We start from the raw sequence: 58,044 nt of genomic DNA on the forward strand, positions 1-58,044 counted from the left end.
GTTACCCCACAGCCTGACAGAAAACACACCACAAATGGAGTCATCAGGACCAGTTACCACAGCCTGGACAGAAACACACACCACAAATGGAGTCAGTAGGACCAGTTACCCCACAGCCTGGACAGAAACACACACCACAAATGACCAGTTACCCCACAGCCTGACAGAAACACACCACAGCAGGACCAGTTACCCCACAGCCTGACAGAAACACACACCACAAATGGAGTCATCAGGACCAGTTACCCCACAGCCTGACAGAAACACACACCACAAATGGAGTCATCAGGACCAGCTACCCCACAGCCTGACCAAACAGCCTGAATAGAAACACACACACGAGTCATCAGGACCAGCTACTCCCACAACAGGACCAGTTACCCCACAGCCTGACAGAAACACGCACCACAAGTCATCAGGACCAGTTACCCCACAGCCTGACAGACAGGGAGTAAAATAATGACATCCTTTTTTTCCACATCAGGCTTTTACATATGGGACATGTTGTTCACAGACTAAAGCTCTTTATTTTAAAACAAATTATATCTACAATTCATAAACCAAATGGAAACAGTTTAATTAAAACATACAGCATTAATCAATGGCGGATATTTGCATGATTGATGATTGTATTGATTAGGGTAACGCATATCTCATAAAACAAAACGGGTGGTTGATGGATCATCAATACCCTGTGTCACAATGGCTCTGTTGTGAAGACAACTAAATCAGCAGAGAGAGGAGGTCAGGAGGGCTGAGGGGGAACAAAATGGTGGACTGAATTAGCCTTCATCATGAGGGAGGTCAGGAGGGCTGAGGGGAACAAAAATGGTGGACTGAATTAACCTTCATCATGAGGGAGGTCAGAGGGCTGAGGGGAACAAAATGGTCTGGGGAAACATTGATAAAGGGGGGACAGGACTTGGGGGCTGGGAAACATTGGTAAAGGGGGGACTTGGGGAAACATTAGTAAAGGGGGGACAGGACTTGGGGTCTGGGAACATTGGTAAAGGGGGAGACAGGACTTGGGGGTCTGGGAAACATTGGTAAAGGGGGAGACAGGACTTGGGGTCTGGGAAACATTGGTAAAGGGGAGGGGGACTTGGGGTCTGGGAAACACTGCAAAGGGGACTTGGGGGCTGGGAAACATTGGTAAAGGGGGGACAGGACTTGGGGGCTGGGAAACACTGGTAAAGGGGGGACAGGACTTGGGGGCTGGGAACACTGGTAAAGGGGGGACAGGACTTGGGGGCTGGGAATCACTGGTAAAGGGGGGGGACTGGGGGGGGCTGGGAAACACTGGTAAAGGGGGGACTTGGGAAACACTGGTAAAGGGGGGGACTTGGGAAACACTGGTAAAGGGGGGACTTGGGAAACACTGGTAAAGGGGGGGACTTGGGAAACACTGGTAAAGGGGGGTCTTGGGGTCTGGGAAACACTGGTAAAGGGGGACTTGGGAAACACTGGTAAAGGGGGGACTTGGGAAAACTGGCAAAGGGGGGACTTGGGTCTGGGAAACATTGGTAAAGGGGGACTTGGGAAACACTGGTAAAGGGGGACTTGGGAAAAACTGGTAAAGGGGGGGACTTGGGAAACACTGGTAAAGGGGGACTTGGGGTCTGGGAAACATTGGTAAAGGGGGGACTTGGGAAACACTGGTAAAGGGGGGACTTGGGAAACACTGGTAAAGGGGGACTTGGGAAACACTGGCAAGGGGGACTTGGAAAAACTGGTAAAGGGGGGACTTGGGAAACACTGATAAAGGGGGACTTGGGAAACACTGGTAAAGGGGGGACTTGGGAAACACTGGTAAAGGGGGACTTGGGAAACACTGGGAAAGGGGGGACTTGGGAAACACTGGTAAAGGGGGGACTTGGGAAACACTGGTAAAGGGGGGGGACTTGGAAACACTGGTAAAGGGGGGACTTGGGAAACACTGGTAAAGGGGGGCTTGGGAAACACTGGTAAAGGGGGGACCTGGGAAACACTGGTAAAGGGGGGACTTGGGAAACACTGCAAAGGGGGGACTTGGGAAACACTGGTAAAGGGGAATTGGGAAACACTGGTAAAGGGGGGACTTGGGGAAACATTGGTAAAGGGGGGACAGGACTTGGGGTCTGGGAACATTGGTAAAGGGGAGGGGGACTTGGGGTCTGGGAAACACTGGTAAAGGGGGGACTTGGGGGCTGGGAACATTGGTAAAGGGGGGACAGGACTTGGGGGCTGGGAAACACTGGTAAAGGGGACTTAAAAACACTTGGGGGCTGGGAATCACTGGTAAAGGGGGACAGGACTTGGGGGCTGGGAAACACTGGTAAAGGGGGACTCTGGGGAAACACTGGTAAAGGGGACTTGGGAAACACTGGTAAAGGGGGACTTGGGGTCTGGGGGAAACATTGGTAAAGGGGGACTTGGGAAACACTGGTAAAGGGGGGACTTGGGAAACACTGGTAAGGGGGGGGACTTGGGAAACACTGGTAAAGGGGGACTTGGGGGCTGGGAAACATTGGTAAAGGGGGGACAGGACTTGGGGGCTGGGAAACACTGGTAAAGGGGGACAGGACTTGGGGGCTGGGAATCACTGGTAAAGGGGGGACAGGACTTGGGGGCTGGGAAACACTGGTAAAGGGGGGACTTGGGAAACACTGGTAAAGGGGGGACTTGGGAAACACTGGTAAAGGGGGACTTGGGAAACACTGGTAAAGGGGGACTTGGGAAACACTGGTAAAGGGGGGACTTGGGAAACACTGGTAAAGGGGGGACTTAGGAAACACTGGTAAAGGGGGACCTGGGAAACACTGGTAAAGGGGGGACTTGGGGAAACACTGGTAAAGGGGGGACAGGACAGGGGTCTGGGAAACATTGTTAAAGGGGGACAGGACAGGGGTCTGGGAAACATTGGTAAAGGGCGGGACAGGACAGGGGTCTGGGAAACATTGGTAAAGGGGGGGGACAGGACTTGGGGGCTGGGAAACATTGGTAAAGGGGGGGACAGGACTTGGGGTCTGGGAAACATTGGTAAAGGGGGAGACAGGACTTGGGGTCTGGGAAACATTGGTAAAGGGGGACTTGGGGGCTGGGAAACATTGGTAAAGGGGGAGACAGGACTTGGGGCTGGGAAACATTGGTAAAGGGGGGACAGGACTTGGGGGCTGGGAATCACTGGTAAAGGGGGGACAGGACTTGGGGGTTGGGAAACACTGGTAAAGGGGGGGACTTGGGGGGCTGGGAAACATTGGTAAAGGGGAGGACTTGGGGTCTGGGAAACACTGGTAAAGGGGGGGACTTGGGAAACACTGGTAAAGGGGGACTTGGGAAACACTGGTAAAGGGGGGACTTGGGAAACACTGGTAAAGGGGGGACTTGGGGTCTGGGAAACACTGGTAAAGGGGGACTTGGGGGAAACACTGGTAAAGGGGGTCTTGGGAAACACTGGTAAAGGGGGGTCTTGGGAAACACTGGTAAAGGGGGACTTGGGGGAAACACTGGGCAAAGGGGGGACTTGGGAAACACTGGTAAAGGGGGGACTTGGGAAACACTGGTAAAGGGGGGAATTGGGGTCTGGGAAACACTGGTAAAGGGGGGACTTGGGAAACACTGGTAAAGGGGAGGACTTGGGGGTCTGGGAAACACTGGTAAAGGGGGACTTGGGAAACACTGGTAAAGGGGGGGACTTGGGAAACACTGGTAAAGGGGGGACTTGGGAAACACTGGTAAAGGGGGGGACTTGGGAAACACTGGTAAAGGGGGGGACTTGGGAAACACTGGTAAAGGGGGGGACTTGGGAAACACTGGTAAAGGGGGGGACTTGGGAAACACTGGTAAAGGGGGGGACTTGGGAAACACTGGTAAAGGGGGGGACTTGGGAAACACTGGTAAAGGGGGGACTTGGGAAACACTGGTAAAGGGGGGGACTTGGGAAACACTGGTAAAGGGGGGGACTTGGGAAACACTGGTAAAGGGGAGGACTTGGGAAACACTGGTAAAGGGGGGGCACTTGGGAAACACTGGTAAAGGGGAGGACTTGGGGTCTGGGAAACACTGGTAAAGGGGGGGACTTGGGGTCTGGGAAACATTGGTAAAGGGGGAGACAGGACTTGGGGGCTGGGAAACATTGGTAAAGGGGGGGACAGGACTTGGGGGGCTGGGAATCACTGGTAAAGGGGGGGACAGGACTTGGGGGGTTGGGAAACACTGGTAAAGGGGGGGACTTGGGGGCTGGGAAACATTGGTAAAGGGGAGGACTTGGGGTCTGGGAAACACTGGTAAAGGGGGGGACTTGGGAAACACTGGTAAAGGGGGGACTTGGGAAACACTGGTAAAGGGGGTCTTGGGAAACACTGGTAAAGGGGGTCTTGGGAAACACTGGTAAAGGGGGACTTGGGAAACACTGGTAAAGGGGGGACTTGGGAAACACTGGTAAAGGGGGACTTGGGAAACACTGGTAAAGGGGGGACTTGGGAAACACTGGTAAAGGGGGACTTGGGAAACACTGGTAAAGGGGGGGACTTGGGAAACACTGGTAAAGGGGGGGACTTGGGAAACACTGGTAAAGGGGGGGACTTGGGAAACACTGGTAAAGGGGGGGACTTGGGAAACACTGGTAAAGGGGGGGACTTGGGAAACACTGGTAAAGGGGGGGACTTGGGAAACACTGGTAAAGGGGGGACTTGGGAAACACTGGTAAAGGGGGGGACTTGGGAAACACTGGTAAAGGGGGGGACTTGGGAAACACTGGTAAAGGGGGGGACTTGGGAAACACTGGTAAAGGGGGGGACCTGGGAAACACTGGTAAAGGGGAGGACTTGGGAAACACTGGTAAAGGGGGGACTTGGGGTCTGGGGGAAACACTGGTAAAGGGGGACTTGGGGTCTGGGAAACACTGGTAAAGGGGGGGACCTGGGAAACACTGGTAAAGGGGAGGACTTGGGAAACACTGGTAAAGGGGGGGACTTGGGAAACACTGGTAAAGGGGGGCCTGGTAAAGGGGGGACTTGGGGTCTGGGAAACACTGGTAAAGGGGGACCTGGGAAACACTGGTAAAGGGGGGACTGTTAAAGGGGGACTTGGGGTCTGGGAAACACTGGTAAAGGGGGGACTTGAGGTCTGGGAAACACTGGTAAAGGGGGGAGTTGGGGTCGGGAAACACTGGTAAAGGGGGGACCTGGGAAACACTGGTAAAGGGGAGGACTTGGGAAACACTGGTAAAGGGGGGACTTGGGAAACACTGGTAAAGGGGGGGACTTGGGAAACACTGGTAAAGGGGGGGACTTGGGAAACACTGGTAAAGGGGGGACTTGGGGTCTGGGAAACACTGGTAAAGGGGGGGACTTGGGGTCTGGGAAACACTGGTAAAGGGGAGGACTTGGGGTCTGGGAAACACTGGTAAAGGGGGGACTCTGGGAAACACTGGTAAAGGGGAGGACTTGGGAAACACTGGTAAAGGGGGGACTTGGGAAACACTGGTAAAGGGGGGGACTTGGGAAACACTGGTAAAGGGGAGGACTTGGGAAACACTGGTAAAGGGGGGACTTGGGAAACACTGGTAAAGGGGGGACTTGGGGTCTGGGAAACACTGGTAAAGGGGGGGACTTGGGGTCTGGGAAACACTGGTAAAGGGGGGACTTGGGGTCTGGGAAACACTGGTAAAGGGGGGGGACTTGGGGTCTGGGAAACACTGGTAAAGGGGAGGACTTGGGAAACACTGGTAAAGGGGGACTTGGGAAACACTGGTAAAGGGGGGACCTGGGAAACACTGGTAAAGGGGAGGACTTGGGAAACACTGGTAAAGGGGGACTTGGGAAACACTGGTAAAGGGGGGACTTGGGGTCTGGGAAACACTGGTAAAGGGGGGACTTGGGGTCTGGGAAACACTGGTAAAGGGGGGACTTGGGGTCTGGGAAACACTGGTAAAGGGGAGGACTTGGGAAACACTGGTAAAGGGGGGACTTGGGAAACACTGGTAAAGGGGGGGACTTGGGAAACACTGGTAAAGGGGGGACTTGGGAAACACTGGTAAAGGGGGGACTTGGGAAACACTGGTAAAGGGGGGGACTTGGGAAACACTGGTAAAGGGGGGGACTTGGGAAACACTGGTAAAGGGGGACTTGGGAAACACTGGTAAAGGGGGGGACTTGGGAAACACTGGTAAAGGGGGGGACTTGGGAAACACTGGTAAAGGGGGGGACTTGGGAAACACTGGTAAAGGGGGGGCCTTGGGAAACACTGGTAAAGGGGGGGCCTTGGGAAACACTGGTAAAGGGGGGGACTTGGGAAACACTGGTAAAGGGGGGGACTTGGGAAACACTGGTAAAGGGGGGGACTTGGGAAACACTGGTAAAGGGGGGGACTTGGGGTCTGGGAAACACTGGTAAAGGGGGGGACCTGGGAAACACTGGTAAAGGGGAGGACTTGGGGTCTGGGAAACACTGGTAAAGGGGGGGACTTGGGAAACACTGGTAAAGGGGGACTTGGGGTCTGGGAAACACTGGTAAAGGGGAGGACTTGGGGTCTGGGAAACACTGGTAAAGGGGGGGATTGGGGTCTGGGAAACACTGGTAAAGGGGGGACTTGGGGTCTGGGAAACACTGGTAAAGGGGGGGACTTGTGGTCTGGGAAACACTGGTAAAGGGGGGGACTTGGGAAACACTGGTAAAGGGGAGGACTTGGGGTCTGGGAAACACTGGTAAAGGGGGGGACTTGGGAAACACTGGTAAAGGGGAGGACTTGGGAAACACTGGTAAAGGGGGGGACTTGGGAAACACTGGTAAAGGGGGGGACTTGGGAAACACTGGTAAAGGGGGGACTTGGGAAACACTGGTAAAGGGGGACTTGGGAAACACTGGTAAAGGGGGACTTGGGAAACACTGGTAAAGGGGGACTTGGGAAACACTGGTAAAGGGGAGGACTTGGGAAACACTGGTAAAGGGGAGGACTTGGGAAACACTGGTAAAGGGGGGGACTTGGGAAACACTGGTAAAGGGGGGGACTTGGGGTCTGGGAAACACTGGTAAAGGGGGGACTTGGGGTCTGGGAAACACTGGTAAAGGGGGGGACTTGGGGTCTGGGAAACACTGGTAAAGGGGGGGACTTGGGGTCTGGGAAACACTGGTAAAGTGGGGACTTGGGGTCTGGGAAACACTGGTAAAGGGGAGGACTTGGGAAACACTGGTAAAGGGGGGGACTTGGGAAACACTGGTAAAGGGGGACTTGGGAAACACTGGTAAAGGGGGGACTTGGGAAACACTGGTAAAGGGGGGGACTTGGGAAACACTGGTAAAGGGGGGACTTGGGAAACACTGGTAAAGGGGGACTTGGGAAACACTGGTAAAGGGGGACTTGGGAAACACTGGTAAAGGGGGGGACTTGGGAAACACTGGTAAAGGGGGGGACTTGGGAAACACTGGTAAAGGGGGGACTTGGGAAACACTGGTAAAGGGGGGACTTGGGAAACACTGGTAAAGGGGGGACTTGGGAAACACTGGTAAAGGGGGACTTGGGAAACACTGGTAAAGGGGGCCTTGGGAAACACTGGTAAAGGGGGGTCTTGGGAAACACTGGTAAAGGGGGGGACTTGGGAAACACTGGTAAAGGGGGGGACTTGGGAAACACTGGTAAAGGGGGGGACCTGGGAAACACTGGTAAAGGGGAGGAGTTGGGGTCTGGGAAACACTGGTAAAGGGAGGACTGGGGTCTGGGAAACACTGGTAAAGGGGGGACTTGGGGTCTGGGAAACACTGGTAAAGGGGGACTTGGGGTCTGGGAAACACTGGTAAAGGGGGGGACTTGGGGTCTGGGAAACACTGGTAAAGGGGGGACTTGGGGTCTGGGAAACACTGGTAAAGGGGGGGACTTGGGAAACACTGGTAAAGGGGGGGACTTGGGAAACACTGGTAAAGGGGGGGACTTGGGAAACACTGGTAAAGGGGGGGACTTGGGAAACACTGGTAAAGGGGGGCCTTGGGAAACACTGGTAAAGGGGGGACTTGGGAAACACTGGTAAAGGGGGGGACTTGGGAAACACTGGTAAAGGGGGACTTGGGGTCTGGGGGAAACACTGGTAAAGGGGGGACTTGTGGTCTGGGAAACACTGGTAAAGGGGGACTTGGGGTCTGGGAAACACTGGTAAAGGGGGGGACTTGGGGTCTGGGAAACACTGGTAAAGGGGGGACTTGGGGTCTGGGAAACACTGGTAAAGGGGGGACTTGGGGTCTGGGAAACACTGGTAAAGGGGGGACTTGGGAAACACTGGTAAAGGGGGGACTTGGGAAACACTGGTAAAGGGGAGGACTTGGGAAACACTGGTAAAGGGGGACTTGGGAAACACTGGTAAAGGGGGACTTGGGAAACACTGGTAAAGGGGGGACTTGGGGTCTGGGAAACACTGGTAAAGGGGGCCTTGGGAAACACTGGTAAAGGGGGCCCTGGGGTCTGGGAAACACTGTAGCAGCTCCTAACCAAGGAGGGAAAACAACCAATGAGACAAAAATACAAAGAATCAACAAAAATACATTTTTTAGCGTTTCGGATTTGCTTCATTCTGGTAGAACCTCCCCCATTTAAATGTGTTTGTCCCATTTGAGTCTCCTGAACATGGTCCTGAACATGGTCTGCTGCATCAGGGGCAGAGGTCAGGTGTTGTCCCATTTGAGTCTCCTGGACATGGTCCTGAACATGGTCTGCTGCATCAGGGGCAGAGGTCAGGTGTTGTCCCATTTGAGTCTCCTGAACATGGTCCTGAACATGGTCCTGAACATGGTCCTGAACATGGTCTGCTGCATCAGGGGCAGAGGTCAGGTGTTGTCCCATTTGAGTCTCCTGAACATGGTCCTGAACATGGTCCTGGACATGGTCCTGAACATGGTCCTGAACATGGTCTGCTGCATCAGGGGCAGAGGTCAGGTGTTGTCCCATTTGAGTCTCCTGAACATGGTCCTGAACATGGTCTGCTGCATCAGGGGCAGAGGTCAGGTGTTGTCCCATTTGAGTCTCCTGGACATGGTCCTGGACATGGTCCTGAACATGGTCCTGAACATGGTCTGCTGCATCAGGGGCAGAGGTCAGGTGTTGTCCCATTTGAGTCTCCTGAACATGGTCCTGGACATGGTCCTGGACATGGTCCTGAACATGGTCCTGAACATGGTCCTGAACATGGTCCTGAACATGGTCCAGGTCACAGGTCAACCTGTTGTTCAGTCTGCTGCATCAGGGGCAAAGGTCTCTCTGTGTGGAGGACAGACCCAGATAAAGCCCTAGTCTCTCTGTGTGGAGGACAGACCCAGATTAAGCCCTAGTCTCTCTGTGTGGAGGACAGACCCAGATAAAGCCCTAGTCTCTCTGTGTGGAGGACAGACCCAGATAAAGCCCTAGTCTCTCTGTGTGGAGGACAGACCCAGATAAAGCCCTAGTCTCTCTGTGTGGAGGACAGACCCAGATACAGGTCTCCCTGTCAGTGGGGTGGAGACAGCCATGCTGGAAGCACTTTTTCTAAGGGCAGAGAGTCAGGGACTTCAGGGAGCCCCTGTAGTGTGTATGGGGGTACAGCTGTTCTACATTACGTAGGTCACAGATCACCCCCATCCTATCAGTCCAGAGGTACCACCAGAACCCCATGATGTGTTCAACGGTCCAGAGAGGTCCGGGGGTACCAGACGGTCCAGAGGTCTAGGGGTATCAGACGGTCCAGAGAGGTCCGGGGGTATCAGACGGTCCAGAGAGGTCCGGGGGTACCAGACGGTCCAGAGAGGTCCGGGGGTATCAGACGGTCCAGAGAGGTCTGGGGGTATCAGATGGTCCAGAGAGGTCGGGGTACCAGACGGTCCAGAGAGGTCCGGGGTACCAGACGGTCCAGAGAGGTCTGGGGGTATCAGATGGTCCAGAGAGGTCTGGGGGTATCAGACGGTCCAGAGAGGTCCGAGGCTATCAGACGGGGAAGAGCTGTGTTTGGCTGCTCAGCCCTCAGACAGAGAACTCCACACCACTACGGCGTGTACGCGTCATCAGTAGGCGCCGCAGACGCAGGCCGGTGAATGGGTTGAACCAGAGGAAGGAGGGCGGGCCTCCGAACACTGCCTTCATCCCCTCCCAGCGCACACGCCGCTCCCACGTCGGCTTCTCATTCTTCAGACGCTCGATTTCCTGGGAGATGAAACAGACACCGACAGACAGACAGACACAGACAACAGAGAGACACTTTAGTCAACACACTATTTTAACGAAACCATGCTACTGCTGCCTCAACTAGGTCGATTCAGGACAGACATTTTGTTCTATTTGTTCATGGATATCAGAGGAAAACTGAAGGAGTTGGACCAGAACGATCTGTAGTCCAGTCAGACTAGGAGACGACTCAGGGACCAGAATGATCTGTAGTCCAGTCAGACTAGGAGATGACTCAGGGACCAGAATGATCTGTAGTCCAGTCAGACTAGGAGACGACTCAGGGACCAGAATGATCTGTAGTCCAGTCAGACTAGGAGACGACTCAGGGACCAGAATGATCTGTAGTCCAGTCAGACTAGGAGATAACTCAGGGACCAGAATGATCTGTAGTCCAGTCAGACTAGGAGATGACTCAGGGACCAGAATGATCCGTAGTCCAGTCAGACTAGGAGACGACTCAGGGACCAGAATGATCTGTAGTCCAGTCAGACTAGGAGATAACTCAGGGACCAGAATGATCTGTAGTCCAGTCAGACTAGGAGATGACTCAGGGACCAGAATGATCCGTAGTCCAGTCAGACTAGGAGACGACTCAGGGACCAGAATGATCTGTAGTCCAGTCAGACTAGGAGACGACTCAGGGACCAGAATGATCTGTAGTCCAGTCAGACTAGGAGACTACTCAGGGACCAGAATGATCTGTAGTCCAGTCAGACTTTTACTCAAGTAGTATTTTACTGGGTGACTTTTACTCAAGTAGTATTTTACTGGGTGACTTTTACTCAAGTAGTATTTTACTGGGTGACTTTTACTCAAGTAGTATTTTACTGGGTGACTTTTACTCAAGTAGTATTTTACTGGGTGACGTTTACTCAAGTAGTATTTTACTGGGTGACTTCTACTCAAGTAGTATTTTACTGGGTGACTTTCACTTTTACTCAAGTAGTATTTTACTGGGTGACTTTTACTCAAGTGGTATTTTACTGGGTGACTTTTACTCAAGTAGTATTTTACTGGGTGACTTTCACATTTACTCAAGTAGTATTTTACTGGGTGACTTTTACTCAAGTAGTATTTTACTGGGTGACTTTCACATTTACTCAAGTAGTATTTTACTGGGTGACTTTTACTCAAGTAGTATTTTACTGGGTGAATTTTACTCAAGTAGTATTTTACTGGGAGACTTTTACTCAAGTAGTATTTTACTGGGTGACTCTTACTCAAGTAGTATTTTACTGGGTGACTTTTACTCAAGTAGTATTTTACTGGGTGACTTTCACTGTTACTCAAGTAGTATTTTACTGGGTGACTTTCACTTTTACTCAAGTAGTATTTTACTGGGTGACTTTTACTCAAGTAGTATTTTACCGGGTGACTTTCACATTTACTCAAGTAGTATTTTACCGGGTGACTTTCACATTTACTCAAGTAGCATTTTACCGGGTGACTTTCACTTTTACTCAAGTAGTATTTTACCGGGTGACTTTTACTCAAGTAGTATTTTACTGGGTGACTTTCACATTTACTCAAGTAGTATTTTACTGGGTGACTTTCACTTTTACTCAAGTAGTATTTTACTGGGTGACTTTTACTCAAGTGGTATTTTACTGGGTGACTTTTACTCAAGTAGTATTTTACTGGGTGACTTTTACTCAAGTAGTATTTTACTGGGTGACTTTTACTCAAGTAGTATTTTACTGGGTGACTTTCACATTTACTCAAGTAGTATTTACTGGGTGACTTTACTCAAGTAGTATTTTACTGGGTGACTTTTACTCAAGTAGTATTTTACTGGGTGAATTTACTCAGGTAGTATTTTACTGGGAGACTTTACTCAAGTAGTATTTTACTGGGAGACTTTTACTCAAGTAGTATTTTACTGGGTGACTCTTACTCAAGTAGTATTTTACTGGGTGACTTTTAGACTTTTACTCAAGTAGTATTTTACTGGGTGACTTTCACATTTACTCAAGTAGTATTTTACTGGGTGACTTTCACATTTACTCAAGTAGTATTTTACTGGGTGACTTTTACTCAAGTAGTATTTTACTGGGTGACTTTTACTCAAGTAGTATTTTACTGGGTGACTTTTACTCAAGTAGTATTTTACTGGGTGACTTCTCCTCAAGTAGTATTTTACTGGGTGACTTCTACTCAAGTAGTATTTTACTGGGTGACTTTACTCAAGTAGTATTTTACTGGGTGACTTTTACTTTTACTTGATTCATTATCTATTAAAGTATCTTTACTTTTACTCAAGTATGAGAATTGAGAGCTTTTTCCACCACTGCAGGCTGGTGTTAACCTTTGACACTTCCTTTAAGTGGTGACGACCACAGAGCTTTTCCACCACTACAGGCTGGTGTTAACCTTGACACTTCCTTTAAGTGGTGACGACCACAGAGCTTTTCCACCACTGCAGGCTGGGCACGGTGTCAGTAATAATGTGTTAACCTTGACACTTCCTTTAAGTGGTGACGACCACAGAGCTTGGTGCCTCACCGTCTCGTCGTTGCAGATGGAGTGTATCTGCGTTCCGAACATCACCACGGTGAAGGTGAGGAAGAGGAAGGCCTCCAGACAGAGGAAGATCATCAGCATCACCGCCACTGGCGGAGAGAAGTCGGTGCATTCTGGGAGATGGATTTGTGGGAGAGGAGAGAGGTGTCATTATTTTGACAGAGGAGGAGAGGGGTGTCATTATTTTGACAGAGGAGAGGGGTGTCATTATTTTGTCAGAGGAGGAGAGAAGTGTCATTATTTTGTCAGAGGAGGAGAGGGGTGTCATTATTTTGTCAGAGGAGAGAGGGGTGTCATTATTTTGTCAGAGGAGAGGGGTGTCATTATTTTGTCAGAGGAGAGGGTGTCATTATTTTGACAGAGGAGGAGAGGGGTGTCATTATTTTGACAGAGGAGGAGAGGGTGTCATTATTTTGACAGAGGAGGAGAGGTGTCATTATTTTGACAGAGGAGGAGAGGGTGTCATTATTTTGTCAGAGGAGGAGAGGGTGTCATTATTTTGACAGAGGAGGAGGGGTGTCATTATTCTGTCAGAGGAGGAGAGGGGTGTCATTATTTTGTCAGAGGAGGAGAGGGGTGTCATTATTTTGACAGAGGAAGGGGTGTCATTATTTTGACAGAGGAGGAGAGGGGTGTCATTATTTTGACAGAGGAGGAGAGGGGTGTCATTATTTTGACAGAGGAGGAGAGGGGTGTCATTATTTTGTCCTCTGATCATAAAGGTTCTATTAACATCTATTAACAAGCATTTCAAATCAAATATATCATCATAATCACCATCATCATCATTATTATAAACATCATCATCATCATCAATCTTCTTCATCATTATTTCATCATCATATCCAAGATGGCGTAGCAGTCAGGCATCTTTGTCTTCGTCTTGTCGCGTCCCGTGTATATATATTTTTCTTCGCATTTTTTCTTCGCATTTATTTTTAAAATATTTTTAAACTTCAACATACTCTCCTGCAACGCGCCTCACCCAATGTGGTATAGATCTGCTATTTTCTTTACTTTAGAACCAGAAGCCCCAACAGAAGCTAGTAGTCAGCTAGCCACTGCTCGAGGTCATAAGCTAACCTTTAGCCCGGACAACTCCTGCCAGTCTGCACAGCGATATTCAACCCAGAGCATACTGGACTCTTTTTCCCCACATATACTGACTGATACCTACCTCAAGCTCTGAACCTTCTCATCTGGATCATCACAGCTAGCTAGCGGCTATCCAAGGGCTACCCCCTGGCTAACTTCTCTGTCACGAAGAAAGTACCAATTAGCCTGGAGCTAGCCTGTGCTAGAGGTCCATCCCCCAGCAAGCTGAAGAGGTCCATCAGCCACTTGGTAAAATAGGTATTGTTTCCAATTGGCCTGGACCCTTTTATTGCACATTATTCATCGACCTGGCCAAGGTTTTCGACTCTGTCAATCACAGCATTCTTATCGGCAGACTCAATAGCCTTGGCTTCTCAAATGACTGCCTCACCTGGTTCACCAACTACTTCTCTGATAGAGTTCAGTGTGTCAAATCGGAGGGCCTGTTGTCCAGACCTCTGGCAGTCTCTATGGGGGTGCCACAAGGTTCAATTCTCGGGCCGACTCTTTTCTCTGTGTATATCAATGAGTTCGCTCTTGCTGCTGGTGATTCTCTGATCCACCTCTACGCAGACGACACCATTCTGTATACTTCTGGCCCTTCTTTGGACACTGTGTTAACAACCCTCCAGGCAAGCTTCAATGCCATACAACTCTCCTTCCGTGGCCTCCAACTGCTCTTAAATGCAAGTAAAACTAAATGCATGCTCTTAAACCGATCGCTGTCCGCACCCGCCCGCCCGTCCAGCATCACTACTCTGGACGGTTCTTAGAATATGTGGACAACTACAAATACGTAGGTGTCTGGTTAGACTGAAAACTCTCCTTCCAGACTCACAATAAGCATCTCCAATCCGAAATTAAATCTAGAATCAGCTTTTTATTTCTCAACAATGCATCCTTCACTCATGCTGCCAAACATGCCCTCGTAAAACTGACCATACTACCGATCCTCGACTTCGGCGATGTCATTCACAAAATAGCCTCCAATACCCTACTCAATAAATTGGATGGAGTCTATCACAGTGCCATCCGTTTTGTCACCAAAGCCCCAGATACTACCCACCACTACCCACCACCAAAGCCCCATATACTACCCACCACTACCCACCACCAAAGCCCCATATACTACCCACCACTACCCACCACCAAATCCCCATATACTACCCACCACTACCCACCAACAAAGCCCCATATACTACCCACCACTACCCACCACCAAAGCCCCAGATACTACCCACCACTACCCACCAACAAAGCCCCATATACTACCCACCACTACCCACCACCAAAGCCCCATATACTACCCACCACTACCCACCACCAAAGCCCCATATACTACCCACCACTACCCACCACCAAAGCCCCATATACTACCCACCACTACCCACCACCAAATCCCCATATACTACCCACCACTACCCACCACCAAATCCCCATATACTACCCACCACTACCCACCACCAAAGCCCATATACTACCCACCACTACCCACCACCAAAGCCCCAGATACTACCCACCACTACCCACCACCAAAGCCCCATATACTACCCACCACTACCCACCACCAAAGCCCCAGATACTACCCACCACTACTTCGCCACCAAAGCCCCAGATACTACCCACCACTACTTCGCCACCAAAGTGAAACGTAGAAACACAGTAGCCTACCACAGTGAATGTAGCAGTAAACAGTAGCCTACCACAGTGAATGTAGAAGTAAACAGTAGCCTACCACAGTGAATGTAGCAGTAAACAGTAGCCTACCACAGTGAATGTAGCAGTAAACAGTAGCCTACCACAGTGAATATAGCAGTAAACAGTAGCCTACCACAGTGAATGTAGCAGTAAACAGTAGCCTACCACAGTGAATGTAGAAGTAAACAGTAGCCTACCACAGTGAATGTAGCAGTAAACAGTAGCCTACCACAGTGAATGTAACAGTAGCATACCACAGTGAATGTAGCAGTAAACAGTAGCCTACCACAGTGAATGTAGAAGTAAACAGTAGCCTACCACAGTGAATGTAGCAGTAAACAGTAGCCTACCACAGTGAATGTAGTAGTAAACAGTAGCCTACCACAGTGAATGTAGCAGTAAACAGTAGCCTACCACAGTGAATGTAGTAGTAAACAGTAGCCTACCACAGTGAATGTAGCAGTAAACAGTAGCCTACCACAGTGAATGTAGAAGTAAACAGTAGCCTACCACAGTGAATGTAGCAGTAAACAGTAGCCTACCACAGTGAATGTAACAGTAGCATACCACAGTGAATGTAGCAGTAAACAGTAGCCTACCACAGTGAATGTAGAAGTAAACAGTAGCCTACCACAGTGAATGTAGCAGTAAACAGTAGCCTACCACAGTGAATGTAGAAGTAAACAGTAGCCTACCACAGTGAATGTAACAGCATACCACAGTGAATGTAGCAGTAAACAGTAGCCTACCATTCCACTGGTCATTGACACAGCTGTAGAACTGTAGGAAACTGAGGCAGAGGGCGAGACCGAGATCAGAGCTATGTACATCTGAAGGAAGGAGAGAGGGAGGAGGAGAGACAGGAGGAGAGAGGGGGAGGAGTGGGGGAAGGAGAGAGGGGAGGAGGAGAGACAGGGAGGAGAGAGGGAGGAGGAGAGACAGGAGGAGAGAGGGGAGGAGTGGGGAAGGAGAGAGGGAGGAGAGAGAGGGAGGAGGAGAGACAGGAGGAGAGAGGGGAGGAGTGGGGGAAGGAGGAGGAGAGAGGGGAGAGAGGGAGGAGGAGGACAGGAGGAGAGAGGGGAGGAGAGAGGGGAGGAGTGGGGGAAGGAGAGAGGGAGGAGGAGAGACAGGAGGAGAGAGGGAGGAGGAGAGACGGGAGGAGAGAGGGGAGGGAGTGGGGAAGGAGAGAGGGAGGAGGAGAGAGGGGAGGAGAGAGGGGGAGGAGTGGGGAAGGAGAGAGGGAGGAGGAGAGACGGGAGGAGAGAGGGAGGAGTGGGGAAGGAGAGAGGGAGGAGGAGAGAGACAGGAGGAGAGAGGGAGGAGGAGAGACAGGGAGGAGAGAGGAGGAGAGAGGGGAGGAGAGAGGGAGGAGTGGGGAAGGGAGAGAGGGAGGAGGAGAGGGAGGAGGAGAGACAGGAGGAGAGGGGAGGAGAGAGGGGAGGAGAGAGGGGAGGGTGGGGAAGGAGAGGGAGGAGGAGAGAGGAGGAGAGGGGAGGAGTGGGGAAGGAGAGAGGGAGGAGGAGAGAGGGGAGGAGAGAGGGGAGGGGGGAAGGAGAGAGGAGGAGAGAGGGGGAGGAGTGGGGAAGGGAGAGGGAGGAGGAGAGACAGGAGGGAGGGAGGAGAGACAGGAGGAGTGGGGAAGGGGGGAGGAGGAGAGACAGGAGAGAGGAGGAGGAGAGGGGAGGAGAGAGGGGAGGAGAGAGGGGAGGAGGGGGAAGGAGAGAGGGGAGGAGGAGAGACAGGAGGAGAGAGGGAGGAGGAGAGACGGGGAGGAGAGAGGGGAGGGGGAAGGAGGGGAGGAGGAGAGAGGGGAGGAGAGAGGGGGAGTGGGGAAGGAGAGAGACAGGAGGAGAGAGGGGAGGAGAGACAGGAGGAGTGGGGAAGGAGAGAGGGAGGAGAGACAGGAGGAGAGAGGGGAGGAGTGGGGAAGGAGAGAGAGGGAGGAGGGGAGAGACGGGAGGAGAGAGGAGGGAGGAGAGACGGGGGAGGAGAGAGGGGAGGAGACAGGAGGAGAAGGGAGGAGTGGGGAAGGAGAGAGGGAGGAGGAGAGACGGGAGGAGAGAGGGGAGGAGTGGGGGAAGGAGGAGGGAGGAGGGAGAGACGGGAGGAGAGAGGGGAGGAGTGGGGAGGAGAGAGGGGGAGGAGAGGGGAGGAGAGACAGGAGGAGAGAGGGAGGAGAGAGGGAGGAGGAGAGAGGGGAGGAGTGGGGGAAGGAGAGAGGGAGGAGGAGAGACGGGAGGAGAGAGGGGAGGAGGGGGAAGGAGAGAGGGAGGAGGAGAGACGGGAGGAGAGAGGGGAGGAGTGGGGAAGGAGAGAGGGAGGAGGAGAGACAGGAGGGAGACAGGAGGAGAGGGGAGAGAGAGGGAGGAGGAGAGAGGGAGAGAGGGGGAAGGAGAGAGGGAGGAGGAGAGGGGAGGAGAGAGGGGAGGAGTGGGGGAAGGAGAGAGGGAGGAGAGAGAGGAGGAGAGAGGGAGGAGAGAGGGAGGAGGAGAGACAGGAGGGAGAGGGGAGGAGTGGGGAAGGGAGAGGAGGAGGAGAGAGAGAGTGGGGGAGAGAGGGAGGGAGGAGAGGGAGGAGAGAGGGGAGGGGGGAAGGAGAGAGGGAGGAGGAGAGACGGGAGGAGAGAGGGGAGAGTGGGGAAGGAGAGAGAGGAGAGAGACAGGAGGAGGAGAGAGGGGAGAGACAGGAGGAGAGAGGGGAGGAGAGGGGAAGGAGAGAGGGAGGAGGAGAGACGGGAGGAGGGGAAGGAGTGGGGAAGGAGGAGAGAGGGGAGGTGGGGAAGGAGAGAGGGAGGAGGAGAGACAGGGAGGAGGGGGAAGGAGAGAGGGAGGAGGAGAGACGGGAGGAGAGAGGGGGAGGAGTGGGGAAGGAGAGAGGGAGGAGGAGAGACGGGAGGAGAGAGGGGAGGACTGGGGACCTGAGATAGGGAGGAAGAGGAAGGAGGAGAGAGGGGAGGGGAGGGAGGAGGAGAGACAGGAGGAGAGAGGAGGAGTGGGGAGGAGAGAGGGAGGAGGAGAGAGGGAGGAGTGGGGAAGGAGAGAGGGAGGAGGAGAGGAGGAGAGAGGGGAGGAGTGGGGGAAGGAGAGAGGGAGGAGGAGAGACGGGAGGGAGAGAGGGGAGGAGTGGGGAAGGAGAGAGGGAGGAGGAGAGACAGGAGGAGAGAGAGGAGGAGGAGGAGAGACAGGAGGAGAGGGGAAGGGGGAAGGAGAGAGAGGAGGAGAGAGGGGAGGAGGAAGGAGAGAGGGGGAGGGAGACAGGAGGAGAGTCAGGGAGGACTGGGAAGGAGAGGGAGGAGGGAGAGACAGGGAGGAGAGAGGGGAGTGGGGAAGGAGAGAGGGAGGAAGGAGACAGAGGGGAGGAGGAGAGACAGGAGGACAGGAGGAGGAGAGGGAGGAGGAGAGGGGAGGAGGGAAGGAGGAGAGAGGAGGAGGAGGAGACAGAGGAGGAGGGGAGACTGGGGAGGAGAGGAGGAGACGGGAGGAGGACTGGGGAGAGGGGAGGAAGGAGAGAGGAGGAGAGAGAGGGAGGAGGAGAGACAGGAGGAGACTCTGGAGATGGGGAAGGAGAGAGGGATGAGGACAGAGGGAGGACTGGGGAGGAGTAGGGGGGAAGGAGGGAGGGGGAAGGAGAGGGAGGAGGAGGATGGGACAGTGGGGAGGAGACTGAGGAGGAGGACCTGGAGGAGGAGAGAGGGAAGGAGGAAGAGAGGGAGGAAGGACAGAGGGAGAGGGAGGATGGGGGACAGAGAGAGGTAGGAGGACATCACTTGGGAGGAGAGAGGAAGGAGTACGGAAGGAGAGAGGGAGGAGGAAGAGTCCCCCAGGAGGAGAGAGGGGACATAGATGGGAAGGAGGAGGGAGGAGGAGACACGGGAGGAGAGACATAATGAGGAGGAGAGAGGGAGGAGGAGAGACAGACACTGAGGGAGGAGGAGAACGGGAGGAGGACAGGAGGAGAGAGGGACAGGAGGAGAGAGGAGGAGGAGAGGGAGGAGAGAGAGGACCTGAGATAGGAGTGGGGAGGTACAGTCAGGAAGGAGGGAGGAGGAGGGAGGAGGACCTGGGAGGAGAGAGGAGGAGGACACTGAGGGAGAGGGACATAATGAGGACAGAGGGAGGAGGAGGGGACACTGGGGAAGGGGATGAGGAGGAGGAGAGACAGGAGGAGAGTCATGAGTGGGGAAGGTACAGGGAGGAGAGGAAGGACCTGAGGGGAGGTACAGTCAAGGAAGGAGAGGGAGGATAGGACAGAGAATAAGAGGAGAGAGGGAGGAGGAGGGAGGAGGAGAGGAAGGATCCCCCTACACTGGAGGAGGGAGGAGAGACAGAGTGGGGAAGGAGAGTCAGGAGGAGAGACTGAGGACAGAGGGAGGAAGGAGAGACAGGGAGGAAGAGAGAGGGAGGAGGAGAGATCCCCGGGAAGTGAGACAGAGGAGAGAGGGACACTGAGGATGGAGGGAGAGAGGATGAGGACAGACAGGAAGGAGGGGGAAGGAGGAGAGACTGAGGAGAGAGGAGGAGGAGAGAAAGGAGGAGTGGGGAATGAGGAGAGTCAGGAAGGAGACACTGAGGAGGAGAGACATAGGGGAGGTACAGTCAGGAAGAGAGAGGGACTGAGGTACAGAGGAAGGAGACAGAGGGACAGTGGGGAAGGAGAGGAGGAGGAGACCTGAGGAGAGAGAAACAGGGGGAAGGAGAGAGGAGGAGGAGAGACAGGAGGAGAGGGGAGGAGTGGGGGAAGGAGAGAGGAGGAGGAGGACGGACGGGAGGAGTGGGGAAGGGGAGGGACGGAGGACCTGACAGATGGGAGGTACAGTCAGGAAGGAGGGGACACTGAGAGAGGTAGGAGGACATAATGGGAGGTCAGGGGAGGATCCCCCTGGGAGGAGAGGGGAGGACCTGACATAATGAGACAGTCAGGAAGGATCCCCCTACACTGAGGATTGGGGACAGGATTCCATGGAGGAGAGAGGGGAGGAGGGGAAGGACATAAGGAGGTACAGTCAGGAAGGACTCCCCTAACTGAGGTAGAGGGAGTAGGGACACGGGAGGACATAATGAGGTACAGTCAGGAAGGATCCCCCTACACTGAGAGACGGGAGGAGACCTGACATAATGAGGTACAGTCAGGAAGGAGACACTGGGAGGAGAGAGGGGACAGGGGGAAGGATCCCCCTACAGAGGGAGGAGGAAAGATGGGAGGAGTGGGGAGGTACAGGAGGAGGAAGAGACGGGAGGAGAGAGGGAGGAGGAGAGACCTACACTGAGGTACAGGAAGGAAGGATCCCCCGGGACACTGAGGAGGACAGAGACAGGAAGACTACACTGAGACAGAGGAGAGAAGGATTCCCCTACAGGGGAGGAGGTAAGGAGAGAGGATCCCCTAACAGAACATGGAAGGGAGGAGAGGAGGGGAGGAGTCAGGGGAAGGAGAGAGGGTAGGAGAGATGGGAGGAGAGACATAATGGGGTACAGTCAGGAAGGAGAGATGGGAGGACACTGAGTGGGGAAGGAGAGAGGGAGGAGGAGAGACAGGAGGAGTGGGGAAGGAGAGAAGGGAGGCATGGGGAAGGAGTCAGGAAGAGAGAGGAGGATTGGGGAAGGAGAGAGGAGGAAAGAGAGACAGAAATAGAGGTGGAGTGGAAGGGAGAGAGGGAGGAGTGACAGACAGGAGGAGAGAGGGGTATTTGGGAAGGAGAGATCAGACGGAAGGAGAGGGGAGGAGCTTGGGGAACAGAGGGAGGGAGGAGAGACGGGAGGACAGAGGGAAGGATGGGGACCTGAGGGGAGGAGGAGAGATGGGAGGAGTGAGGGGAGGGAGGGATGAGAGAGATGGGACATAATGTGTGTTGGGAAGGAGAGAGGGAGGAGGAAAGATCCCCCTAGAGGGGAGGGAGTGGGGACCTGAGGGAGGAGGATGAGGTGGGACAGTCAGGAAGGAGTGTGGGAAGGAGAGGAGGGAGGAGGAGAGACGGGAGGAGAGAGGAGGAGTGGGGGAAGGACAGGGAGGAGGAGAGATGGTCTACAGAGGGGAGGAGGGGGAAGACAGAGGGAGGAGGAAAGATGGAGGATCAGGAGGAGAGACAGGAAGAGAGACGGGAGGAGAGAGGGAGGAGGAGAGGCATTGGAGGAGAGAGGGGAGAAGTGGGGAAGGAGAGAGTCAGGAGGAGGACAGGGAACAGAGAGGGAGGAGGACTGACAGGAGGAGTGGGAAGGAGGAGAGACAGGAGGAGAGACGGGAGGAGAGAGGGGATAGTGGGGATGAGGACAGGAGGAGGAGGATCCCCTACACTGAGGGGAGGACTCTCCTTTCTGTGGGGAAGGAGAGAGGGAGGAGGAGAGATGGGAGGAGAGTAGGAGGGAGTGGGGAAGGGAAAGGGAGGAGGAGAGATGGAGAGACAGGACCTGGGGAAGGAGATAGGGAGGAGGAGACAGGAGGAGTGGGAAGGAGAGAAGGGAGGCATGGGGAAGGAGAGAGGAGGAAGAGAGAGGGGAGGAGTGGGGAAGGAGAGAGGGAGGAAGAGAGAGATACAGAAATGAGGTGGAGTGGAAGGGAGACCTGAGAGAGATGGAGAGAGAGAGACAGAAAGAGAGGTGGAGAGGAAGTGAGAGAGAGAGAGAGAGACAGAGATGGAGAGAGAGAGAGACAGAAAGAGAGGTGGAGAGAGAGAGACAGAAAGAGAGGTGGAGAGGAACCATGAGAGAGAGAGAGAGAGAGAAGAAAGAGTGGAGAGGAAGTGAGAGAGAGAGGAGAGACAGAAAGACACTGGAGAGAGAGAGACAGAAAGAGAGGTGGAGAGGAAGAGGGCGAGAGAGAAAACAGTGAATAAAGGGTTATTACCCACACAGACAGCTGGGATAGATAAACATCACTTGCTGGACATTAATGTAAGCAATAGTCAGACACCACAGCTCTAGTCAGACACCACAGCTCTCAGGATTCCCCCTACAGGATTCCCCTACACTGAGGACATGACATAATGAGGTACAGTCAGGAAGGATTCCCCTACACTGAGGTATGGTAGAACCTGACATAATGAGGTACAGTCAGGAAGGATCCCCTACACTGAGGTACGGTAGGACCTGACATAATGAGGTACAGTCAGGAAGGATCCCCCTACACTGAGGTACGGTAGGACCTGACATAATGAGGTACAGTCAGGAAGGATCCCCCTACACTGAGGACCTGACATAATGAGGTACAGTCAGGAAGGATCCCCCCCTACACTGAGGTACGGTAGGACCTGACATAATGAGGTACAGTCAGGAAGGATCCCCCTACACTGAGGTACGGTAGGACCTGACATAATGAGGTACAGTCAGGAAGGATCCCCCTACACTGAGGTATGGTAGGACCTGACATAATGAGGTACAGTCAGGAAGGATCCCCCTACACTGAGGTACAGTCAGGAAGGATCCCCTACACTGAGGTACAGTCAGGAAGGATCCCCCTACACTGAGGTACAGTCAGGAAGGATCCCCCTACACTGAGGTATGGTAGGAACCTGACATAATGAGGTACAGTCAGGAAGGATCCCCCTACACTGAGGTACGGTAGGACCTGACATAATGAGGTACAGTCAGGAAGGATCCCCCTACACTGAGGTACGGTAGGACCTGACATAATGAGGTACAGTCAGGAAGGATCCCCCTACACTGAGGTACGGTGGGACCTGACATAATGAGGTACAGTCAGGAAGGATCCCCCTACACTGAGGACCTGACATAATGAGGTACAGTCAGGAAGGATCCCCCTACACTGAGGTACAGTCAGGAAGGATTCCCCCTACACTGAGGTACGGTAGGACCTGACATAATGAGGTACAGTCAGGAAGGATCCCCCTACACTGAGGTACGGTAGGACCTGACATAATGAGGTACAGTCAGGAAGGATCCCCCCACACTGAGGTACGGTAGGACCTGACATAATGAGGTACAGTCAGGAAGGATCCCCCTACACTGAGGTACGGTGGGACCTGACATAATGAGGTACAGTCAGGAAGGATCCCCCTACACTGAGGTACAGTCAGGAAGGATTCCCCCTACACGGAGGTACGGTAGGACCTGACATAATGAGGTACAGTCAGGAAGGATCCCCCTACACTGAGGTACGGTAGGACCTGACATAATGAGGTACAGTCAGGAAGGATCCCCCTACACTGAGGTACGGTAGGACCTGACATAATGAGGTACAGTCAGGAAGGATCCCCCTACACTGAGGACCTGACATAATGAGGTACAGTCAGGAAGGATCCCCCTACACTGAGGTACAGTCAGGAAGGATTCCCCCTACACTGAGGTACGGTAGGACCTGACATAATGAGGTACAGTCAGGAAGGATCCCCTACACTGAGGTACGGTAGGACCTGACATAATGAGGTACAGTCAGGAAGGATCCCCCTACACTGAGGTACGGTAGGACCTGACATAATGAGGTACAGTCAGGAAGGATCCCCCTACACTGAGGACCTGACATAATGAGGTACAGTCAGGAAGGATCCCCCTACACTGAGGTACGGTAGGACCTGACATAATGAGGTACAGTCAGGAAGGACTCCCCTACACTGAGGTACGGTAGGACCTGACATAATGAGGTACAGTCAGGAAGGATCCCCCCCTACACTGAGGTACAGTCAGGAAGGATCCCCCCCTACACTGAGGTACAGTCAGGAAGGATCCCCCTACACTGAGGTACGGTAGGACCTGACATAATGAGGTACAGTCAGGAAGGATCCCCCTACACTGAGGTACGGTAGGACCTGACATAATGAGGTACAGTCAGGAAGGATCCCCCTACACTGAGGTACAGTCAGGAAGGATCCCCCCTACACTGAGGTACAGTCAGGAAGGATCCCCCCCTACACTGAGGTACAGTCAGGAAGGATCCCCCCTACACTGAGGTACAGTCAGGAAGGATCCCCCTACACTGAGGTACGGTAGGACCTGACATAATGAGGTACAGTCAGGAAGGATCCCCCCTACACTGAGGTACGGTAGGACCTGACATAATGAGGTACAGTCAGGAAGGATCCCCCTACACTGAGGTACAGTCAGGAAGGATCCCCCCCTACACCGAGGTACAGTCAGGAAGGATCCCCCCCTACACTGAGGTACAGTCAGGAAGGATCCCCCCCTACACTGAGGTACAGTCAGGAAGGATCCCCCCCTACACTGAGGTACAGTCAGGAAGGATTCCCCCTACACTGAGGTACGGTAGGACCTGACATAATGAGGTACAGTCAGGAAGGATCCCCCTACACTGAGGTACGGTAGGACCTGACATAATTAGGTACAGTCAGGAAGGATCCCCCCTACACTGAGGTACGGTAGGAACTGACATAATGAGGTACAGTCAGGAAGGATCCCCCTACACTGAGGACCTGACATAATGAGGTACAGTCAGGAAGGATCCCCCTACACTAGGTACGGTAGGACCTGACATAATGAGGTACAGTCAGGAAGGATCCCCCTACACTGAGGTACGGTAGGACCTGACATAATGAGGTACAGTCAGGAAGGATCCCCCTACACTGAGGTACAGTCAGGAAGGATCCCCCTACACTGAGGTACAGTCAGGAAGGATCCCCCTACACTGAGGTACAGTCAGGAAGGATCCCCCTACACTGAGGTACAGTCTTTTACCCTCAGGAAGGATCCCCCTACACTGAGGTACGGTAGGACCTGACATAATGAGGTACAGTCAGGAAGGATTCCCCCTACACCGAGGTACGGTAGGACCTGACATGAGGTACGTACAGTGAAGAGCACAAAGAAGCGCTGGTTCTTCTCCCCGACACAGTTGTTGACCCAGGGACAGTGGTGGTCCATCTTACGGATACAGCGCTTACAGATACTGGAGAGGGGAGATGGAAAACCTACATTAATTCCTTTGACAAAGACCCTGGAAGAAATGTGTGATTATATGACTGTACAAACTGCAAGGTGACAGACAGGAGCCAATACATGCAGTGACACACACACAATGTATTAGATGTTAAAGACAAGTTGAACCCCAACTAGAAGTAATGGACATTAACTGGAGGAGCTATTGGCCTAACCAGTGTTAACATGGTGTGAGACAGTTGGTTTGTCAGGCTCTTCCCTTACCTGCTGTGCTCTCTCTGTAACCTGTGTGTGTTTGTTGTGTGTGTGTGTGTGTGTGTGTGTGTGTGTGTGTAACCTGTGTGTGTGTGTGTGTGTGTGTGTGTGTGTGTAACCTGTGTGTGTGTGTGTGTGTGTGTGTGTAACCTGTGTGTGTGTGTGTGTGTGTGTGTGTGTGTGTGTGTGTGTGTGTGTGTGTGTGTGTGTGTGTGTGTGTGTGTGTGTGTGTGTGTGTGTGTGTGTGAACCCTCAATGAGTGTTGTACTATTTTCTACAGTGTAGAATAATAGTGAAGACATCAACACTATGGAATAACACGTATGGAATCATGTGGTAACCAGAAAAAGTGTAAAACAAGTCAAAGTATATTTCATATTTGAGATTCTTCAAAATAGCCACCCTTTGCACACTTTTTGTATTCTCTCAACCAGCCTCACCTGGAATGCTTTTCCAACAGTCTTGAATGAGATCCCACATATGCTGAGCATTTGTTGGCTGCTTTTTCTTCACTCTGCGGTCCGACTCATCCCAAACCATCTCAATTGGGTTGAGGTCGGGTGATTGTGGAGGTCAGGACATCTGATGCAGCACTCCATCACTCTCCTTCTTGGTCAAATAGCCCTTACACAGCCTGGAGGTGTGTTGGGTGATTGTCCTGTTGAAAAACAAATTATAGTCCCACTAAGCGCAATCCAGATGGGATGGTGTATCACTGCAGAATGCACCATGACACCTCCTCCTCCATGCTTCACGGTGGGAACCACACCTCCTCCTCCATGCTTCACGGTGGGAACCACACATCCGGAGATCATCCGTTCACCTACTCTGCATCTCACAAAGTCACGGCGGTTGGAACCAAAAATCTCTCATCAGACCAAAGGACAGATTTCCACCAGTCTAAATGTCCATTGCTCGTGTTACTTGGCCCAAGCAAGTCTCTTCTTCTTATTGGTGTCCTTTAGTAGTGGTTTCTCTGCAGCAATTCGACCATGAAGGCCTGATTCACTCAGTCTCCTCTGAACAGTTGATGGTGAGATGTGTCTGTTATTTGAACTGAAGCATTTATGTGGGATGCATTTTCTGAAGCTGGTAACTCTAATGAACTGATCCGTTGCAGTAGAGGGAACACTGGGTCTTCCTTTCCTGTGGCGGTCCTCATGAGAGCCAGTTTCATCATAGCGCTTGATGATTTTCGCGACTGCACTTGAATAAACTTTAAAAGTTCTTGAAATGTTCCGTTTTGACTGACCTTCACGTCTTAAAGTAATGATGGACTGTCATTTCTCTTTGCTTATTTAAGCTGTTCTGGCCATAATATGGACTTTGGTCTTTTATCAAATAGGGCTAACTTCTTCCCTACCTTGTCATAACACAACTGATTGGCTCAAACGCATTAAGAAGGAAATAAATTCCACAAATGAACTTGTAACAAGGCACACCTGATAAAATTGAAATGCATTCCAGGTGACTACCTAATGAAGCTGGTTGAGAGAATGCCAAGAGTGTGCAAAGCTGTCATCCGGCAAAGGGTGGCTTCTTTGAAGAATCTAAAATATATTTTGATTTGTTTAACACATTTTTGGTTACTACATGATTCCATATGTGTTATTTCATAGTTTTGATGTCTTCACTATTATTCTACAATGTAGAAAATAGTAAAAATAAAGAAAAACACTGGAATGAGTAGGTGTTCTAAAACTTTTGACTGGTACTGTATGCACAAACTGTTTCGTCTGGGAAGCAAGCGGACACCTTAAGCCACTGAGTATCCCTCACCTGCAGTACGTATCTATAGATATCTATATCATCTCTGTCATGGTGTCTACCTGCAGTATGTATCTATAGAGATCTATACCATCTCTGTCATGGTGTCTACCTGCAGTATGTATCTATAGATATCTATATCATCTCTGTCATGGTGTCTACCTGCAGTATGTATCTATAGATATCTATACCATCTCTGTCATGGTGTCTACCTGCAGTATGTATCTATAGATATCTATACCATCTCTGTCATGGTGTCTACCTGCAGTATGTATCTATAGATATCTATACCATCTCTGTCATGGTGTCTACCTGCAGTATGTATCTATAGATATCTATATCATCTCTGTCATGGTGTCCACCTGCAGTATGTATCTATAGATATCTATATCATCTCTGTCATGGTGTCTACCTGCAGTATGTATCTATAGATATCTATATCATCTCTGTCATGGTGTCTACCTGCAGTATGTATCTATAGATATCTATATCATCTCTGTCATGGTGTCTACCTGCAGTGATGGGCCCTCTGTGGCTTGATGTGATACGCATCTATAGAGATCTATACCATCTCTGTCATGGTGTCTACCTGCAGTATGTATCTATAGATATCTATACCATCTCTGTCATGGTGTCTACCTGCAGTATGTATCTATAGATATCTATACCATCTCTGTCATGGTGTCTACCTGCAGTATGTATCTATAGATATCTATACCATCTCTGTCATGGTGTCTACCTGCAGTATGTATCTATAGATATCTATATCATCTCTGTCATGGTGTCTACCTGCAGTATGTATCTATAGATATCTATATCATCTCTGTCATGGTGTCCACCTGCAGTATGTATCTATAGATATCTATACCATCTCTGTCATGGTGTCTACCTGCAGTATGTATCTATAGAGATCTATACCATCTCTGTCATGGTGTCTACCTGCAGTATGCATCTATAGATATCTATATCATCTCTGTCATGGTGTCTACCTGCAGTATGTATCTATAGATATCTATACCATCTCTGTCATGGTGTCTACCTGCAGTATGTATCTATAGAGATCTATATCATCTCTGTCATGGTGTCTACCTGCAGTATGTATCTATAGATATCTATACCATCTCTGTCATGGTGTCTACCTGCAGTATGTATCTATAGAGATCTATACCATCTCTGTCATGGTGTCTACCTGCAGTATGTATCTATAGATATCTATACCATCTCTATGGTGTCTACCTGCAGTATGTATCTATAGAGATCTATATCATCTCTGTCATGGTGTCTACCTGCAGTATGTATCTATAGATATCTATACCATCTCTGTCATGGTGTCTACCTGCAGTATGTATCTATAGATATCTATATCATCTCTGTCATGGTGTCTACCTGCAGTATGTATCTATAGATATCTATACCATCTCTGTCATGGTGTCTACCTGCAGTATGTATCTATAGATATCTATACCATCTCTGTCATGGTGTCTACCTGCAGTATGTATCTATAGATATCTATATAATCTCTGTCATGGTGTCTACCTGCAGTATGTATCTATAGATATCTATATAATCTCTGTCATGGTGTCTACCTGCAGTATGTATCTATAGATATCTATATAATCTCTGTCATGGTGTCTACCTGCAGTATGTATCTATAGATATCTATACCATCTCTGTCATGGTGTCTACCTGCAGTATGTATCTATAGAGATCTATACCATCTCTGTCATGGTGTCTACCTGCAGTATGTATCTATAGATATCTATATCATCTCTGTCATGGTGTCTACCTGCAGTATGTATCTATAGATATCTATATCATCTCTGTCATGTGTCTACCTGCAGTACGTATCTATAGATATCTATATCATCTCTGTCATGGTGTCCACCTGCAGTACGTATCTATAGATATCTATATCATCTCTGTCATGGTGTCCACCTGCAGTACGTATCTATAGATATCTATACCATCTCTGTCATGGTGTCTACCTGCAGTGATGGGCCCTCTGTGGCTTGATGCTGCAACACTTGGGACATTTATAGATGACCTCTCCAGGTTTCAGCTGCAGACTGTCCATGTACTCTTTGGTGGCGTTGCCCTTAGGAACCGCCCCCTGACGGGAGAGGGTCAGACCGTCATCAGAACACGACGGAGACAAACAGGCTTCAGAGATTATTCAATGTCCTATCTATTCTATACATGAAACAACCTAGTCTTTACCCTGAGGAAACATCAATCTATATAGTCTTTACCCTGAGGAAACATCAATCTATATAGTCTTTACCCTGAGGAAACATCAATCTATATAGTCTTTACCCTGAGGAAACATCAATCTATATAGTCTTTACCCTGAGGAAACATCAATCTATATAGTCTTTACCCTGAGGAAACATCAATCTATATAGTCTTTACCCTGAGGAGAGGAAACATCAATCTATATAGTCTTTACCCTGAGGAAACATCAATCTATATAGTCTTTACCCTGAGGAAACATCAATCTATATAGTCTTTACCCTGAGGAAACATCAATCTATATAGTCTTTACCCTGAGGAAACATCAATCTATATAGTCTTTACCCTGAGGAAACATCAATCTATATAGTCTTTACCCTGAGGAAACATCAATCTATATAGTCTTTACCCTGAGGAGAGGAAACATCAATCTATATAGTCTTTACCCTGAGGAAACATCAATCTATATAGTCTTTACCCTGAGGAGACATCAATCTATATAGTCTTTACCCTGAGGAAACATCAATCTATATAGTCTTTACCCTGAGGAAACATCAATCTATATAGTCTTTACCCTGAGGAGAGGAAACATCAATCTATATAGTCTTTACCCTGAGGAAACATCAATCTATATAGTCTTTACCCTGAGGAGAGGAAACATCAATCTATATAGTCTTTACCCTGAGGAAACATCAATCTATATAGTCTTTACCCTGAGGAAACATCAATCTATATAGTCTTTACCCTGAGGAGACATCAATCTATATAGTCTTTACCCTGAGGAAACATCAATCTATATAGTCTTTACCCTGAGGAAACATCAATCTATATAGTCTTTACCCTGAGGGAAACATCAATCTATATAGTCTTTACCCTGAGGAAACATCAATCTATATAGTCTTTACCCTGAGGAGACATCAATCTATATAGTCTTTACCCTGAGGAAACATCAATCTATATAGTCTTTACCCTGAGGAGACATCAATCTATATAGTCTTTACCCTGAGGAAACATCAATCTATATAGTCTTTACCCTGAGGAGAAACATCAATCTATATAGTCTTTACCCTGAGGAAACATCAATCTATATAGTCTTTACCCTGAGGAAACATCAATCTATATAGTCTTTACCCTGAGGAAACATCAATCTATATAGGAGGAAACATCAATCTATATAGTCTTTACCCTGAGGAGACATCAATCTATATAGTCTTTACCCTGAGGAAACATCAATCTATATAGTCTTTACCCTGAGGAGAGGAAACATCAATCTATATAGTCTTTACCCTGAGGAAACATCAATCTATATAGTCTTTACCCTGAGGAAACATCAATCTATATAGTCTTTACCCTGAGGAAACATCAATCTATATAGTCTTTACCCTGAGGAGAGGAAACATCAATCTATATAGTCTTTACCCTGAGGAAACATCAATCTATATAGTCTTTACCCTGAGGAAACATCAATCTATATAGTCTTTACCCTGAGGAAACATCAATCTATATAGTCTTTACCCTGAGGAAACATCAATCTATATAGTCTTTACCCTGAGGAAACATCAATCTATATAGTCTTTACCCTGAGGAGAGGAAACATCAATCTATATAGTCTTTACCCTGAGGAAACATCAATCTATATAGTCTTTACCCTGAGGGGAGGAAACATCAATCTATATAGTCTTTACCCTGAGGAGACATCAATCTATATAGTCTTTACCCTGAGGAAACATCAATCTATATAGTCTTTACCCTGAGGAGAGGAGACATCAATCTATATAGTCTTTACCCTGAGGAGAGGAAACATCAATCTATATAGTCTTTACCCTGAGGAAACATCAATCTATATAGTCTTTACCCTGAGGAAACATCAATCTATATAGTCTTTACCCTGAGGAAACATCAATCTATATAGTCTTTACCCTGAGGAAACATCAATCTATATAGTCTTTACCCTGAGGAAACATCAATCTATATAGTCTTTACCCTGAGGAGAGGAAACATCAATCTATATAGTCTTTACCCTGAGGAAACATCAATCTATATAGTCTTTACCCTGAGGAAACATCAATCTATATAGTCTTTACCCTGAGGAAACATCAATCTATATAGTCTTTACCCTGAGGAAACATCAATCTATATAGTCTTTACCCTGAGGAAACATCAATCTATATAGTCTTTACCCTGAGGAAACATCAATCTATATAGTCTTTACCCTGAGGAAACATCAATCTATATAGTCTTTACCCTGAGGAAACATCAATCTATATAGTCTTTACCCTGAGGAAACATCAATCTATATAGTCTTTATCCCTATATAGGAAACATCAATCTATATAGTCTTTACCCTGAGGAAACATCAATCTATATAGTCTTTACCCTGAGGAAACATCAATCTATATAGTCTTTACCCTGAGGAGAGGAAACATCAATCTATATAGTCTTTACCCTGAGGAAACATCAATCTATATAGTCTTTACCCTGAGGAAATATCAATCTATATAGTCTTTACCCTGAGGAGACATCAATCTATATAGTCTTTACCCTGAGGAAACATCAATCTATATAGTCTTTACCCTGAGGAGAGGAAACATCAATCTATATAGTCTATACCCTGAGGAAACATCAATCTATATAGTCTTTACCCTGAGGAGAGGAAGCATCAATCTATATAGTCTTTACCCTGAGGAAACATCAATCTATATAGTCTATACCCTGAGGAGACATCAATCTATATAGTCTTTACCCTGAGGAAACATCAATCTATATAGTCTTTACCCTGAGGAGGAAACATCAATCTATATAGTCTTTACCCTGAGGAAACATCAATCTATATAGTCTTTACCCTGAGGAAACATCAATCTATATAGTCTTTACCCTGAGGAAACATCAATCTATATAGTCTTTACCCTGAGGAAACATCAATCTATATAGTCTTTACCCTGAGGAAACATCAATCTATATAGTCTTTACCCTGAGGAGAGGAAACATCAATCTATGTAGTCTTTACCCTGAGGAAACATCAATCTATATAGTCTTTACCCTGAGGAGAGGAAACATCAATCTATATAGTCTTTACCCTGAGGAAACATCAATCTATATAGTCTTTACCCTGAGGAAACATCAATCTATATAGTCTTTACCCTGAGGAGACATCAATCTATATAGTCTTTACCCTGAGGAAACATCAATCTATATAGTCTTTACCCTGAGGAAACATCAATCTATATAGTCTTTACCCTGAGGAAACATCAATCTATATAGTCTTTACCCTGAGGAAACATCAATCTATATAGTCTTTACCCTGAGGAAACATCAATCTATATAGTCTTTACCCTGAGGAAACATCAATCTATATAGTCTTTACCCTGAGGAAACATCAATCTATATAGTCTTTACCCTGAGGAAACATCAATCTATATAGTCTTTACCCTGAGGAAACATCAATCTATATAGTCTTTACCCTGAGGAAACATCAATCTATATAGTCTTTACCCTGAGGAAACATCAATCTATATAGTCTTTACCCTGAGGAGAGGAAACATCAATCTATATAGTCTTTACCCTGAGGAGAGGAAACATCAATCTATATAGTCTTTACCCTGAGGAAACATCAATCTATATAGTCTTTACCCTGAGGAAACATCAATCTATATAGTCTTTACCCTGAGGAAACATCAATCTATATAGTCTTTACCCTGAGGAAACATCAATCTATATAGTCTTTACCCTGAGGAGACATCAATCTATATAGTCTTTACCCTGAGGAGAGGAAACATCAATCTATATAGTCTTTACCCTGAGGAAACATCAATCTATATAGTCTTTACCCTGAGGGGAGGAAACATCAATCTATATAGTCTTTACCCTGAGGAGACATCAATCTATATAGTCTTTACCCTGAGGAAACATCAATCTATATAGTCTTTACCCTGAGGAAACATCAATCTATATAGTCTTTACCCTGAGGAAACATCAATCTATATAGTCTTTACCCTGAGGAAACATCAATCTATATAGTCTTTACCCTGAGGAAACATCAATCTATATAGTCTTTACCCTGAGGAGAGGAAACATCAATCTATATAGTCTTTACCCTGAGGAAACATCAATCTATATAGTCTATACCCTGAGGAAACATCAATCTATATAGTCTTTACCCTGAGGAAACATCAATCTATATAGTCTTTACCCTGAGGAAACATCAATCTATATTGTCTTTACCCTGAGGAAACATCAATCTATATAGTCTTTACCCTGAGGAGAGGAAACATCAATCTATGTAGTCTTTACCCTGAGGAAACATCAATCTATATAGTCTTTACCCTGAGGAAACATCAATCTATATAGTCTTTACCCTGAGGAAACATCAATCTATATAGTCTTTACCCTGAGGAAACATCAATCTATATAGTCTTTACCCTGAGGAAACATCAATCTATATAGTCTTTACCCTGAAGAGAGGAAACATCAATCTATATAGTCTTTACCCTGAGGAAACATCAATCTATATAGTCTCTACCCTGAGGAGACATCAATCTATATAGTCTTTACCCTGAGGAGACATCAATCTATATAGTCTTTACCCTGAGGAAACATCAATCTATATAGTCTTTACCCTGAGGAGACATCAATCTATATAGTCTTTACCCTGAGGAAACATCCATCTATATAGTCTTTACCCTGAGGGGAGGAAACATCAATCTATGTAGTCTTTACCCTGAGGGGAGGAAACATCAATCTATATAGTCTCTACCCTGAGGAAACATCAATCTATATAGTCTCTACCCTGAGGAGACATCAATCTATATAGTCTTTACCCTGAGGAAACATCAATCTATATAGTCTTTACCCTGAGGAAACATCAATCTATATAGTCTTTACCCTGAGGAAACATCAATCTATATAGTCTTTACCCTGAGGAGAGGAAACGTCAATCTATATAGTCTTTACCCTGAGGAAACATCAATCTATATAGTCTTTACCCTGAGGAGACATCAATCTATATAGTCTTTACCCTGAGGAGAGGAAACATCAATCTATATAGTCTTTACCCTGAGGAAACATCAATCTATATAGTCTTTACCCTGAGGAGAGGAAACATCAATCTATATAGTCTTTACCCTGAGGAAACATCAATCTATATAGTCTTTACCCTGAGGAGAGGAAACAATCTATATAGTCTTTACCCTGAGGAAACATCAATCGCCTGGTCTCTCCTTCCTCCCCCGGTCTTGTCTCTCCTTCCTCCCCAGGTCTTGTCTCTCCTTTCCTCCCCCGGTCTTGTCTCTCCTTCCTCCCCCCGCCTGGCCTCTCCTCCTTCCTCCCCCGCCTGGTCTCTCCTTCCTCCCCCGGTCTTGTCTCTACTTCCTCCCCCCGGTCTTGTCTCTCCTTCCTCCCTCCTCCTGTCTTGTCTCTCCTTCCTCCCTCCTCCTGTCTTGTCTCTCCTTCCTCCCTCCTGTCTTGTCTCTCCTTCCTCCCCCCCGGTCTTGTCTCTCCTTCCTCCCCCTGGTCTATATAGTCTCTCCTTCCTCCCACCGGCTGGTCTCTCCTTCCTTCCCCCCGCCTGGTCTCTCCTTCCTCCCCCCCGCCTGGTCTCTCTCCTTCCTCCCCCCCCCTGGTCTCTCCTTCCTCCCCCCGCCTGGCCTCTCCTTCCTCCCCCCGCCTGGTCTCTCCTTCCTCCCCCGGTCTTGTCTCTACTTCCTCCCCCCGGTCTTGTCTCTCCTTCCTCCCGCCTCCTGTCTTGTCTCTCCTTCCTCCCTCCTGTCTTGTCTCTCCTTCCTCCCCCGGTCTTGTCTCTCCTTCCTCCCCCCCTGGCCTCTCCTTCCTCCCCCCGCCTGGTCTCTCCTTCCTCCCCCGCCTGGTCTCTCCTTCCTCCCCCGCCTGGTCTCTTGTCTCTCCTCCTCCCCCGCCTGGTCTCTCCTTCCTCCCCCGCCTGGTCTCTCCTTCCTCCCCCGCCTGGTCTCTCCTTCCTCCCCCGGTCTTGTCTCTCCTTCCTCCCCCTGGTCTTGTCTCTCCTTCCTCCCCCTGGTCTTGTCTCTCCTTCCTCCCCCGGTCTTGTCTCTTCTCCTTCCTCCCCCCGGTCTTGTCTCTCCTTCCTCCCCCCGGTCTTGTCTCTCTCCTTCCTCCCCCTGTCTTGTCTCTCTCCTTCCTCCCCCTGGTCTTGTCTCTCCTTCCTCCCCCGGTCTTGTCTCTCCTTCCTCCCCCGGTCTTGTCTCACCTTCCTCCCCCTGGTGTTGTCTCCTTCCTCCTCCCCCTGGTCTTGTCTCTCCTTCCTCCCCCGGTCTTGTCTCTCCTTCCTCCCCCGGTCTTGTCTCTCCTTCCTCCCCCCCCGCCTGGTCTCTCCTTCCTCCCCTCGGTCTTGTCTCTCCTTCCTCCCACCGCCTGGTCTCACCTTCCTCCCCCGGTCTTGTCTCTCCTTCCTCCCCCCCGGTCTTGTCTCTCCTTCCTCCCCCGGTCTTGTCTCTCCTTCCTCCCCCTGGTCTTGTCTCTCCTTCCTCCCCCCGCCTGGTCTCTCCTTCCTCCCCCCCCGCCTGGTCTCTCCTGCCTCCCCCGGTCTTGTCTCTACTTCCTCCCCCTGGTCTTGTCTCTCTCCTTCCTCCCCTGGTCTTGTCTCTCCTTCCTCCCCCGGTCTTGTCTCTCCTTCCTCCCCCTGGTCTTGTCTCTCCTTCCTCCCCCCGGTCTTGTCTCTCCTTCCTCCCCCCGGTCTTGTCTCTCCTTCCTCCCCCCGGTCTTGTCTCTCCTTCCTCCCGCCTCCTGTCTTGTCTCTCCTTCCTCCCCCTCCTGTCTTGTCTCTCCTTCCTCCCCCTGTCTTGTCTCTCTCCTTCCTCCCCCGGTCTTGTCTCTCCTTCCTCCCTCCTGTCTTGTCTCTCCTTCCTCCCCCTGGTCTTGTCTCTCTCCTTCCTCCCCCTGGTCTTGTCTCTCCTTCCTCCCCCTGGTCTTGTCTCTCCTTCCTCCCCCTGGTCTTGTCTCTCCTTCCTCCCGCCTCCTGTCTTGTCTCTCCTTCCTCCCTCCTGTCTTGTCTCTCCTTCCTCCCGCCTCCGGTCTTGTCTCTCCTTCCTCCCCCGGTCTTGTCTCTCCTTCCTCCCCCCTGGTCTTGTCTCTCCTTCCTCCCCCCGGTCTTGTCTCTCCTTCCTCCCCCGGTCTTGTCTCTCCTTCCTCCCCCTGGTCTTGTCTCTCCTTCCCCCCCCTGGTCTTGTCTCTCCTTCCTCCCCCCGGTCTTGTCTCTCCTTCCTCCCCCTGGTCTTGTCTCTCCTTCCTCCCTCCTGTCTTGCCTCTCCTTCCTCCCGCCTCCGGTCTTGTCTCTCCTTCCTCCCCCGGTCTTGTCTCTCCTTCCTCCCCCTGGTCTCTCCTTCCTCCCTCCTCCTGTCTTGTCTCTCCTTCCTCCCCCTGGTCTTGTCTCTCCTTCCTCCCCCCTGTCTTGTCTCTCCTTCCTCCCCCCGGTCTTGTCTCTCCTTCCTCCCCCCGGTCTTGTCTCTCCTTCCTCCCCCTGGTCTCTCCTTCCTCCCTCCTCCTGTCTTGTCTCTCCTTCCTCCCCCTGGTCTTGTCTCTCCTTCCTCCCCCCGGTCTTGTCTCTCCTTCCTCCCCCTGGTCTTGTCTCTCCTTCCTCCCCCCGGTCTTGTCTCTCCTTCCTCCCCCGGTCTTGTCTCTCCTTCCTCCCTCCTGTCTTGCCTCTCCTTCCTCCCTCCTCCTGTCTTGCCTCTCCTTCCTCCCGCCCCCGGTCTTGTCTCTCCTTCCTCCCCCCTGGTCTTGTCTCTCCTTCCTCCCCCTGGTCTTGTCTCTCCTTCCTCCCCCTGGTCTTGCCTCTCCTTCCTCCCGCCTCCTGTCTTGTCTCTCCTTCCTCCCCCTGGTCTTGTCTCTCCTTCCTCCCCCCGGTCTTGTCTCTCCTTCCTCCCCCGGTCTTGTCTCTCACCTTCCTCCCCATGTCTTGTCTCTCCTTCCTCCCTCCTGTCTTGTCTCTCCTTCCTCCCCCGGTCTTGTCTCTCCTTCCTCCCTCCGGTCTTGTCTCTCCTTCCTCCCCCGGTCTTGTCTCTCCTTCCTCCCTCCGGTCTTGTCTCTCCTTCCTCCCTCCGGTCTTGTCTCTCCTTCCTTCCTCCCTCCTGTCTTGTCTCTCCTTCCTCCCCCCCCGGTCTTGTCTCTCCTTCCTCCCCCCGGTCTTGTCTCTCCTTCCTCCCCCCGGTCTTGTCTCTCCTTCCTCCCTCCTCCTGTCTTGTCTCTCCTTCCTCCCCCGGTCTTGTCTCTCACCTTCCTCCCCCCTGGTCTTGTCTCACCCTCCCTCCCCCTGGTCTTGTCTCTCACCTTCCTCCCCCTGGTCTTGTCTCACCTTCCTCCCCCGGTCTTGTCTCTCCTTCCTCCCCCCTGGTCTCGTCTCTCCTTCCTCCCCTTCCGTCTGCTCCCTCCCCACCCCCTCCAACGTCTCACCGGGTCTGACAGCATGGCCCGTAGATGCGAGGCCAGCGCCATGACGACCAGGAAGTTAAACAGCGCTCCGTTGATCACGGAGTACCACAAGCTCTTGTTTGGCAGCAGCATCACCAGATTGACCACAAAGTCAGCGTAGAGGACCAACAACCAGGTCACCACACCACAGACTATACCACAGGCGTCCTGGATGAACCACAGGCCGTCCTGGTCAGCCGGAGGACACAGAGGACCAGCCCCAGCCTCAGGGTCATCGTCAGCTGACAGCAGGGGTTGGTGCTGCTCTGTGTCGCGCTGCCGGTGGCCTGAAGACTGCATCCTGCACTGGAAGGAAGGGGAGGACAGAGACGGAGAGAAAAGAGGCATCAGAAATAGTCATTTACCAAAAGTCTATTTCACAGCTCCACAAAATAGTGTTCCACCCTTGTGGTGCTGTCAAGTCCATTAACGACAGGACCACAGGCAAACTATTGGACTTTATTTGGACTGAATGTGGTAGAATCTTTGAATAAATCATTCTGAAGCTTCTCTCGGTCTCCCCTCAAACATCGGTCATACACCCAGAGGTGAGTCAACCTTGAACTCTCAACTCACAAAGCACAGGGCCCAGTTAGAGCCCTGCTGCCTGGTTCTGCTGACCAGCGCCTGCTTACTGTCTGCTGCCTGGTTCCACTGACCAGTGCCTGCTTACTGCCTGGTTCTGCTGACCAGCGCCTGCTTATTGCCTGGTTCTGCTGACCAGCGCCTGCTTACTGCCTGGTTCCACTGACCAGCGCCTGCTTACTGTCTGGTTCTGCTGACCAGCGCCTGCTTACTGTCTGCTGCCTGGTTCCACTGACCAGCGCCTGCTTACTGTCTGGTTCTGCTGACCAGCGCCTGCTTACTGTCTGCTGCCTGGTTCTGCTGACCAGCGCCTGCTTACTGTCTGGTTCTGCTGACCAGCGCCTGCTTACTGTCTGGTGCCTGGTTCTGCTGACCAGCGCCTGCTTACTGTCTGCTGCCTGGTTCTGCTGACCAGCGCCTGCTTACTGTCTGCTGCCTGGTTCCACTGACCAGCGCCTGCTGCCTGGTTCTGCTGACCAGCGCCTGCTTACTGTCTGCTGCCTGGTTCCACTGACCAGCGCCTGCTGCCTGGTTCTGCTGACCAGCGCCTGCTTACTGTCTGCTGCCTGGTTCTGCTGACCAGCGCCTGCTTACTGTCTACTGTCTGGTTCTGCTGACCAGCGCCTGCTTACTGTCTGCTACCTGGTTCTGCTGACCAGCGCCTGCTTACTGCCTGGTGTCTGGTTCTGCTGACCAGCGCCTGCTTACTGTCTGCTGCCTGGTTCCACTGACCAGCGCCTGCTTACTGCCTGGTTCCGCTGACCAGCGCCTGCTTACTGCCTGGTTCTGCTGACCAGCGCCTGCTTACTGTCTGGTTCCACTGACCAGCGCCTGCTTACTGTCTGGTTCTGCTGACCAGCGCCTGCTTACTGCCTGGTTCTGCTGACCAGCACCTGCTGCCTGGTTCCACTGACCAGCGCCTGCTGCCTGGTTCCACTGACCAGCGCCTGCTGCCTGGTTCTGCTGACCAGCGCCTGCTGCCTGGTTCCACTGACCAGCGCCTGCTGCCTGGTTCCACTGACCAGCGCCTGCTGCCTGGTTCCGCTGACCAGCGCCTGCTGTCTGGTTCCGCTGACCAGCGCCTGCTGTCTGGTTCCGCTGACCAGCGCCTGCTGCCTGGTTCCGCTGACCAGCACCTGCTGCCTGGTTCAGCTGACCAGCACCTGCTGTCTGGTTCTGCTGACCAGCACCTGCTGTCTGGTTCTGCTGACCAGCACCTGCTGTCTGGTTCTGCTGACCAGCGCCTGCTGCCTGGTTCCACTGACCAGCACCTGCTGTCTGGTTCCGCTGACCAGCACCTGCTGTCTGGTTCCACTGACCAGCACCTCCTCAGAGCATCGCCCCTAGTACAGCCTAGGTATCTGACCTCAGAGCATCGCCCCTAGTACAGCCTAGGTATCTGACCTCAGAGCATCGCCCCGAGTACAGCCTAGGTATCTGACCTCGTCAGAGGACCACTCCTAGTACAGCCTAGGTATCTGACCTCAGAGCATCGCCCCTAGTACAGCCTAGGTATCTGACCTCAGAGCATCACCTCTAGTACAGCCTAGGTATCTGACCTTGTCAGAACATCGCCCCTAGTACAGCCTAGGTATCTGACCTCGTCAGAGCATCGCCCCTAGTACAGCCTAGGTATCTGACCTCGTCAGAGCATCGCCCCTAGTACAGCCTAGGTATCTGACCTCAGAGCATCGCCCCTAGTACAGCCTAGGTATCTGACCTCAGAGCATCGCCCCTAGTACAGCTTAGGTATCTGACCTCAGAGCATCACCCCTAGTACAGCTTAGGTATCTGACCTCAGAGCATCACTCCTAGTACAGCCTAGGTATCTGACCTCAGAGCATCACCCCGAGTACAGCCTAGGTATCTGACCTCAGAGCATCACCCCTAGTACAGCCTAGGTATCTGACCTCAGAGCATCACCCCTAGTACAGCCTAGGTATCTGACCTCAGAGCATCACCCCTAGTACAGCCTAGGTATCTGACCTCAGAGCATCACCCCTAGTACAGCCTAGGTATCTGACCTCAGAGCATCACCCCTAGTACAGCCTAGGTATCTGACCTTGTCAGAGCATCGCCCCTAGTACAGCCTAGGTATCTGACCTCGTCAGAGGACCACCCCTAGTACAGCCTAGGTATCTGACCTCGTCAGAGCATCGCCCCTAGTACAGCCTAGGTATCTGACCTCGTCCGAGCATCGCCCCTAGTACAGATAATTTGGTAAGTCAGTCTGGATAAGAGCGTCTGCTTAATGACTAAAATGTAGACATCACTAATTGGTCTTTGTGCGAGGTGTCGAAGGTACTAAACTCCCTGTTCAAGCAGTTGACACACAGTTCAGACACTCATCGGTACAAGACATTCAACCAGAGGTCTCTTCACAGTTCAGACACTCATCAGGTACAAGACATTCAACCAGAGGTCTCTTCACAGTTCAAACACTCATCAGGTACAAGACATTCAACCAGAGGTCTCTTCACAGTTCAGACACTCATCGGGTACAAGATATTCAACCAGAGGTCTCTTCACAGTTCAGACACTCATCAGGTACAAGACATTCAACCAGAGGTCTCTTCACAGTTCAGACACTCATCGGGTACAAGACATTCAACCAGAGGTCTCTTCACAGTTCAGACACTCATCGGGTACAAGATATTCAACCAGAGGTCTCTTCACAGTTCAGACACTCATCAGGTACAAGACATTCAACCAGAGGTCTCTTCACAGTTCAAACACTCATCAGGTACAAGACATTCAACCAGAGGTCTCTTCACAGTTCAGACACTCATCGGGTACAAGATATTCAACCAGAGGTCTCTTCACAGTTCAGACACTCATCAGGTACAAGACATTCAACCAGAGGTCTCTTCACAGTTCAGACACTCATCGGGTACAAGACATTCAACCAGAGGTCTCTTCACAGTTCAGACACTCATCAGGTACAAGACATTCAACCAGAGGTCTCTTCACAGTTCAGACACTCATCAGGTACAAGACATTCAACCAGAGGTCTCTTCACAGTTCAGACACTCATCGGGTACAAGACATTCAACCAGAGGTCTCTTCACAGTTCAGACACTCATCGGTACAAGACATTCAACCAGAGGTATCTTCACAGTTCAGACACTCATCGGGTACAAGACATTCAACCAGAGGTCTCTTCACAGTTCAGACACTCATCGGTACAAGACATTCAACCAGAGGTCTCTTCACAGTTCAGACACTCATCAGTACAAGACATTCAACCAGAGGTCTCTTCACAGTTCAGACACTCATCGGGTACAAGACATTCAACCAGAGGTCTCTTCACAGTTCAGACACTCATCAGGTACAAGACATTCAACCAGAGGTCTCTTCACAGTTCAGACACTCATCGGTACAAGACATTCAACCAGAGGTCTCTTCACAGTTCAGACACTCATCAGGTACAAGACATTCAACCAGAGGTCTCTTCACAGTTCAGACACTCATCGGTACAAGACATTCAACCAGAGGTCTCTTCACAGTTCAGACACTCATCGGTACAAGACATTCAACCAGAGGTCTCTTCACAGTCCCCGGGTCCAGAACAGAGGCCGGGGAAACACCCCGTATTAAATCGAGCCATGACTACATGGAACTCTCTGGTAACCCAGGGAACTCAGGGTACCAAATACAACCAGATAAAAGAACACCTTACTGCACATAAGGTCTCTTCACAGTCCCATTTCATACATATTTACACTGTGTTATGTATTAGACCTAGCTAGATATTGTGTGTGTGTGCTAACATGTAGACTGTGTGATGTTTTAGATGTATGTATTTCAGTCCTCGACTAATAATGCTCCGTACTTTGCATCATGTCATGTTTCATGTGGATCCTTGGAAGAGTAACTGATGCTTTCGCAGTGGCTAATGGGGATCCTGATATATACCAACACCAAATATCCTGGGCTACAGGTTACCCCCTACATAACTGTAGTAGACAGACACCAGACCTGGGCTACAGGTTACCCCCTACATAACTGTAGTAGACAGACACCAGACCTGGGCTACAGGTTACCCCCTACATAACTGTAGTAGACAGACACCAGACCTGGGCTACAGGTTACCCCCTACATCACTGTAGTAGACAGACACCAGACCTGGGCTACAGGTTACCCCCTACATCACTGTAGTAGACAGACACCAGACCTGGGCTACAGGTTACCCCCTACATCACTGTAGTAGACAGACCTGGGCTACAGGTTACCCCCTACATCACTGTAGTAGACAGACCTGGGCTACAGGTTACCCCCTACATCACTGTAGTAGACAGACACCAGACCTGGGCTACAGGTTACCCCCTACATCACTGTAGTAGACAGACACCAGACCTGGGCTACAGGTTACCCCCTACATCACTGTAGTAGACAGACACCAGACCTGGGCTGCAGGTTACCCCCTACATCACTGTAGTAGACAGACACCAGACCTGGGCTACAGGTTACCCCCTACATCACTGTAGTAGACAGACACCAGACCTGGGCTACAGGTTACCCCCTACATCACTGTAGTAGACAGACCTGGGCTGCAGGTTACCCCCTACATCACTGTAGTAGACAGACACCAGACCTGGGCTACAGGTTACCCCCTACATCACTGTAGTAGACAGACACCAGACCTGGGCTACAGGTTACCCCCTACATCACTGTAGTAGACAGACACCAGACCTGGGCTACAGGTTACCCCCTACATCACTGTAGTAGACAGACACCAGACCTGGGCTACAGGTTACCCCCTACATCACTGTAGTAGACAGACACCAGACCTGGGCTACAGGTTACCCCCTACATCACTGTAGTAGACAGACACCAGACCTGGGCTACAGGTTACCCCCTACAGAACTGTAGTAGACAGACACCAGACCTGGGCTACAGGTTACCCCCTACAGAACTGTAGTAGACAGACACCAGACCTGGGCTACAGGTTACCCCCTACATCACTGTAGTAGACAGACACCAGACCTGGGCTACAGGTTACCCCCTACAGAACTGTAGTAGACAGACACCAGACCTGGGCTACAGGTTACCCCCTAAATCACTGTAGTAGACAGACACCAGACCTGGGCTACAGGTTACCCCCTACATAACTGTAGTAGACAGACACCAGACCTGGGCTACAGGTTACCCCCTACATCACTGTAGTAGACAGACACCAGACCTGGGCTACAGGTTACCCCCTACATAACTGTAGTAGACAGACACCAGACCTGGGCTACAGGTTACCCCCTACATAACTGTAGTAGACAGACACCAGACCTGGGCTACAGGTTACCCCCTACATAACTGTAGTAGACAGACACCAGACCTGGGCTACAGGTTACCCCCTACATCACTGTAGTAGACAGACACCAGACCTGGGCTACAGGTTACCCCCTACATAACTGTAGTAGACAGACACCAGACCTGGGCTACAGGTTCCCCCCTACATAACTGTAGTAGACAGACACCAGACCTGGGCTACAGGTTACCCCCTACATCACTGTAGTAGACAGACACCAGACCTGGGCTACAGGTTACCCCCTACATAACTGTAGTAGACAGACACCAGACCTGGGCTACAGGTTACCCCCTACATAACTGTAGTAGACAGACACCAGACCTGGGCTACAGGTTACCCCCTACATAACTGTAGTAGACAGACACCAGAGGCCCTAGCCTACAGGAAGCCCTAGCCTACAGGAAGCCCTAGCCTACAGGAAGCCCTGGCCTACAGGAAGCCCCAGCCTACAGGAAGCCCTAGCCTACAGGAAGCCCTAGCCTACAGGAAGCCCTAGCCTACAGGAAGCCCCAGCCTACAGGAAGCCCTAGCCTCTGTCTGTATGGTGTGTAGAACTAGTAGTATTTAAACTAGGTCTAATAGCCATCTCCACAACACACTAACCATATGTAACTCACCTCACAGTGTCCTCTTCACAATGACATTGAATTCTACTGTCTGTCTACTCCTCTCCTCTGGTCTGCTGTGTTGTGGTGGAGCAGGGGAACATGGTTGGCTACAAGACCTCATCCAGGCCCAAATACCTGTGCAGACACGCACCATGTTAGACCACGAGCCACGGAAGTGTGTCAGCAATGTGAGGTGGTGGAGTGTCGTGTGTGTGTGTGTGTGTGTGTGTGTGTGTGTGTGTGTGTGTGTGTGTGTGTGTGTGTGTGTGTGTGTGTGTGTGTGTGTGTGTGTGTGTGTGTGTGTGTGTGTGTGTGTGTGTGTGTGTGTGTGTGTGTGTGTGTGTGTGTGTGTGTGTGTGTGTGTGTGTGTGTGTGTGTGTGTGTGTGTGTGTGTGTGTGTGTCTGTGTGTGTGGTGTGTAGAACTAGTGCTAGTGTATTTGCTAGGTCTAATAGCATCTCCACAACACACTAACCATATGTGCTCACGTCACAGTGCTTCACAATGACATTGCGTTCTACTGTCTGTCTACTCCTCTCCTCTGGTCTGCTGTGTTGTGCGTGGAGCAGGGGGAACATGGTTGGCTACCAGACCTCATCCAGGCCCGTGCGTGCAGCGCACCATGTTGACCACGAGCGCGTGCGTGCGTGTGCGTGTGGCGTGGCAGTGTGCACGTGCGTGCGTGTGTGTGTGTGTGCGTGCGTGTGTGTGTGTGTGTGTGTGTGTGTGTGTGCGTGCGTGCGTGTGTATTCCCACAGATGCAACCCAGATCTCTGCACACATCCCTTCCACAACAGCATATTTCCCTGATGGGGACACAAACACACATGTGGCCATGTAGCTTTCTCCCACACCCCTGTCTGGATGTACAAACACATTAAACTACTTGAGCCCAAAGGCCAAATGTGTAATTTGTGTATAATGTGGTCCAGGCCAGGTTTAATGTTAACTAGTCTGAGCATTTAGACGCCAAGAGTCGCAATCAGCTGCTGAATAACATAGTGTGCGTCCCAAATGACACTATAAAAGGGAATGGGGAGCCTTTTAGGATGCTGTCGTGTCTCGGTGCAGCTGTCCACACAACAAAGAGTGGAGAAACAGCACAACCGTGTGGCTGTAGTATCGGGTATCATTCAGTCAAGCTCCAACTTCCTCTGCAGTTGAGGAAACTCACTCATCTCCTAATAGTCGGGTCTGGTATGTTGTCTAGAAAAGCCTGGCTACGGGTCACACCCATATACTCTTTAAAATAGCCTATAGACTAGCAGGCTTCTTACATGCTCTGATAGTCATAACCTGTCACTGACTACTCACAGATGCCACATTGTTCTGATCCAGTCCACATCGTCTCTTTGGTTTTACTGTGTTACGAGAAGAACACCGGTCATATCTGATCTACTAGCAATTCATTTGATCACTACTTTCTGAGGAATATTTATTCATTGTTTCTTTAGTAGCTGACGTGACTAGTAAGTAACTCGTGGTGTGAAACAGGATTATTCCCCACAACAACATTCGCCGAATCTGTTTGAGCGACAGACACACAACAGCGGGTGTCTAAACGGATTAAAATGGTCAAATACAGTAGCTAAGCCCAGCTACAATTAGTAACTACAGCAAATCATTCAAACAAATAAGAAAGTCTTCAGTCTTCACGAGTCGTGATTAACGTTAGTTAACATTGACAACATGTTACACCGGTTGTTTATTTTGCCCTAATGTTTCTATCTATGACAACACTGCCAATAACAATACCAAAAAGATGTTTATAAGATGTTTGTATCTATGACAACACTGCCAATAACAATAACAAAAATATATTTATAAGATGTTTGTATCTATGACAACACTGTTAGCATAGCTAAGCTCACTGGCCAAACTAACTTAACGTTACCTGTCGCTTCTTACCACAATGTTCCTTGTTCGAGACCAGACGTGGATTTATGTCTTCGGTTACATTTTTATACGGTGTATTATTTTCATCCCAAAGAAAGACACAAACAACCACCATCTCCTCTCTCTGTGTTCCTCTCTCTATGTTTCTCTCTCAGACACACACCAACAGCTGGATAAATTACTTCCGGGTTTAGCTTTTTCCTGATTGGGCGTTTTTAGCAAAGCTGATTTATGGTCAAACTGGTTTCTGCATTGTCCGTACAGTATTTAGGGTGATGCGTCTCTACAGATGCAGAGTATTCATCGTTCTTGCCTTTCGCAGAGCCACAAATATAACGAGACGGATATTTCACCGGATGTATAAATGTGAAGCATCCGCTTGGGGGTTTCCTCTCACTACCAAATATGGTAGTGAGGGGAAGCACAGTGGCCGGTAGTGGGAGAAGATGGAAAGAGATGGATTTTGGCCGAAATTCTGCAAATGTTCTCATCGATGAAACAATTGATTATCAATACAGTTTTCTGTTCCCAAAACTTCAATCTGTTACGAACAGAGTGGACTAAGTTTTGTAGACCTTACCCTTTGCCAACATTTAAAAAAACATTTGCGTTGTTTCGAAGGAGCCCATGGGCTAATTGAGATTTTGCACACACGCGCATTCACAGAGTAGGCGTTCCCTAACGGAAATATGCAAATGTATGAAAAAGAACGAGCAAATAGGATCTCGTTGCCTCGTTCTTGGCTCTGCCCCTTCCTTGCATGGCCTGCCCACTGTGACAAATTTTTCCCCATTGGAAACGACAGGCTGTGGTCTATCTTGGGTTAGTCATAAACATCTTTACAAGAGCTGCTGCTTCTTCTTCTTCTTCTTCTTCTTCTTCGGTATCACGTTTTGTTTGTGCATGCCGCCATCTACTGTGCTGTGTGGTACTGTGTCCACCTACTGTGCTGTGTGGTACTGTGTCCACCTACTGTGCTGTGTGGTACTGTGTCCACCTACTGTGCTGTGTGGTACTGTGTCCACCTACTGTGCTGTGTGGTACTGTGTCCACCTACTGTGCTGTGTGGTACTGTGTCCACCTACTGTGCTGTGTGGTACTGTGTCCACCTACTGTGCTGTGTGGTACTGTGTCCACCTACTGTGCTGTGTGGTACTGTGTCCACCTACTGTGCTGTGTGGTACTGTGTCCACCTACTGTGCTGTGTGGTACTGTGTCCATCTACTGTGCTGTGTGTGGTACTGTGTCCACCTACTGTGCTGTGTGGTACTGTGTCCACCTACTGTGCTGTGTGGTACTGTGTCCACCTACTGTGCTGTGTGGTACTGTGTCAACCTACTGTGCTGTGTGGTACTGTGTCCACCTACTGTGCTGTGTGGTACTGTGTCAACCTACTGTGCTGTGTGGTACTGTGTCCACCTACTGTGCTGTGTGGTACTGTGACCATCTACTGTGCTGTGTGGTACTGTGTCAACCTACTGTGCTGTGTGGTACTGTGTCCACCTACTGTGCTGTGTGGTACTGTGTCAACCTACTGTGCTGTGTGGTACTGTGTCAACCTACTGTGCTGTGTGGTACTGTGTCCACCTACTGTGCTGTGTGGTACTGTGACCATCTACTGTGCTATGTGGTACTGTGTCCATCTACTGTGCTGTGTGGTACTGTGACCACCTGCTGTGCTGTGTGGTACTGTGACCATCTACTGTGCTGTGTGGTATTGTGTCCACCTACTGTGCTGTGTGGTACTGTGACCACCTACTGTGCTATGTGGTACTGTGTCCATCTACTGTGCTGTGTGGTACTGTGTCAACCTACTGTGCTGTGTGGTACTTTGTCATACATACCACCAACAAACATCTATATACCACTATTACACACCACCATCTATATACCACTATTACATACCACCATCTATATACCACTATTACATACCACCATCTATATACCACTATTACATACCACCATCTATATACCACTATTACATACCACCATCTATATACCACCATCTATATACCACTATTACACACCACCATCTATATACCACTATTACATACCACCATCTATATACCACTATTACACACCACCATCTATATACCACTATTACATACCACCATCTATATACCACTATTACAAACCACCATCTATAAACCACTATTACATACCCCCATCTATATACCACTATTACACACCACCATCTATATACCACTATTACATACCACCATCTATATACCACTATTACACACCACCATCTATATACCACTATTACATACCACCATCTATATACCACTATTACATACCACCATCTATATACCACTATTACATACCCCTATCTATATACCACTATTACATACATTTACATTTACATTTAAGTCATTTAGCAGACGCTCTTGTCCAGAGCGACTTACAAATTGGTGCATACACCTTATGACAACCAGTGGAACAGCCACTTGCATCTAAATCTTGTTGGGGGAGAAGGATTACCTACCCTTACTTACCCTATCCTAGGTATTCCTTGAAGAGGTGGGGTTTCAGGTGTCTCCGGAAGGTGGTGATTGGACTCCCCGCTGTCCTGGCGTCTGAGGGAGTTTGTTCCACCATTGGGGGCCAGAGCAGCGAACAGTTTTGACTGGGCTGAGCGGGAACTGTACTTCCTCAGTGGTAGGGAGGCGAGCAGGCCAGAGGTGGATGAACGCAGTGCCCTTGTTTGGGTGTAGGGCCTGATCAGAGCCTGGAGGTACTGAGGTGCCGTTCCCCTCACAGCTCCGTAGGCGAGCACCATGGTCTTGTAGCGGATGCGACCAACTGGAAGCCAGTGGGAGAGCGGAGGAGCGGGGTGACTGAGAGAACTTGGGAAGGTTGAACACCAGACGGGCTGCGGCGTTCTGGATGAGTTGTAGGGGTTTAATGGCACAGGCAGGGAGCCCAGCCAACAGCGAGTTGCAGTAATCAAGACCCATGATTAGGACCTGCGCCGCTTCCTGTGTGAGGCCGTACTCTGCGGATGTTGTAGAGCATGAACCTACAGGAACGGGACACCGCCTTGATGTTAGTTGAGAACGTCAGTGTGTTGTCCAGGATCACGCCAAGGTTCTTAGCGCTCTGGGAGGAGGACACAATGGAGTTGTCAACCGTGATGGCGAGATCATGGAACGGGCAGTCCTTTCCCGGGAGGAAGAGGAGCTCCGTCTTGCTGAGGTTCAGCTTGAGGTGGTGATCCGTCATCCACACTGATATGTCTGCCAGACATGCAGAGACATACCACCATCTATAAAACCACTATTACATACCCCTATCTATATACCACTATTACATACCACCATCTATATACCACTATTACATACCACCATCTATATACCACTATTACAAACCACCATCTATAAACCAGTATTACATACCCCCATCTATATACCACTATTACACACCACCATCTATATACCACTATTACATACCACCATCTATATACCACTATTACATACCACCATCTATATACCACTATTACAAACCACCATCTATAAACCACTATTACATACCCCCATCTATATACCACTATTACACACCACCATCTATATACCACTATTACATACCACCATCTATATACCACTATTACACACCACCATCTATATACCACTATTACATACCACCATCTATATACCACTATTACATACCACCATCTATATACCACTATTACATACCCCTATCTATATACCACTATTACATACCACCATCTATAAACCACTATTACATACCCCTATCTATATACCACTATTACATACCACCATCTATATACCACCATCTATATACCACCATCTATATACCACTATTACATACCCCCATCTACATACCACTATTACACACCACCATCTATATACCACTATTACACACCACCATCTATATACCACTATTACACACCACCATCTATATACCACTATTACATACCACCATCTATATACCACTATTACATACCACCATCTATATACCACTATTACACACCACCATCTATATACCACTATTACATACCACCATCTATATACCACTATTACATACCACCATCTATATACCACTATTACACACCACCATCTATATACCACTATTACACACCACCATCTATATACCACTATTACACACCACCATCTATATACCACTATTACATACCACCATCTATATACCACCATCTATATACCACTATTACACACCACCATCTATATACCACTATTACATACCACCATCTATATACCACTATTACATACCACCATCTATATACCACCATCTATATACCACTATTACACACCACCATCTATATACCACTATTACACACCACCATCTATATACCACCATCTATATACCACTATTACATACCACCATCTATAAACCACTATTACATACCCCTATCTATATACCACTATTACATACCACCATCTATATACCACTATTACATACCACCATCTATATACCACTATTACACACCACCATCTATATACCACTATTACACACCACCATCTATATACCACTATTACACACCACCATCTATATACCACTATTACATACCACCATCTATATACCACTATTACATACCACCATCTATATACCACCATCTATATACCACTATTACACACCACCATCTATATACCACCATCTATATACCACTATTACACACCACCATCTATATACCACTATTACATACCACCATCTATATACCACTATTACACACCACCATCTATATACCACTATTACATACCACCATCTATATACCACTATTACATACCACCATCTATATACCACTATTACATACCACCATCTATATACCACTATTACACACCACCATCTATATACCACTATTACATACCACCATCTATATACCACTATTACATACCACCATCTATATACCACTATTACACACCACCATCTATATACCACTATTACACACCACCATCTATATACCACTATTACATACCACCATCTATATACCACTATTACATACCGCCATCTATATACCACTATTACATACCACCATCTATATACCACTATTACATACCACCATCTATATACCACTATTACATACCCCCATCTATATACCACTATTACACACCACCATCTATATACCACTATTACATACCCCCAACTATATACCACTATTACATACCACCATCTATATACCACCATCTATATACCACTATTACATACCCCCATCTATATACCACTATTACATACCACCATCTATATATCACTATTACATACCACCATCTATATACCACTATTACACACAGCCATCTATATACCACTATTACACACCACTATCTATATACCACTATTACATACCCCATCTATATACCACTATTACATACCACCATCTATATACCACTATTACATACCCCCATCTATATACCACTATTACATACCACCATCTATATACCACCATCTATATACCACTATTACACACCACCATCTATATACCACTATTACACACCACTATCTATATACCACCATCTATATACCACTATTACATACCACCATCTATATACCACCATCTATATACCACCATCTATATACCACTATTACACCCCACCATCTATATACCACTATTACACCCCACCATCTATATACCACTATTACACCCCCCATCTATATACCACTATTACATACCCCCATCTATATACCACTATTACATACCACCATCTATATACCACTATTACACCCCCCATCTATATACCACTATTACATACCACCATCTATATACCACTATTACACCCCACCATCTATATACCACTATTACACACCACCATCTATATACCACTATTACACCCCCATCTATATACCACTATTACATACCCCCATCTATATACCACTATTAATACCACCAACTATATACCACTATTACATACCCCCATCTATATACCACTATTACACACCACCATCTATATACCACTATTACACACCACCATCTATATACCACTATTACACACCACCATCTATATACCACTATTACACACCACCATCTATATACCACTATTACATACCACCATCTATATACCACTATTACATAACACCATCTATATACCACTATAACATACCACCATCTATATACCACTATTACATACCCCCATCTATATACCACTATTACACACCACCATCTATATACCACTATTACATACCACCATCTATATACCACTATTACATACCACCATCTATATACCACTATTACATACCACCATCTATATACCACTATTACATACCACCATCTATATACCACTATTACATACCACCATCTATATACCACTATTACATACCCCCATCTATATACCACTATTACACACCACCATCTATATACCACTATTACATACCACCATCTATATACCACTATTACACACCACCATCTATATACCACTATTACATACCACCATCTATATACCACTATTACATACCACCATCTATATACCACTATTACACACCACCATCTATATACCACTATTACATACCACCATCTATATACCACTATTACATACCACCATCTATATACCACTATTACATACCACCATCTATATACCACCATCTATATACCACTATTACATACCACCATCTATATACCACTATTACATACCACCATCTATATACCACCATCTATATACCACTATTACATACCACCATCTATATACCACTATTACACACCACCATCTATATACCACTATTACATACCACCATCTATATACCACTATTACACACCACCATTATATACCACTATTACACACCACTATCTATATACCACCATCTATATACCACTATTACACACCACCATCTATATACCACTATTACAAACCACCATCTATATACCACTATTACATACCACCATCTATATACCACTATTACACACCACCATCTATATACCACTATTACATACCACCATCTATATACCACTATTACATACCCCCATCTATATACCACTATTACATACCACCATCTATATACCACTATTACATACCACCATCTATATACCACCATCTATATACCACTATTACATACCACCATCTATATACCACTATTACATACCACCATCTATATACCACTATTACATACCACCATCTATATACCACTATTACATACCACCATCTATATACCACTATTACATACCACCATCTATATACCACTATTACATACCACCATCTATATACCACTATTACACACCACCATCTATATACCACTATTACACCCCCCATCTATATACCACTATTACATACCACCATCTATATACCACTATTACACACCACCATCTATATACCACTATTACAAACCACCATCTATATACCACTATTACATACCACCATCTATATACCAATATTACATACCACCATCTATATACCACTATTACATACCACCATCTATATACCACTATTACACACCACCATCTAACATCTATATACCACTATTACATACCACCATCTATATACCACTATTACATACCACCATCTAACATCTATATACCACTATAACATACCACCATCTATATACCACTATTACATACCACCATCTAACATCTATATACCACTATTACATACCACCATCTATATACCACCATCTATATACCACTATTACATACTACCATCTATATACCACGATTACATACCACCATCTATATACCACTATTACATACCACCATCTATATACCACGATTACATACCACCATCTATATACCACCATCTATATACCACTATTACACACCACCATATATATACCACTATTACATACCACCATCTATATACCACTATAACATACCACCATCTATATACCACTATTACACACCACCATCTATATACCACTATAACATACCACCATCTATATACCACTATTACATACCACCATCTATATACCACTATTACACACCACCATCTATATACCACTATAACACACCACCATCTATATACCACTATTACACACCACCATCTATATACCACTATTACATACCACCATCTATATACCACTATTACATACCACCATCTATATACCACTATTACATACCACCATCTATATACCACTATTACACACCACCATCTATATACCACTATTACATACCACCATCTATATACCACTATTACATACCACCATCTATATACCACTATTACATACCACCATCTATATACCACTATTACATACCCCCATCTATATACCACTATTACATACCACCATCTATATACCACTATTACACACCACCATCTATATACCACTATTACATTCCACCATCTACATTTACATTTACATTTAAGTCATTTTAGCAGACGCCTTATCCAGAGCGACTTACAAATTGGTGCATTACCTTATGAGATCCAGTGGAACAGTCACTTTACAATAGTGCATCTAAATCTTAAAACGGGGGGTGAGAAGGATTACTTATCCTATCCTAGGTATTCCTTAAAGAGGTGGGGTTTCAGGTGTCTCCGGAAGGTGGTGATTGACTCCGCTGTCCTGGCCAGGAGGGAGTTTGTTCCACCATTGGGGGCCAGAGCAGCGAACAGTTTTGACTGGGCTGAGCGGGAACTGTACTTCCTCAGTGGTAGGGAGGCGAGCAGGCCAGAGGTGGATGAACGCAGTGCCCTTGTTTGGGTGTAGGGCCTGATCAGAGCCTGGAGGTACTGAGGTGCCGTTCCCTCACAGCTCCGTAGGCAAGCACCATGGTCTTGTAAAGGATGCAAGCTTCAACTGGAAGCCAGTGGAGAGAGCGGACGAGCGGGGTGACGTGAGAGAACTTGGGAAGGCTGAACACCAGACGGGCTGCGGCGTTCTGATGAGTTGTAGGGGCTTAATGGCACAGGCAGGGAGCCCAGCCAACAGCGAGTTGCAGTAATTCAGACGGGAGATGACAAGTGCCTGGATTAGGACCTGCGCCGCTTCCTGTGTGAGGCAGGGTCAGATTTCTGCGGATGTTGTAGCGCATGAACCTACAGGAACGTGGGCCACCGCCTTGATGTTAGTTGAGAACGACAGGGTGTTGTCCAGGATCACGCCAGCGTTCTTAGCGCTCTGGGAGGAGGACACAATGGAGTTGTCAACCGTGATGGCGAGATCATGGAACGGGCAGTCCTTCCCCGGGAGGAAGAGCAGCTCCGTCTTGCCGAGGTTCAGCTTGAGGTGGTGATCCGTCATCCACACTGATATGTCTGCCAGACATGCAGAGAGATGCGATTCGCCACCTGGTCATCAGAAGGGGAAAGGAGAAGATTAATTGTGTGTCGCCTGCATAGCAATGATAGGAGAGACCATGTGAGGTTATGACAGAGCCAAGTAACTTGGTGTATAGCGAGAATAGGAGAGGGCCAGAACAGAGCCCTGGGGGACACCAGTGGTGAGAGCGCGTGGTGAGGAGACAGATTCTCGCCACGCCACCTGGTAGGAGCGACCTGTCAGGCAGGACGCAACTAAGCGTGGGCCGCGCCGGAGATGCCCAACTCGGAGAGGGTGGAGAGGAGGATCGGATGGTTCACAGTATCGAAGGCAGCCGATAGGTCTAGAAGGATGAGAGCAGAGGAGGAGAGAGAGTTAGCTTTAGCAGTGCGGAGCGCCTCCGTGATACAGAGAAGAGCAGTCTCAGTTGATGACTAGTCTTGAAACCTGACTGATTTGGATCAAGAAGGTCATTCAGAGAGAGATAGCGGTAGAGCTGGCCAAGGACGGCACGTTCAAGAGTTTTGGAGAGAAAAGAAAGAAGGGATACTGGTCTGTAGTTGTTGACATCGGAGGGACCAGTGTAGGTTTTTTTCAGAAGGGGTGCAACTCTCGCTTCTCTTGAAGACGGAATAGTGTGCCACTATATACCACTATTACATACCCCATCTAATACCACTATTACACACCACCATCTAACATCTGTAGCTCAGTTGGTAGAGCATGGCGCTTGTAACGCCAGGGTAGTGGGGTTCGATTCCCGGACCACCCATACGAATGTATGCACACATGACTGTAAGTCGCTTTGGATAAAAGCGTCCGCTAAATGGCATATATATTATATTATTATTATTATATTACCACTATTACATACCACCATCTATATACCACTATTACATACCACCATCTAACATCTATATACCACTATTACACACCACCATCTATATACCACTATTACATACCACCATCTATATACCACTATAACACACCACCAACTATATACCACTATTACATACCACCATCTAACATCTATATACCACTATTACATACCACCATCTATATACCACTATTACATACCACCATCTATATACCACTATAACACACCACCAACTATATACCACTATTACATACCACCATCTAACATCTATATACCACTATTACATACCACCATCTATATACCACTATTACATACCACCATCTATATACCACTATAACACACCACCAACTATATACCACTATTACATACCACCATCTAACATCTATATACCACTATTACATACCACCATCTATATACCACTATTACATACCACCATCTATATACCACTATTACATACCCCCATGTATATACCACTATTACATACCACCATCTAACATCTATATACCACTATTACATACCACCATCTATATACCACTATTACATACCACCATCTATATACCACTATAACACACCACCAACTATATACTATTACATACCACCATCTAACATCTATATACCACTATTACATACCACCATCTATATACCACTATTACATACCACCATCTATATACCACTATTACACACCACCATCTATATACCACTATTACATACCACCATCTAACATCTATATACCACTATTACATACCACCATCTATATACCACTATTACATACCACCATCTATATACCACTATTACATACCACCATCTATATACCACTATTACATACCACCATCTATATACCACTATTACATACCACCATCTATATACCACTATTACATACCACCATCTATATACCACTATTACATACCACCATCTATATACCACTATTACATACCCCCATCTATATACCACTATTACATACCACCATCTATATACCACTATTACATACCACCATCTATATACCACTATTACATACCTCCAACTATATACCACTATTTCTGACTTCATAATTCATAATGGTGACGTTAATTGACTGATATTACCTCATAGAACAAAACCTATAAGATCTCCTAAGCCTGTGTTTACCTCAGACCTTATTTTCGGGCGTTTCTCCCAAAACCATTATCTTTCCCCATTCATTTTCGCCATAGGAATGGCTGAGACAGAACCAGAGGGAACTCACAAAAGGGTTTTAACCTGGCAACGTCTATAAAAAACAGTACCTATACTTGGGGTCCTTGGAGTATCACCTTTCCAATCATCTCTGTTTTCTCCTCTTATTAGATGGCGCTGTTTCATGGTTTTCAAGTCTGGGACAGTAAGTGACCGGTATGTTGGTAAACAGCGCCATCCAGTGGACTAGACTGAACGTGCATTTGGTGGTCTGGAATGTCACAAACAGCAAACAACAATAAAATGTTTAAACAAAATAATACATTGAAAACAAAGGACATCAAAGACAAGTGAAACCATAACAGCAATGCCAACTGTATATGTTTTGTGTGAATGTCTGGCACTATTACATGTATGTGTGTGTGCATGTCTGGCACTATTACATGTATGTGTGTGTGCATGTCTGGCACTATTA

General features: G+C 48.5%; 1 long non-coding RNA gene and 1 pseudogene across 1 annotated transcript; both read right to left on the reverse strand.

The window, feature by feature from the left end:
• Positions 1-4,859: 4,859 nt before the first annotated feature.
• Positions 4,860-5,488, reverse strand: LOC127918524 (uncharacterized). The gene is made up of 3 exons (XR_008100313.1): positions 5,399-5,488; positions 5,298-5,364; positions 4,860-4,899 (listed from the first exon to the last, which is right to left on the reverse strand). It is a non-coding gene; the product is annotated as an uncharacterized LOC127918524 (long non-coding RNA).
• Positions 5,489-9,834: 4,346 nt separating this feature from the next.
• LOC127918525 (palmitoyltransferase ZDHHC7-like) lies at positions 9,835-46,711 on the reverse strand (annotated as a pseudogene).
• Positions 46,712-58,044: the final 11,333 nt, after the last annotated feature.

The sequence above is a fragment of the Oncorhynchus keta genome, unplaced genomic scaffold, assembly GCF_023373465.1.
Source record: "Oncorhynchus keta strain PuntledgeMale-10-30-2019 unplaced genomic scaffold, Oket_V2 Un_contig_14420_pilon_pilon, whole genome shotgun sequence".
NCBI classification, from domain to species: Eukaryota; Metazoa; Chordata; class Actinopteri; order Salmoniformes; family Salmonidae; genus Oncorhynchus; species Oncorhynchus keta.